The sequence below is a fragment of the Glycine soja genome, chromosome 15 (genome assembly GCF_004193775.1).
Source record: "Glycine soja cultivar W05 chromosome 15, ASM419377v2, whole genome shotgun sequence".
NCBI lineage: Eukaryota > Viridiplantae > Streptophyta > Magnoliopsida > Fabales > Fabaceae > Glycine > Glycine soja.
Genome location: NC_041016.1, coordinates 1,903,832 through 1,974,783, shown reverse-complemented (window position 1 = coordinate 1,974,783; position 70,952 = coordinate 1,903,832). Strand labels below are relative to the sequence as shown.

The following is a 70,952-nucleotide window of genomic DNA, read 5'->3' as shown; positions in this document are numbered from 1 at the left end:
AATGACTTCCACTTGAGGGGGAGGTTATCATGTGGAACAGACTCACACTTGAGGAGTAGATTTTTAGAGTACAAGTGTGAAGTGAAGTGAAAAAGTTGAACATCATATAAGTGAATAGAAGACCCTTAAACTTGAACCTTAAGGATTTGAGTTAATGTGTGATGTCAGGTTCCCTTATGTGATTGTTGATTCATTGGTGTAAATCTCTCTAGTGTTTACTCCTCTCAATTTCCCTCATTTTATTATTTATTTAACCTATATTAAATGAAGGGTAAAAGCTTGCTTCTTGATTGAGCATTAGGTGCCTCCTGTATTTGTATGTCTAAGAGCCTCAGAATATTGGTTAAAAAAATTTAAAACAATATTTATAACATAAATCATAAAAAATAATTTAAAAATCATAAATAGTATAATTTTTTTATTTCAATAAAAATATTTTTACTTTATATTTTTATCTAATATTCTTAATGCACTTATTAACATATGCAAAAATTTATGAAGTGGGTATACGAAGTTGACACCTGCCCCTGCTACCATTAGCGCTTTTCAAAGCGACAGCGATTACCATTATTCTTAGTATTTTCGTGGCACTACCATACAAGACGAGACCACATACCTCACCCCCAGTAAGTCAAATCACTCTTCCTTTTACTAATTTATTGGAATTGGAATATTAATTAAAGATGCCTCTAACCCCCCAACCTAATTCTATTGCTAGCATTGAAATTGGAATAAATATTACTAGTAAATAAATGTTTTTAATAATTTATACCTATCTTTAAGTCAGTAAAAAAATGTTTAGTCAGTCCTTTTCTGTCTATTTTTATTCCTTTTAAATCAATCTTGTTTATTTTGGGTCAACATATCAGACTCTTTCGTATACGCCAAGATCAAAGCAACCATTGTACGTTGTAATAGCACTACACAATTAAAATTATTGTTGTCTTGATCAATCATATAATTCAGTGTCGTTACAAGCCATGCAAACAAACACCGTCCCCTGAAAAAAAAAAAAGAAAAAGAAAAAGAGGCGCAAAAGAACGAAAAAGTGTAGACATTCAAGATAATCTTTCTAACTTTCAAGTATTAAATCTCTCTTTTTCATTTAATTATTTCTTATCTTGAGCAATTGACTTAAAAGCAGAATTATTAGTGATAATTAAACAATGACTCGTGGGATCAACCAACAAATATTTTACATTCCCCTACCCTAAAATAAATAAAAATTACAACCGGTGCCTGACTTTTTAACATTAACAGATTAAAATAATGCTGTGATGGAATGCAAAAGAATAAACGCAGAGACAAAGTAGTAATAGAAAAATACAAATATATCTAGCAAAAAAATAGACTAGTATGCATTCAACATGCTAACAACTGTCACCGACTGAAGCCCCGGCAGCCCTGGTTGGCATTTAGACGCATTCAGTTAAGGTAATTAATTATGAATATGGACAAATTCTCGAAAACTGTACCAAAATAAAAGAAGCTGAAAGGAAAGGCAAGAAAAAGAAAACAAACAAGCAATTAACACATTACACACCTCTGTGTTGTATGGTGTACATTATTACGTGGATCAAATGGTCCACTTCCAGATCTTGAACCGAACATCGACGTCGCACTTACCGTTGGAAGTGGACGCCGTTGCCGGTTTCTTGCCGGAGGGAAGAGTGACTCTGATTCCGTCGCAGGAGACTCTGATTCCCACTTTTGGGGTTTTCAAATTTCCCATCTTGGCCTTCACTTTGGTTTCCAAATTCACTTTGAGTGGCAACCCGTTCTTGCTCTTCATGCTGGACTTCAAACGTGAAGCTTCGTCGCTTTGGAGCGCGTGGCCGGAGCTGAGGATGGAGGCTTTGATGAGCGTGGTGTTCTTCTTCGGGTGCTGGAAGCCGGGGACGGTTCCGTCGCCGACGTCGATGTCGCCGGAGAGGATGGTGATGGAGGTGGGGTCGTAGGCGAAGAGGATCTTCTTGTTGGGGTTCGTGGCGGAGACGGTGATGTCAAAGCGGGAGTTCAGGGTGTTGGAGGAGGAGGTGAGGTTCAGGTAGGAGAGTTTCAGCGACGTGACGGTGAAGGTGGGGTGGTGCGGGCGGTAGAGGAGGTAGAACACCGTGCCGGCGACGCCGATCAGGAGGAGGAGGATCAGCACGGTGAGGATCAGCCAGAAGAAGAAGGTGCAGCAGCACCGTCGCCGGCTCCGGCGCCGGTGGTGGGGTTGAGGGCGGTAGGTGGGGCGGGTGGCGCCGTAAAGTTGAGCCTTCGTCGCCGGGAAAGATGGGTTGGCGGCGCCGCCGTTAACCACGGCGGGCTTGGCGGATGGGTACACCCTGTCTGTCATGGCTGCGTGGAGTTACTGTTTTTTGTTTAACTCACGTTGTTGTGTTGTCGGTGAAATGAAAAAAGAGTGATGTTTTGTGAAGAAGAGAATGAGGAAAAAGGACGAGAGAGAGAGAGAAGCAGGAAGTGTATGAGAGATGTGGGAAACTGTGTGTGAGAGAGAAATTAAGGGGTTATTAGGGAGGTGGTTTTGGGATAAACATGGTTTAAACAGTGATTAGAATTTGGAGAAGGTGGGGTAGGAAGAGGAAAGAAAGATGGCAACGTTCTAACCACAGCATTTAGCTGTATCCAGCTCTCTCTACATTCTACATTGGGCGCTTATAAAATGCTCCTCACGCTTAATTTCTATATTCCGTTTATCATACTTTAAGACTTTAAGGTCAACTTGTTTTTCTTCCACCTAATTACAAATTTTCGATTAGGATTTTGACAAATGAAACCAACTCCTTTCTTACGCACTGGGACTATTTCTTAAAGCCATATTAAATTACATTTACCAACTAATTTAAGACATGACGATTAAGCACGGAGTTGCTAGATAGTTTCATTAAAGAATTAATTAACATTAATATGCAAATTCATCGCTTTTTCTTTTAATTATTTGACAACGATTTAAGAACTTTAGCCTAATTTTATACCTATTGTTAGCGTTTTTTTTAAGATAAATATATCATGAAAATTGTCCTCTACTAGGGACATCAGTTGTATACTCGTATTCCTAATTAAAGGTGTGAATAATTGACTAGTGAGTACAGCTAGATGAATGAATAGTTTGCCATAATGTTTGTTTGTCAATTCAAACTCACCACAAGATATCTCTCATTTCTCATATTTTATAAACCAATAATACATAATTAATAACTTATGAAAAGAAACAACTTAAAAACTACAGAAAAGAAAGGACCAGAAGTCCAGAACTAAACATACGATGGTAATGTATCTAGAAGAGAGTGGAATGAGAAAATTATAACCATTAGTGAGATACTACTACCCCTTCTCCTACTACTACTGCATTCCAACGAAGGCCATGTTCATTATGAAGCCGCTGCCACCAGTGACTTCATTCAGTCAATTCTCTCAACTACAACACTTATCATCGTTATACAACAATGATCAGACGGCCACGATTTCCCGGATTTTCTCTTTAGGACTCTACCTGCTATGCTGCTATACTACCCAATCATTAATTAATCTGCTACTTTGTATGAATTGCAACTACAAATGCTCAATTCTTAAATCACATATTTCATTAATCATTCACACAATTAAAGTCAATAATAAGTAAGTTATAGCCAGCTGATTGCAAATTCTTAGATCACATGTTTGTGAACTATTACTTCAACTTCACCTTTTTCAATTTCACAAAACTGTTGCGCTACATCGTTTTCTTTGATGTTTTTTTCCCCCTTAATTGTGTTTTTGGTCCTTAATGAAATTTGGTTCAACACTTAATTTACCCATTGCTTTGACACCGAGCACAAGATCACTAGGACACTAATTAATTTGGTTTATGTATGAAAAATAAATTATATATAACTTAAATATGCTGGGAACTAAAAATGCATGTATTTATATTACTAGTAAATATATAATATAATGTTATAAAAAATTAATAATAACTTATATTTTTAATACTAATCATATATAATTATAAGTTAGAACGGTTGGAGTACAAGTGTGAGGTCAAGTTTTACATTAGATAAAAAAGTGACAAGGTTGAATATCATATAAGGAGAAGACCATTAAGTTAAGTCTTAAAGTGTTGGGTTAGAATATGATGTCAGTTTTCTTATGTCCACAACTACAAATTTCTTTCCGCGTTTATTCTCCTCGAATTTCCCAACAAGAACTTATAAAAATATTTTTTTTTATTTAAACATGAAATAATTAACATAGTAATGTGGCTTGTTAAAAATAAACAATAGTATGCGTTTTCGTTTTATGTTTGATATTAACCCAAACCCCAGTTCAAGTAGGCCTAACAAGCAATCAGGCTCAATGATCTGCATGAACCGTGTACTCGCAAGAAGTGCATTATCAACTTCAAAACCAAACTAAGCCTTGGTCAATTTAATAATTGTTTTCATTGCCCAGTTTTATTTTTTCTAAAACTTACAAAAAGAAAACAATATTAAACCCGGGCAACTTCACCGACACAAATGGCCATTCTCTGGGAACGTTATTTTCATTAAGGGTAGAAGGTGAACGTTAGATACTAAATCTGACAACGCATTTTAAAGCAACTACCAAATCTTCTGGGTGTTGTCAATGGTGGGGACATTTCATCCTACCAATGTTTATCTCGTCACTTCTTTCAATATTGATTAGCGTTCATAAAACAATTTTCTTACACCTATTTTCATAAAATTACGGTATTGAGAAACTAGTTATATATTACATATTTGACTATTTTGATTTTTGAATCAAAGAAATAAGATCGTTAATAGGTAATAAAGGCGTATTACCAAATTTTTAACATAACTAGTTTAACAACTCATTTATTTATTTATCTATTTTTCTTCCTTGAGGTTTTTTTTTTAAGCAGACTGAAAGATTTTAAGGAGAGCAAAATTTAAGAAATGACTATTGTTCTCTATTTGTGAGAAGCATTGTTCAAATGAAAATTGTTTCCTCTTTTGCGACCTTAAAAATCATTGATACAATATTTATCTTTTAAATACAATATTTTAAAATTAGACTAGTCATATTTATTTGTTTAATTGTGATTACTCGTGCTAAGTAAATATAATAAATCAATATAAAATTACAAAAAATCAAGTTGGGTAAATTTTTAAATTAGCATAAAATGATTATATTGCGTGTTTTACAATATACAAAATTTACAATAAATAGGTAAATGATAACAATTCACAAGCCTTGTATAATTTTTTGGTACAATCATATATGCCTTGTTGCCCTTGTATCTGATTCTTTATTTAAATAAACAAAGTTTTTGAAAAAGATTTTAAAATACAAAAATAAATATCATTTTAAATTCGTTTTTGAGTTTTGACCATTAGTTTTTATTCGATTTTGATAGGTTTTTGTCGATCTTAATTTGATCGATAAATTGGTCACTCGATTTTAACGATATTCAAATGAATCACCTAGTTAATCAAAACGGTTAGTCGAGTCTAGAGCTAACAACTGTATGCTTTTTTCTATTAGCTTTAACACTACCAAGTGAATAATCTTTTCTCCCCTTTTACATCCCAATCACCTAGTTTTTACTTCATAGGTACGGTGAATGTTTATTATATTTCCATTTTTAAATCATGTTCAAAATAGCATGTTAGCCCATGTGATGATTATGATGATAATAATATAATTCTTTCTTTGATGTTTTTTTCACTATTTGACTGCACCTAACATATATAAATAATGTATTTGGTATTTTATTTAATGAAAATTTTACCTTATATATTGGATTTCGAAAAAATAATAGATAAATTTAAATGTTTTAACTAATTGACCCAACCCATATTGTTTACCGATGTATTAATTTGAATTGAGTTTTAATTTTTTTATTGAAAAATTAATATAAATCAATCCATTCAAATATGATTAAATTATTTATATAAATCCAACTCAAAATCATATCCTAAGTGAAGTTCAAATCTAGTGATTCTTTAATCTTTTAGAGCATTCGTTATTAATATATAAAAATTTGCTCTCAAATTTTTTACTTTCCAAACCAACTCAGTAGCAGTGTACATTAAATTAAACCAAGAAGAATAAGTCGATCATGTTTTGGGTGAATCATTTTGCCTCGATAAACTATACAGAAAGTCAAATGTTATGGTATTTGATTCAATGACTCGCTTTCGTTCAACCAATGCACATGCAATTCACACGGTTAATTCAACGAGTCTCTGCCTCAATCAATGTTTGTCATTCAGTACTTTGCCACTTCCCTCTCTTTCTCTCTCTCAAAATCAAAGCACAATAACACAAGTCCAACCCCCTTACAAAGAAGTTACTACTCTCTACTTTGTTGTTCAGATTGTACTGTGGTGTTTTTTTTTTTTTGGTTTTATCTACTCTTAGTTCTCACAATGAAATTGTCATTTGGCAATCATTAATTATGAAAAGGGAGGAAGCATGTGTGTCTCCTTCCTAAACCATTCTTTTGCCGTTACCACACTCTTCATCTCCTATTAAATTTGGTTAGCATTGTCGGTCTGCTTTTATTTTAGTCTTTTTCTCATAGGAGGCTGTCCCCCACAGTGCTTCAGCATATGCTGCCTGCAGGCTGCAGCTACCTCCAAACTCACTTCAATATTACTCTCCATTTGGGTTGTCGGTGAAAGATCTTCAGAATGGAATTGCAGCTTATTTTCCTGCTAATTAAGCTACATTTTGTTATATGTATTCCCCAGCTTCATGAATATGCTGGTATGAGCTTAATTTAGACATTCTGACTTGCTTTTTACTACTTACATGTATGATCCATTTGAGTAGCCCATAAATTATTAATGAACATGAAATGTGGTTCATTATACATTTATACATTTACGGGTATTTCTTGTTTGTTTGGGTAACTGTTCCCTTGATGAAAATGAATAGATGGAAAACTAATTTCAACCTTACTGTAGACTAGAGAGTGATATAGTCACAGCTTATCTATTCTGCATATTTGGATGTTCGTTCATAGTCTCAGGCTCAGCTATTAAGGGTTTTCGTAAATTTATAAATGAGTTCTATTTTAGTTCCAAACTTTTCTGTTCAAACATGTCAAAATGGCTTACGTTTAATTTCATAATATGCTAAGTTCTCTTTTGCTCATATTCACACTCCTTGAGTGGTAAAATGTGTTTATTGTTGAAGTGAAGATCGAAGCTCTAATATTGAGACATTAGTCTGTCTGGTCTGGTATACTATAGGCCTATAGCAATGCATGTCACCAGTCAAAATTATTTGAGTGCGTTATTTGTGTTCGCTTACCATTCTAGGCACAGACAATTACAAATGATAATATGATTGTGCAATCATTAATAGAACATCATGCTCTGGATTAAAGAAGCAGCAGGTCTTTCACTTTTTTTTCTGGTCACCATGTCAATAATGTAGCATTTTTTACAATCAATACAAGTAATGAACAGGAAACTAGTTCTTTTGCTATGATTTTAGAATGAACAAGAGAAGAGAAAAAAAGCTTCAGATAAATGAATCTAAGCAGTTAGTCTCTTAGCTTTCTTAGTACCACCTGAGCAGTTTTATTTCAACTTATTTAATAGTTTGTAACTTCCTCTCTACGATGTTCAAACCCACAATTATCCAAATTAAATTTTAAATTGTGTAGCCACTTATCTGCACCATTCGAGAATCAGAAGCCCTTCAAGTATTGCATTCCCGCCATCAGAATCACTTTCTGGACTTCCTCATAGTATTGCACTTCCACCTTCCAAGGCATCTTCTAGAAATGCCGGAAGTATTGCACTTTCACCTTCCAAATCATTCCCCAAAATGAAATGGACGCACAGTTCTATGGACTCTCCAATATCACACCATAAGCATCACCATTCCAGAAGAAAGTCCAACAACCAAGTTCCTGGCCCAACCTATCCAATCCACCCTCATACTCATCAAGGTTTGATTCTCAGAAAAATAAAGTTCTTGCACAATTTCAATATTTCTTGACTTGGAACACCCCAAAATTAATTACATTTCTCTGCATACTTCTCTTGAAAATGTAGGTTCTCCAGTCTTCAAATATCAACATTCATTCTCTTCACCTATGAGCCTGCGTTTAAATGCACCCACATCAGCACCAGCACCAGCACCTGCATCATCACCAACAGTTCTATCACACCACTTGAATGGTATTAAACACTCGTTTTGGTCATTTCTTTTACTTGTGTTTCTTATATCTTGTCAACCTGATGGCTAACTAGATTTAGCACCTCATTCTTTGTGGCATGCTTTGTCCATCACCAACAGTACCCTCTCCTTCACCTAGAATTTCACCTCCAGGTTCATCATTGAAGAAGACAGAGACTCCACCACCAGCATATACTTTGGTTCTACCATCTCCACCACCTAACAAAGGTATTAGTATTACTATAGAGCCTAGGCTTTATCCCGCAACTATAAAATTTTAAAGGATTTTTATATTACGCATTTACACTGATTCCTTCTTTTCAATAATCTCCACCTAGTTATGTGATATGCGTGTATTGATCCTATTCCTGATTGACCTTTAGATTGTATATCGGTGACTTGCTCTGAGCCCTTGACATATACACCTCCTGGATCACCTTGTGGTTGTGTGTGGCCACTTCAAGTTAAACTTCGCATCAACATTGCAATATACAAGTTTTTTCCTTTGGTTTCCAAGCTTGCCAATGAAATTGCTGCTAGTGTTTTGCTGAACCATAATCAAGTACGCGTTGTGGGAGCTGATGCAACTAGCCAGCAGCTCGAGAAAACCATTGTTCTCATAAATTTGGTACCTCAAGGAGTGAAGTTTGATGACACAACTGCATTTTTAATATATAAGAAATTCTGGCAGAGAGAGGTTCTCAATGATGCTTCTGCCTTTGGTGACTATGAAGTGCTCTATGTTCATTATCCAGGTTTTACATTAACATAAGTTTCTTAAGACCATTTTGTGTGTATTAATATGAAGTCAATAAACGTGGTATATTTGGTTTCGTTTATCCTTTTGGATAACTCATGCAGGCCTTCCACCATCTCCACCTTCAAATGTTCACGGTATAGATGTTGAACCATACCCTGGTCGCAGGAACGATGGAACAATAGTGAAACCTTTAGGAGTAGATGTCTCAGGGAAGAAAAAAGAAGGGAGTGGTGGAAGAATGGTTATTATGATCGTGCTGTCATCTTTTGCTGCCTTTGTTCTATTCATTGGAGTTGCCTGGCTTTGTCTCTTGAAATGTGGTTCCTGCACTCTTGAACCTGAACAAATTCCAGATGTCAAAATTCCATTCTCTTCAAAGCGATCAGGTAACTTAAAAGTACTGATTCTGTCAAAATCTTGATGGCACTTTAGAAACAGTAATAGGGAACTTTTTGTTTTCTATAATTTCTTTAAACAATTAAGCATCATAATGATTTATTTCTTGCAATTAGAAATACTTCTATCCTTTGTTTGAAATCTTGTAATTCTAAGTGAATTGCTTACACCATAAAATGAAAGGGCTGTCATGAATGTTTCTTATGGAGTAGTATGACTAACACAAAGTGAATTATTCTTTCACCTTTTACGAAAGAAAACCGTGTGTTTGTTACTTTTAAACAGCATAACCTTATTTTTGAAAGAGACTCCCGATTAGAAGGGCTCTGCAATGTCAGTTTCAATTATAAATGTTTTTTTCAATCTAATTTATATTATTAGGCTACTGGCTAGTTGTATGTACATAGATTTTGTGTACATCTAAATCTAATGTTATGGAGTACAAGATCTAATGCTTGAAATACTTAACTGATAGTTGGTAATGCTAAGGGGTACCTTTACTTTTAATTTTAAGGGGTACCTAATTTCAAGGACAGAATCGATGTTTTACTGTAAAAGACTGCAGTTTTAAGTGTTTCAGCCTTTCAGATTACTATGCTAATTTAGTCTTTTACTTTTTGTGACTTCACTGGACATTTTGCTTGGAAAATCTACATCTTAGCTCTTTATTTGAGACTTAAGAGTCTACATCTTCAAGTAGTTGCAAGTCGAATTCACTCTAAATATAAAACTGAATATGTTCAAAGCAGGGACTGCCAGTGCAAGGGCATTGAATTATGGGAGCATGCCGGGTTCTAGATCAATGTCCTTCAATTCTGGAACAATAATATATACAGGATCAGCTAAAATATTTACTTTGAATGAAATAGAGAAAGCAACAAATAACTTCGATTCTTCAAGAATATTAGGAGAAGGTGGCTTCGGTCTTGTTTACAAAGGTGACCTAGATGACGGCAGGGATGTGGCAGTGAAGATTCTCAAAAGAGAGGACCAGCATGGAGACCGTGAATTCTTTGTAGAAGCTGAGACGCTTAGCTGCTTGCACCATAGAAATTTAGTTAAATTGATAGGTTTATGCACAGAGAAACAAACTCGCTGCTTAGTCTACGAGCTTGTCCCTAATGGCAGCGTTGAATCCCACTTACATGGTAAGCAAAGTCACTGATGATGAAAGTCATCAACACTTTTGGAAGCCAATTCATAAGAGTCTGACTTTTGAATGCTCTAACTTGCTCCTAGGTGCTGACAAGGAAACCGAGCCACTTGATTGGGATGCACGGATGAAGATTGCACTTGGTGCAGCTAGGGGATTGGCTTATCTGCATGAAGATTGTAATCCATGTGTCATACATAGGGACTTCAAATCCAGCAACATCTTGTTGGAATATGATTTTACACCCAAAGTTTCAGATTTTGGATTGGCTAGAACAACACTGAACGAGGGAAGCAACCACATCTCAACACATGTCATTGGAACATTTGGGTAACAATCCCTTCCTAGCCCTTTTATGTTGATGCTTTTATGGATCATAGACGTGATGGCCAAATGAACACGTTTACAAAGTACTCATTTCATTCCAGCTTCTTGTGTTTATCAGACTTTTATGCGGATATACATTACCATTTCTGTGCATTTCGTCTAGATGAAACTGATTTTGTGACATTGCTCTTGTTTTGCAGCTACGTAGCTCCTGAATATGCAATGACCGGCCATCTTCTTGTGAAAAGTGATGTTTACAGCTATGGAGTTGTACTCCTTGAGCTCCTAACTGGAAGAAAGCCTGTGGATTTGTCACAGCCACCAGGTCAAGAAAACCTTGTTGCTTGGGCTCGTCCACTTCTTACAAGTAAGGAGGGTTTGCAGAAGATCATAGACCCAATTATAAAACCCGTTTTTTCTGTCGATACCATGGTAAAAGTTGCAGCAATTGCATCCATGTGTGTGCAACCAGAAGTCACTCAACGTCCTTTCATGGGTGAAGTTGTTCAGGCATTGAAGCTGGTATGCAGTGAGTTTGAGGAAACAAGTTATGTAAGACTGAAAAGCTTTCGAGAAGATGATCTTGCAACCAGTGTTCCAGGTGAGAGAGTGGGAATTTCAGAGTGTAACATAACACTGCCTCAGCCTGGTTAAGAACCAAGGTAGCATTATCTTCGTAAGAGATGCTCAGTACATGGGGCAAGGAATTTGAGTTGTTCAGGTTGTTTGTGTAGAGGGAGCAGGAATTTTCAAGTAAACTATCTTTGGGTGGGGGTTAGCAAATGATGTTCATATACCTCTTTTTTATCTTCGCTCATCAAGCCTGGACATATTAGAATCATATGTCTTGGCCTCTACTTGTGTGTGAAACTTTAAGTACATAAATTGACTCATACATGAAGCCATAGACAAAACAATGAGAAATCTCAGCAAAATGAAACAAAACTAAATAATCTGTTTCTGTCCGATTCTTACTCTGTTTGTAGCTCTGCATGTCAACAACTGATTAAGGACCACACACAATGTTGGGAAGTCCCACATCATCTGTTGGACAACTTTAGATGTATATTTGATTTTAAGATAAAATATAACATGGTAAGTTTGAGCTCATCCTTGTTAATCTTCCTCAAAGAGGAGTACTAAAATTCATTCATTCTTTTTCTTAGCCAACTCAATGATCTCACTTTTACTAGCTAGCACTATATTCTATATGCTCTGAGAAAACACACCATTTCTGTCCATCCATGTAGTTCTCATAGCAAAAAACCAAATTGCCACCCATCCATATATCTGTGTTGGGAGCCGGTTATCTAAACTAGAAAGATAGCATTGTAGCACTATATGATTTTGACTCTTTGCTTTGATGAATGGTTCTTCCTCTAATCCTCTTAATATTTGGCATGTAATGAGTGGAAGACAGTATCAAATCAACCAAATTCTGAAGGACTTCTACATAAATTAATAGTACTGAACTGCATATGTTTTTATACAATCTCTCAGTGGTCACATTTCATTAATATTAAAACTGGTAAATAAATTTCAATATTATTGTCAACAAAGGTGTAGCTGGACACACAAACAGCAAGAGTAAGTTAACAAAAAGAAAACGAGCTACATTCACGCTCAAACTCGGCATGAGCATCAACAGGTTCAGGCTTCCACTGTAGCGGCTGAAAATGTCATCCTATAGAAGCATAGAGGATTCTATTACACATTTACACTGATTCTGATAGAGAGCAAAAATTACAACTACAGTAAATAACCTAAAAAACACCATCAGAAGCTATGAAGAAGAACAAAAGGCTCCTAGAGATATTCCATTTTTCATTGATTCCCTATCTTCATGATATTAACAGTGTGGGAGCCTTGCCTGAGTTTACATTTCTGACCAAAGCCCGTTGATAGCTATAAGAATCTAATAGAAAAGCTAAGTTGAGGGAGATAAATCTGATATCCTTTTATTTCCTTTTTCCCCTTTTTATAACCATTTCTTTACAAGATATTTGTGCTAAATTGTTATAACAGAATTTCGAATTTGTAAACTAATCGGGTAGTAACTAAAACGTGGGGAATTGCTTTTGGCGCTCAGGTGAAGATATTCTAGAAGCTTGTCTTCAGGCTAGTGGTATCCATGGTCTTCATATGAAGTCTGTAAGGTACTTGGGCCTATGTGTGTTGCGTTTAGGCCTATGGCTGCTTCTGCTATTGGTAACTATGAATTCCTCTTGGTTGCTCTGTGTGTTGTTTGGGACTGCATCTTCTATGTGTTCTGTTGTCTGGATATTGCTATCATCACCCACCCCTTCAAATGGAACCTCGTCCTCGAGGTTGAAAGTCTGCTGTACATCGGACCAAAGCTCCCATGAAGCATCCTCGGGAGGGAGACCAGTCCATTGGACCAATACCTTGCGGACCGCAGGGGTAACTGTGGTGTCCCATTGCCAATCCAGGAAGGCCAAGGGGGTCACGAGTGGATGGTGGTCCACGGCGAACGGTGGTAAGGCAGCGGAAGTGACGGGAAGAGGACCCTGATGGCGTTTCAGAAGGGAAATGTGAAATACGGGGTGAATGCGGGATGAGGAGGGAAGCTGGAGGCGATAGGCCACGGCGCCAATGCGTCCAGTTATCTGATAAGGACCGTAGTAACGCTTGGAGAGTTTGGAGTAAGTAGGAGCCAGGGACTTCTGTCGGTAGGGACGAAGTCGGACATAAGCCCAATCGCCGACGGAGAACTGAAGATCGCGGCGGTGTTTATTCACGGAGGCTGTCATTAACTCCTGAGCTTTATGGAGACGCCGGACCAGGGTTCGGTGGATTTCAGTGCGGTCGGTGAGCATGGAATCAACTGCATCAATGGAAGAAGTACCACGAATATAGTCTAAGAGGGAGGGCGGAGGTTTGCCGTAAGTAACTTCAAAGGGGGTAAGACCTGTACTAGAGTGTACGGTGGTATTGTATGACCACTCCGCAAGGGACAAATAGCGTGACCACTGGTGAGGTCGGTGATGGACGAAAGAGCGAAGATACTGCTCCAAAACACGGTTGACCACCTCAGTCTGACCGTCGGACTGAGGATGGTATGCCGTACTCATCTGCAACTCAGTGCCACTAAGCCGGAAGAGTTCGCGCCAGAAATTGCTAAGAAACAGGGCATCCCTGTCGGAAATCAAACTCCGGGGAAATCCATGGTGCTTACAAACCATGTCGACGAAGAGGGAAGCAACTTTATGGGCCGTGTGGTGTGTGGGCAAGGAACCGAAGTGAGCACCCTTCGAATAGCGGTCCACTACGACCAATATAGCGGTGTAGCCCTGTGACGGAGGGAGCCCGGTGATAAAGTCGATCGATAAGTCTTCCCAGATTGCAGACGGAATTGGTATTGGTTGGAGCAGCCCCGGTGGCTTTTGAGGGTCATACTTGGTTTGTTGACACGTAGCACATTGATTCACAAAGCTGCGGACGTCAGTACGAATATTGGGCCAATCAAAACTTTGACGGAGACGTTGGAGGGTTTTGGTCGCGCCGGTGTGTCCTCCGATGGGGGTAGAGTGAAATTCCTCCAATAGCACCGAAGTGAAGGGGTTAGGAAAAGGGAGCCAAATATGGTGGTTGCGGATAAGGAGATCACGGTGGACCGTTAGGCTGGGATGAGTGTCAGGAGAGGTTTGGACCTGTTGGACCAAGTCGCAGTATCGAGGGTCCTTCATGAGCGTATCCCGGAGTTTGTCCAGGAAAGCAAAATGTGGAACTGAGAAAGAGAAGCATTGGCCCTGAGGAACACGAGATAGAGCGTCGGCCACGATATTCGATTTTCCGGGCTTGTACTTGATATCGTAATCGTACCCCAAGAGTTTCACAAGGTACGTTTGTTGCTCCGGGGTCTGAATGACCTGCGACATAAGGTCTTTAAGGCTTTTATGGTCCGTCAGAATGGTGAAGGTAGACCCTAATAAGTAATGACGCCATTTTCGGACGGCGGCCGTGATAGCGTGAAGTTCCCAGACGTACGCTGAGGCACGTTGCATACGAGGACATAGCACCTTACTGTAGTACGCAATGGGGTGGTCCTGTTGAAGAAGAACGACACCGATAGCGACAACGGAAGCATCGGTTTCCAGAGTAAAAGGTAGGGAAAAATCCGGGGTAGCTAGTACCGGAGCCTGAGTCATCATGGTCTTCAGGGTGTCAAAAGCCGTTGTGGCTGTCGGAGACCAAACAAATTGATCCTTCCGTAGAAGGGAGGTCAACGGAGCTGCGACGGTGGCGTATCCTTGGATAAACTTGCGGTAAAAGCCGGTGAGGCCAAGAAATCCACGGAGGGCAGTGGTGGTGGTGGGACGCGGCCAGTCGAGCATAGCTTGCACCTTATCGGGATCAGGTGCGATCCCTTGTGCGGAAATGACGTGTCCCAAGTAATTGAGCTGAGGCTGAGCAAAGATGCATTTAGAAGCCTTGAGGAAGAACTGTTTGGCGAGTAAGGTGGAGAGCACCGTGTCCAAGTGGGAGACATGGGTGGTCACGTCAGGACTGTAAACCAAAATGTCGTCGAAGAAGACGGCGACGAACTTCCGCAGAAAGGGCCGGAGGGCGTCGTGCATGGCCGCCTGAAAGGTGGACGGTGCATTACACAGGCCGAAAGGCATTACGCAGAATTCGTAATGGCCTTGGTGTGTACGAAAGGCCGTTTTGGGGATATCAGAAACCGCCATACGTATCTGGTGAAAACCCTGTCGCAAATCAAGTTTCGAAAAACACGAAGCCTTGCCCACATCATCCAGCAATTCGTCGATGGTGGGCATGGGAAAACGGTCTTTGATAGTAATGGAGTTCAAAGCTCGATAGTCTACACAACAGCGCCACGAACCATCCTTTTTTTTTACTAAGAGGATTGGGGAAGAAAACGGGCTATGGCTGGGTTGGATTAGTCCAGAAGCAAGCATGGAGGATATCTGGGTTTCGATTTCGGTTTTCTGGAAGTGGGGATAACGATAGGGGCGGACATTAACGGGGGTAGTGTTTGGGAGTAGGTGTATGTGGTGTTGGATATTGCGGGCCGGTGGTAATTGTGTGGGTTCGGTGAAGATGGAGGTATACCGTTCAAGGATGATGGCGACGGAAGACGGTGGTGAAGGAGATGGCTGAGTGGAAAGATTGGGTTGGGCCGGGATAGGTGTTATGTGGAATAAGGCGGATATGCTGTGAGTTTGGGCAAAGCGCTTGAGTTGATGGGCCGTTGCTGAGGTTAATGTGGGGGGTGCATCAGTAGATAATGTAATGGGCTGGCCCAAGTAGGGAAAAGTCATAGTCAACGCAGAATAGTCCGTGGTAATGGGCCCAAGAAGCTTTAACCACTGCACCCCTAAAACGATATCGGCGCCGCAGAGAGGGAGGTGGAAGAGATCAAGGGTAAACTCGTGGCCCTGCAGGGAGAGAGAAACCCGGGGTGAGACCGTATCATAGTCCAATGTATTGCCGTTACCGACCATTACGCGTAACGGGGCGGACGGGGTAGCAGGGAGGGCCAGGAAGCGCGCGATTCGAGACTGAATGAAGTTATGGGAACTTCCACCGTCTATGAGCACGACCAATTGGTGATGGCCAATCGTTCCCAGGAGGCGAAAGGTCTGGGGAGCCGAAGTGCCTTCCATAGCGTGAAGACTAATCTGAGACATAAGAGAAGGGTCGGGGTTGGGATCGGGGGAAATGTCGGGCGGATCGATATCTTCCTCGGCAATGAGAAGGTGTAAGCGAGACCGGCAGCGATGACCATGTGACCATTTGTCGTCACAATGGTAGCAAAGGCCTTGGTCCCGGCGAATGGCTAATTCTTCTGCGGAGAGGCGTTTGACAGGGATACGGGAAGAAGGCAGGGGGTTAGGGTTAGGGGATTTGGGGAAAATTGTAGGAGGTGGTTTGGGGAAAATCGTGGTAGGTGGTGATGTTGAGGGAGGGTGGGGTGTGGGTGGTAAGGGAGGGCGGGACGCACGGCGTCGGTCTAGCATCTTATCTTCCTGTAGACGGGCTAACTCGATAGCCTGTGGGAGGGAGATGGGGCGCAGGGACTGGACCTCACGGCGGAGTTCCGGTATCAAGCCGGACACGAAGCAACTGAGAAGTGACAAAGGGGCAATGCCATACGTGCGGTTGGCGAGGCGTTCGAACGCCGTCAGGTACTCAGTAACAGAGCCCGTTTGGTGGAGCTTAAACAGGTTGCCCTGGGGGTCGTCGTAGAAAGACGGGGCGAACCGCGACTCCAGAGCCTGGAGCATTGCAGGCCACGATGGAAAATAGCCGTTGCGGTGCATCCACTGATACCACGAAAGGGCGGGGCCATCCATGTAGAAGGAGGCGATCGTGAGTCTCTCGGGTTCCGGTATCCCCTGGTAATCGAAGAACTGGGATATCTTGAATATCCAACCGAGGGGGTCGTGGCCATCAAAGCGCGGAACGTCAAGTTTCAGATGATGGTGGTGCGAGACCGGGGAAGGAGGAGGCTGGGTGGCCAAGATGGGGGAGGAATGGGGAACCGCGACAGCGGCTAGGCGGTCGAATAAGGATTCAATTTGTGATGTGAGGGAAGCGTGGATGGTGTCAATTTTACTGTTAAGGGAGTGGTGGCTCTGGGAGAGAGAGGCCTGGCCTTCGGTGAGGGAGACCTGACTCTGTGAAAGACGTTGGACGGCGTCATCCAGTTTATCGAGGGTGACTTGACGGGTATGGTGCTCCGGCATGGGGAAAGGCAGGTCGGACCAGTTGATAGCTATAAGAATCTAATAGAAAAGCTAAGTTGAGGGAGATAAATCTGATATCCTTTTATTTCCTTTTTCCCCTTTTTATAACCATTTCTTTACAAGATATTTGTGCTAAATTGTTATAACAGAATTTCGAATTTGTAAACTAATCGGGTAGTAACTAAAACGTGGGGAATTGCTTTTGGCGCTCAGGTGAAGATATTCTAGAAGCTTGTCTTCAGGCTAGTGGTATCCATGGTCTTCATATGAAGTCTGTAAGGTACTTGGGCCTATGTGTGTTGCGTTTAGGCCTATGGCTGCTTCTGCTATTGGTAACTATGAATTCCTCTTGGTTGCTCTGTGTGTTGTTTGGGACTGCATCTTCTATGTGTTCTGTTGTCTGGATATTGCTATCACCCACATCGACTGGTATTGTAATAGCAAGTGAACTGGTTATACAATAAAAGGAAAGGGCTGTTAGCTCATTACTTACGGAGCCGTGTGATGAACACAGAGCGAACTATTCTTTCACCTTTTACTAAAGAATACCGTGTGTTCCGGCATACGCCTATTTTTGGAAGAGCCCTTGATTATTGGAGGGCTCTGCAATATTAGTACTTAGTATTGAATTGGATGTACTTAGATGTAATACCTTCCTTGTAGCTAAGAGTGCAATGAGGCAAGTCAAGCTACGAGTGTAAATGTCCTTTTTTTGTTTTATGCCCTTTATTAGACCAAGGTGTCGTGGACTTCTCAATTCAACTTCACAACACTGGGTAAATAACCATTCCCATTATTTTCTTTTTTGAATGGTCAAAATTCACATTGGGCAAGATTTAACTAACTTTGGTTTTCTTTGTTAATGGCAGACATCCAATCCCATAATGCCCGAGTATTCAATAATCCAATTCTTCTAGATCCAAAGCTGACCGTTTGGAGTCAAAGACCTGATAATGGTTATCCAAGTACGATGCTAATGTCATGTCCAAGTGATGAGGAACAATAATGTTATTGCCTGCACACACAATATTGGTGGCAATACATTTGCTTCAGAGACACATGCGGAATGTGCGGGTTGCATCACAAATATTTTGGTGACATTACATGACTAACAAGCTTTGATTTTGGAAGACATGGCAAACATACACCAGCTATCATGTGAAATGGATAATCCAAATTTTAATATCCTTACATTATCACCGGTTTCAGTTTAAGCTATTGGAGCACTATTATTGATGTAGACTAAGTTGATAGTTTCTGTTAGTTTAATTAGGATCTTAATTTTGTTAGTATCTTTTATTTGATATCACTTAATTATTAAAAAAATATTAATATTTTTTTAAAAAAAATCTTTAACTGAAGACATTTTGTTAGCAGTTTCTTAACTAAAAATGTAATATACAATTTTTTTGGTAGAGTTATTGTTAGGTGTTAAAAAAAAGTTAGTAATGCAAACTGAAATGGTTGAGATGGCAAATCTTAATCTTTCTATATGTTTCATATAGTTTTCCTCACAGATCTTATTGATCAAATGGAAATAGTTCCCATTTTTCTCACAACTTATTTTTTTAAAAAAAATGTTTTATATAAAGAGAAGGAGATTAGAGAATGACCACTGTCAAGAAGTGTGACAAGACGTAAGGCTCAAGCTGATAGTTTCATTCAATTTAACGTGCTCCGATAAAAAAATACCTTAATTCACCACACAAAAAAAAAATCGAAAATACATTAAGGATAGAACAAACTTGTTTGTTCAGTAAAACCACTTTTATATGACTAGTTACACCTCTTCAATTTCAACTTCAGAAGTCAGAACTATACTATTATTTTTATGTGGGGAAAATATAGAGTGAGAAAGTCATTTTATATTGGTCATACAAATTATACATTGATAATAAAGAGTTACTGTGTGTTTGGATAAAATATTTAAAAAGGATAATGTAATTCTTTTACGACATTTCAATTGATACTCAGGAAAATGCTTTGTTTAGATATTTACTTTTAGAATTTCATAAATTCTCCATGGTTCTTTGTTAAAATGAGGTATTTACAATTCCATTAAAATAGGTGGGATTTTAAATTTCCATTACACACCACGCACTCCTTTCCTCTCGATTTCGTAGCTTATTGACGACAGAAGATTACTCTACGAGATTGATTTTCAATGACCTCCTGCAACCGGAAACTCATCGGAGAACCGGGATGAGGGCACAAGTTGAAAACTCAACGCTTGAGCATCCTTCGCTATGGGACTCTGACGGACATGGGAAGCATTGATTGCTGCCAGCAGGTATGCTTCACGGATGTACAAGTTCTGACATCCTCACCACCACCGTCGACAAGAATCCCTCAACGTGGTGGTGTCATGCCTCCTTGCTGTCAAAGCTATCAGGGTTGCAAAGCTTCAAACATGACTAATGCTTGGTCTTCGGTCCATCAATGAGAATAATGCACTAGTTAGAATCTTGGACCGTCATGGTTGAAGAAGTTTCTCAGGTAGAAGGATATAGTGAAGACGAATCAATTTTGAGTTTTGAAAGGATGACAAGTAGATATCAATCAAATGATCCAAATAAAATCAATAACCCAAATAGATTATTTTGCAATTGAATGAAATTTGATCTCCTTCATTTAAATTACTTTGTATTTTAAATTCTCTAATATTTTAAAACTCTATGCAAACTTTGTTAAAGTTACATGATTGGTTAAAAAGACACATGACTTGTGTATTCTAATTGTGAGTATTTTTTTTATCAGATTTATTGATTAATATTTTTTTTTCTTATTCTTGTATGATAAAGGATACATTTCTGTAAAAAAAAATTATATATATATATATAAAGGATACATCATAGTGTGAAAAGTTATAAATTAACTATACAAATTAAATGTAAATCAAATTTAGTTTTTTCGACTCACTCTTGGATCTTGCACAATGTGCTTCATATGCAATGGAATAGCTGCCGGCTGACAAGCAAATATGCACAACAGAAACAAATCAACAATTTAGATTGTCAAAGCAGATTATTCAGTATTTCCTCGGTGAGGCTTTGGATAATACAAGCAAACATAGGGTACTAATCTCTTTAATCTTTTACACCTGTTCCACAAAGCAGTTCAAAAATATTTAAACCGTGCGTGGCATGGTCCACAAAAACATGCCTAAGAGGAGGTTTGGAAATAGTTTTCAACCGGCAATAGACGCGCCTCAGTTAGAACCTCACTAGCTGCCTCAATGTTTCTTTATGTTATAACTTTTAATCTGAGTTTTTGACTTCAAGAATTTTTTTTTCACAGATCTATCATGCTTTTAAGTTTTCTAGCATGAGAGTTGGATTTTAGGAAAAAAAAATTCAAGAACTATTCTTTTTTTTAAAAGAAAAAAAATATGTTTTTAGTATCTCTTTCCCTAACTAATTCATAAAAAATATTTAAATGAGATTCATTATGAAATCCAACAAAATGTTTCAAGAACTCAAATAGAAATCTATCATTAGAGTAAAAAAAGTAAAATAAATTACTTTCTATGTGGCATCACCCAAAAAAATGATTTAAGAACCTAAAATTCTACAACAAAAAGTGACAATGTCTGTGTACTTAGCTTCTGACCGTTTCACACACATAATCAGCCTGTACATGATGACATATACTTTTTTTTTCAGAACTTCAAATCTTGGATTAAGAGAGAAGCCGAAAAAGATGAAAAAGTTTAAGTATATATAATTCTTGATGACCTAGTCACTAAGGATGAAGAGGAGACCTGCTAAAGAACCGGATATGGTGGAAATACTCAAGTTTTCAATGGCCTCTCCCCTTTCTCTCACACTAAAAAACTTCTTAAAACCTTTTTTCCACCCCCACCCACTTGAGGAATGCGAGCCCCTGATCTCAACTTTCTCTTAACAGTTTTAAATTTAAATTTAAAATGTTTTTTTCAATTTAATTATAACTGTTTTTGCTGATAATTCGATTTTTGATTATTTATGCTGTATTATTTGAATTTGTATATAGGCTACATATTAGTGATGTGGCGAGTAGTATATACATTTATAAAAAAGATAACTATCTATTAGCTCAACCTAATAATTTTGCTTACGTAGAAAGCTAATTTTCATGTATTTCAGGAATATATATTGATGAAAAGGGAAGGACCAAATTAACTTAGAAACTCACCGCTTCTTCTTCCCCCCATATTCTTCAAGAATGGCCTGAACGAGTTGAGAAAGGCAAAGCAATGATATCAAGAACGGCCATTAGGCTTCACCTTCACGTGGTATTCTATTCTTTCATTGATCTTTTCTTTTGTTAATTGCCTTCTTTAAAATCTTTGATATATGCATTGCTCTATTATTATGTGTGAAGCTAGTTTTCGATTCTTTCCTTCTCGTTGATCTAAGCTACATTTTCTTGGTTGCGATATACGTGAAATTGTTTAATTTATTTTCATGATGCATCGTCACATCGATCACAAATTAATTTATAAAATTCATTATTATCATTACTGTAACTAGTACTGTAGTTAGGATTGTTTCAATTAGGGTAAATTAATTTGTTGTAATTGATTTTATTATATTGTTATTATTATCGTTTGTTTTGGTTTTTCATCATGTGCTTCTAATTAACATTTTAATTCAAGAATCTTAATTAAAGATAAACGTTATATATTTTAGTAATAAGCAATTAATATCTTGGTTAGGATTATTAAATTGAGAATCTGAAATAGAGTTAAAAATAGAAAAGACTTATGAATACTTTATACTGATGTAACTTTAGATATATAATTTTGTTTCCAATAAATTCAAAATGTTTTCTTAGCTCAACTTAACCTGTTTATTTTATTTTATCTTTTATTTTGCTCTAGTTGGTATAAAAAATAGTTTTTAGTTGTTGTTGCATGTTGAAATTCTCACAATCATGGTTGGAAAACTAGTTTTCATGGAGAGACATTGAGGTTGATAAAATACTAATGATAATTAAATTTAAATATGCACACTTGCAGGGATCATGCAACATCTCAATGGGTTTATGAAAAATGTCAACAAGAATAAATTTGACGAACTCTTTCCCTTTCAATTTCTTGTTTTTTTCCCAGCACAAACTTGTGTTTTAAAAAACAAAATATTGAATGGGAATGAGTTCGTCGATTTTCTTCATGTTAAGATTCATCATCAGCTATCATACCGATTTATGTTTTACACCATGGTAAGCAAATGTATTAAAGCATTACTTTTAGATAGTATTTTGTTCGAGTGAAATGTATTGACTTTATTAGAATCCTCAATAAAATGAGTAAGATATGTTGTATTGGGCTCACAAATATGCGTTATCCTAAGTGATACTTTAAGACACGTCTATCCTCTTCCACGTCAGTTGGAGCGCGGATAAAAGTGTTTAGCACTCGAGCTCTCTACCTGATAGGTTATTTTTAACATATTAATATTCGAATATCTTATTGAATGTAACTAATTATCTATAAAGTCACACATTATCTACAAGGTACATTTATTTACTAGCTTTCATTTCTAAACTATAGTTTATTTCTAACATTATCTATAAGCCAAAAATTATTTACAAAGACTATAATAACCCCTACAACACAAGGACCCGCAATTATACTCCACTCTTGTAAATATCAGGTTTCATCGAATCCTCAACACATTTACATTCGCTCACACATCGAGTTTATGTATACTTGCTCTCATATGCATATTTGTTTATTTTTCCTTACTCATATTCTTACTCTTACTTGAGTCTTAGAAGTCATTTGTTTTTACAAGTTTCTCTTTTTGTTCTTTCAACAAAGCTCATCCTCAAAACTGACGTGTGTGAAGTCCTGAAGTTTACTTTGGTCACATCTATGTCCTAGCTTCTAATTTTGGTAAGAACATATTTGCATGCAAAAGTTATTGTGGTATCTAAATATTGATAAAGAAATAATTTATAATTAAATATAAGTTAGCGGAGTCAGTATTCTAATAGGGATAAAGTTACGTGCGTTATTCGTAAGTTAAAGGTGTCATATTTTGCATTTGATTGAAATATGTGTGAAACTATTTTTTTTTTTTCCTCTCTTTCTTGCTACATAGTATATCATCACCACGTCATTGATCCTTACAATTTCCCGTTTTATTTTTAAGGCGAACAACAAGTAATATATTATTTTTAACACCTAACTGTGGCACGCTAAAACTCGTCTTTACAGAAATGGGTTTAAGTTTAAACCCGGCCTTGAGGAGATGCAACAACTTTTCCGTTTAGAAAAACCAAAACTTACTTGATAATTGAACAATCACTCTTCACTGACAATTAACAAATAAAATACATCAATTTCCAGTCCCACGGGCTATAACTAATATAGTTCTTCATGTCTTCGAATTACACCTTTTTTTTTCATTTTTGTTGAGATAACTTTCATATTACACACATCCTTAAATACCAGCCAATTTTCCCAACCTGTCCCTTAAAATCTTCAGTCCCATGTACCTGTGAAAAACATGAATATATTGTTAGCTTATACAAGGTGAAGATTATTATTTGATTTAATTACAAATTTGATCTTTATATTTGTTTTTCAAATTTTGTCTTTATACTTGCACCTTTTTTTACGTTTTGGTTACTATATCTAGAAACTAGACGTTTTAATATTTACATATGCAGTTTTAATTCTGCTTTAATCCTTACTGTTAAGTGTGTCTCAACTTTGTTAGATAAAATCACCACAAAAAGAAATTGGTAAAGTAAAACTGTCACAAATTTGTTGTTAAAAGTATATTTTTTGGAGGGTTTAAACTGCCAAAAAATTCGCGGCAGTTTTATCTGATGGAACTAAGACACATTTAACAGCTAAACCAAATTTAAAATGTATATCTAAGTGAACTAAAATGTCTAATTTCTATGTACAAGACCGAAATATAAAAATGTTGCAACTATAAAGAACCTTAAACCTTATTATTTGGTATTTGGCACCCTAACTTCTATAGTAGGTTGGTAACAAAGTTAATCGAAACATGTTTACTCAGTGTTTTATGTTCTATGCACAAACCTGCCCATCATCATCACACTTAACAGCTAAACCAAATTAAAAATGCATATCTAAGAACTAAAACGTCTAATTTCAATGTACAAGACCGAAATATAAAAATGTTGCAACTATAAAGAACCTTAAACTTTACTTATTTATTAGTAATTTGGCGCCCTAACTTCTATATATAGTAAGTTGGTAACAAAGTTAATCCAAAGATGTTTACTCAGTGTTATGTTCTATATATGTACATACCTGCCCATCATCATCACAGTAGCTTGAGGGTTGGTTCCTGGTGACTCAGAAAATGTTGAGCCATCAACCACACGGAGTCTATCAACACCAAGAACCTTATGCTCAGAGTTAACCACCTTCCCCACATGGCACCCACCATGGTAGTGCCAAATAGTGATCACGGAGTCTCTACAAAACTGTTCTACTGACTTTGTGTCATTGGGGCGCTTGGGAATGAGGTTGATATTGGCCTTCACACTGAGGTTAAGCATTTTCTCTGCAGTTTCTCTCTCACACAAAGTGTAGTTTGTGACGTGTTCTGACTGGACAACCTTTATCGCCAAGCGAATACCCTCCACACAGCGCCTAAGATCATAAGGGTGGCTGAAGTAGTTGAAGGTAACAGCAGGGTTGTCCTCCACGTTGGTGTTTTTCAACTTGAGCTCACCTGTTGACCAAGGGTTCGCAACTTTTGACAATATGAACCCTCCCCTGAATGCTTCAACTGGTATGTCTCTCTTGCTCTTCACATAAGCTTTAACAGCTTCTTGTGATCTTTGCTTTGGTGGAATTGTGGACAACTGTCCAATCTGGTTTATCGTGTTAAAAAGAAAAATTGAATTCTGATAGATATTGCTTATTGGCTGCTAATTTACTATGCATGTTTCTGGATTATGTTTAATGCTCAGTATTGCTCTAGGGACCTTGTTATGATATATGCAATTTCATAATTCAGATCAATTTCTAGTTAGTTTTGCTTAGTGTTTTTTGGTTATGATTAATTTAAATGGAATTTAGATACTAAGAGCATCTTTAGGAGGAGTTACCTAAAATTAAGCTACTACTACATAGTAAATTATAAGGAAGAGAACTAGAAAAGATTGCATTAAAAAGAGAAAGTTACTTGTATAAGCAATTGTTGTCTGTCAAGAGACATGCTACACACATAAATTTTGAGAGAAAACTATGCAAGTCTTTTTTAATTGCATGGATAAACATGTTCTAATAGGAAATAATAACTTGCAATAACACCCAATTGTTAAGCATTCCAATGTGCTTTAAGTCTCTAACAGTATTTGTAATTTTGTACCCACAAATACAATAAGTAAATTTAGTGAATAAATAGCATACCTCAGCTGACAAGATACCATGGTGGCAGTGAATGCTGTCTTTGGACTGGCCAAACCCACTGCTGGTCTCAATGTAGACACCCAAATTGGTAATACCAACAGTTTCTATGAGTGACTGCTGAACTGATCTTTTGGAAGGAACAAAAATTGTGTTCATGGGGTTATCAGCCATGCCTTTCCCAACAAATTGGTTGTCAAGCACCACAGGGATGTTCAATTTCTGAAGCTCTGCTTTTGGGCCAATTCCACTCAGCAATAGCAATTGAGGAGTCCCAAGTGCCCCACTAGACACAATCACCTCACTCTGCCTGTCATTTCCTAGATACGCCTCATGCTGCTTCCCATTTTCATCCTTGAAAATAACCCCGGTAGCTTTTGGTCTTTTTCCTGCAACAATAGCATCACCATTTTCACTCATGTATGTGATTGTAACCCACTTATAAGGGCCTAAAGTGTTAAACTTTCATTTAGGGAACTTTTTGTTTTTTCATTTATGTTCAACAATTGATTATTTTAAATATAAAATATAAAATTAGCTAATTTCATAATTTTTTGTAATTTTTTTTATAAAAACGGTTCTTTTAAATAATTTAAACGGCATAAATTGTCTTAAAATCATTTTTATGTAATATATTTAAATATAAAATTTATTTTATACATTGATTATAATGATAATCAATAATATCCATAATCAAATACTGAAATAATCACAAAAAATAATTCAATTCATCCATACAAAAAAAAAAAAAACCTAATTCAATTCAAACTCACACTAATTCTCCAATATGAAAATTCACAGAAAAGGATATACTCCCATGACCATGAATTTGATTATAAAAATGTTAGTTATATATACATACCTGTTGTATCAAAAACAATGTTTTGGACAGTGGCATGGATCAAAACAGTAAGTTTGTGAGGGTTGGCAGAAGCAAGCAATTCAGCAGCTGTGTGGCGACGGCCAAATCTGTCAAAAATGGTTCCACCAACTTTGGTTCCGTACTTGTGATCATAGGTGAAGCCATTGAAAGGAGACACACCAGCTGCTAGAAGCCCGTCCCTAACTGCTCTCTGCCAATCTGAAAACTTTGGCCGGTGAACAATCTGCTTCTCAACCCAAGGATATGACTCATTCACTAGCTTTGTATCCCACCCCACCTTCCTTATAAATCTGCATTTTATTATACAAAATGTTAATGTTTTACTTATTTGTCTTGCTTACAAAGTTTGGTAGTAGTTTAAAATGTTTATTATCTTTTTTACAATTATCCTGCTCGCTCTAAATTAGTGTTTACTAACTATTCTATTTTTTTTAAGAAACAAAGCATTGACATAATTTAAATCTATGGTATATATTTTTTAGAATTTAAGATACTCTTAATCTTTGAAAACAATACTTACATTAAAGACATGAGGAAAATTATTTAATATATTTTTTAAATATTTTAAATTATTTGAAAAATAATGAATAAATATTTTATGTTTTTATATAAAGTATATATATATATATATATATATATATATATATATATGTGTGTGTGTGTGTGTGTGTGTGTTTTAATAAAAGAATCACTTTTATTTTTTTAATTAGTCTCTTGGTCACTAACGGTTGTTTGCAACATATATAAGTGAAATAAGGAGAAAAAAAACATAAAAGTGAAAAATAACAAGAAAAAAATAGAATAGAAAAAATGTGTTATTTAGATGGGTAGAAATAAGATGGAAAAAGTGGGGAAAAAATTCTTCCTACCTATTTAAAAAAGTGAAAGATATCATAACAATAAATAAATTATATAAAAAAACAATTGTATTTAATTTTATAGTTTTTTACTCAATTCTTTCTACAAAATACACATTGAAAAATATGTCAACCTTCCATATCAGTAAAATCACACATTATTTGTTAGACACAACTATCCTCTAACTTTTATTCATAAAATATAGTTTATCTTTAACATTATTTACAAGTTATAGGCTATGATGTATAAGTCAAGAATTACTTGCAAGAATAATCATAAATGATGTGTTTTAGTTTCGAATTTTGGTAAAAAAAAAAAATTAAATATTTATAATTTTTTTTATGTTATGAGAAAAAAAATTAACTTTTAAAAGTCTATGACCAAAAAATAAAGGAGTCAAGGAGTAACAAAGCACCCACACTATATTTCCAATTGATGACCAACAGTAATGATACATTAACACTTCTATATTATAAACACTATTAACATTTATTATTTTTACTTCTTTTGTATTAATATATTAATTAATATATATCACTTATATTTCTCTCTTTTTCTCCCTAAATATTAAATAGCATTGACTGGTCCATGTAACATCAAACAGCAACACTCATAATTTGACTGCATCCGTTGCTAAATCAGTGGAAACAGTTTAATTGTCGTTTGCAATTTGTGAATTCATCTACCTATTACAAGGGTTAGAATAGGAGTATAGGACCACCACAGGGCAAAGGACCAGGGATCCAACGAGCACCTTAATGATTTTACCGAAAAATAAAACCACCTAAACACAAATTGAATGACATTGTGTGTGTGGTCGCTTTTTCCACCCTTCCTTTTCCTAAGATCTGACATTCTTACCTAACCACTTCCATGGCATAAAATAGGGTTATGAATGAACGCACAAGGAGCATTTAATTGATGAAATATCCTTCACTATAAAATAAAAAAAAAAGATGTAGTCTTATCATGAATATAAATGGACAGGATTCAGCTTAGAGCATATTTTCGGATTTGCTGAGGGAGCCTCAAACTCCCATTTAAGAAATTACAACGTAATTTTCTATAAAAAAAAATGTTAACAAAGCACAGCTTTATTTTTACAAATAGGTTGAACTAGAAGTAATAAAAATATACTAATTGTTATGTTAGGTTAAGAATTTTATATTAAATTTAAAACTTGCTCTTAAGATAAAAGTTTTCAAACTTCACTATTTGTTCAAAATGGTTTCCAATTGAGCCTGCTTTGGGGAAGTAGTGTCGTCAATGCCATCTGATCTTCTGCCTTCACTTTGGTCCACTATTTAATAATTATAGGTATTAGGTAACTTGAAAGGGCTACATAGCTATGTGCCCTTTGTTTTCTGTTAGGTAGCATACAAAATGTTAACCCCACTACACAATTTCTTTTGGAAACAATAATCAGCAACAAAACCTAATAATAATGATAATGAAAGAGAAAGGGAAAATGGAGGAAAAAGCATCCATTATTTAAGTTGAGTAAAATGATGTTTGCACGTAAACATAAATGGATTCAAGATGTTTGTACTTGATGGTTGAAAGCAGACGATTGGACAAGTGTAAAATTGAGCCTTCTATGCACGCGAGTAATACTAAAAAAATTTCCCATATAGATAGAAAATAATGATTGTTAATCAATTAAATCTCGCCATCGATTTTATTTAATGCGTCAACTATATATGCATTGCACTTAAAACAAAAATGAGGAAAAAAAATATCCAACGTACATAAGCTTGCAATATAATGATAAAGAAAAAAAATGTAATTTCATATTTAAATTTGGCACAATGAAGTTAAGTACAAGTTTTATAGAAATTGTTTTTTTTTTATAAAAAAACATACAATATTGCATTCATCTTTCATAATTCAAAATAATAAAGACTAATAAAACTAATTAAAAGAAAATTTAATACCTATATCCTAACGGTATAAAACAATTTTATAATATCATTCAACGATTATTTTTCTCATTAAAAAAAGTCAATTTTTCTCAAAGTTCGTTTGCTTTTATTTTTTATTTCAAAAAATACGTAATTTCATATTCAAATGTGGCACAATAAAGTTAAGTACAAGTTTTATAGAAATTATTTTTTAAAAAAAAAGAAACATACAATATTGCATTCAACCTTCATAATTCAAAATAAAGACTAAAAAAACTAATTAAAAGATAATTTAATACTTATACATTAATAGTATTAAATATTTTTACAGTATCATTAAATAATTATTTTTTTCATTAAAAGAAGTCAATTTTTCTCAAAGCTCATTTACCTTTAATTTTTCATAGCAACCTATATTTAAAAAAAAAAACTATTTATTATACTCTTTTTTATAAAAAAAAATAAACTTATTAATTTTTAAGAGGTTTTTAATATATATTTGACTCGTTTTCTTCTTTTAAAAAATGGGGAATAAAATTGGAAGGCAAGAGATTGTTGTTAGTTGTTACCTTGGGTCTGCTCTAGTGTAGAAGCCAGCGTTAATGGAACTGCCACCACCCAAAACCCTTCCCCTTGCATTGAGGACTCCATCTGTTGAAATGAAGTACTGAGAAGCCGAAGTTGGTGAAGTGTCTGCCAATGTAATGTGAAAGTTGTGCAGAAATGACACATTAGGGTTGTTGAAAGGGACTCCTCCTCTTTCAAGCAGCAGAACTTTGAACTTCTGAGACAGGGTTGCAGCCAATGGACACCCTGCTGTTCCACCCCCCACTATTATATAATCATACCCTCCACTTTTCCCATTATAACCCAATGAACTTGCTCTTCTTATAAATGGGTACCCTTCATTCCAGTTCTGCTTACCTGCAGTGCAGCAACTATATTTATTAATTTTCATGTTCAAGATTATCCCTTATCCCTAGCTAGATAATAATAATAATAATGTAACATTTGTTGATCATCATAACAAAAAGGAGTAAATAAAACACAAGTAAATTAACATTTGTTGACTGTGATCTATTCTATTCTTATTATGTAAATAAAACACAAATCATTAACTATTTAATACATAAAATTGTTTTGAGATGGATTTGTGTCATTGTTACGATATATACTATATATACTATGAAGCAGAACTTGGAAATTAGTGTGAAGGTTGTACACAAGATGGAAATGAATAGTAGTAATAAGAAGGCGTTGAGTTGAGGGTATATATATATATATATATATGATGACCTTGAGAAAGAGGTAGATAGTTGAGGAGGCATAATAGAACTAAGTACTGCAGCAAGAATTTGACTGCACCAATGAACGCCATTGAATCTCAGAAAAGCACTCACTAAGAAGCCGCTGCTTCAACCTCTAAATGGCTGCCTCTGGTTGGCCTTCTTTTCTCTGTGCGTGTGCACCATATAAATATTCTCGAAATACATCCTATCTCTACAATAAATGTGTAGCTAGGAAATACACTTATATTTTTTCTAATACATAACTAGTATTTTATTGATTAAAATGTATTTAAAAAATTATATCAGAAATAAAAACATATTAAACAATATTAATTTTTATGTGCATAACAATTTTACAATGTCACTCAATCTTATATTATATATTATTAGTATAGTTTTTAAGATAAATTTAATAAAAATTATCAAACTTATATATATATATATATATATATGATTATTAGTGTATAAATTTTTTTTCTTCTTAATAATATATTAGCTTCACACTTTTTTTTTATTTTTTAAATAAGGTTTAAATATATTTTTGGTTCTTTTATTTTTAAAAATATATAATTTTAATCTTTATTTTAAAATAAAAATATTTAATTCTTTTTTTAAATCCTACAAAGTTTCATTATTTTAAAATAGATATATTTAATCTTTTAGTTTTATAAAATATATAATTTTTATTATTTCATCAAATTAAAAAAATAATAAAAAATTAACTTGATGTGACTCAAATTAAATAATGTGACACAAAATAATTCATTAATCTATGTCATAGTTAATTTCTTAATAATTAACATTTTTAATTTAAAGGAAAATCAAAATTACATATTTTATAAAAATAAAAATCTAAATATCTCTATTTTAAAATAAAATAAAATTGTAGATTTAATAAAATTCTGAAAACAATAAAGGTCTAGGACTTAAGGAAAGGCGCCATTAGACATTAAAGTTCTACTTAAACGGTTCGATTGCTATTCAATGTCAAGCTGTTTCTTTGAGGACTCGTTGTTCCTCAAGTTAAGATTCTTGATTTTCTTTACAATTTATGCTAACTAAATAAAATAAAAATAATGCAAATTTACAATTAAATGGAAGATGGAAATTAAAAATACTAATAAGTATAATTTATACTGCATTAATATTATTAAATAGAGATGAAATATGAAAAGTCAAAATTATAAGAAAATGTCAGTTTAAATTATAGAAGTTTATTTTGTTGGTAATAAAAAATACAAGCATTTAAAGTTTTAAATTTTTTAAAAATAATTTAGTTTAATTGATAGAAATTAGTTTATTTATAATTTATAAAACTTATATTATGTAAATAAGATTATTAAAATCACTTAGACCATCTAGTTCAATCAATAAACCAACTAGCTAGGTAACCATGCAGTCTTAGTTAATAGAGATGAAAACATGTGAGGTTGTTCAATTCATTGAGAGCCTATAATTTAGTCTATATCAGACATTATGCCAACTCAGGTTAGGCCTATTGGCTAAATAAGTGAGATTAAAACTTTATTTAAAATCTATTTAATTAATTAAAAAGACAGTATTCTAAGTTATATAAAACTTTTTTATACTTAATAAACTAACATGTTTAAATGAATATAAATAATATAATAATAACAAAATCTTGATGTAAGTTTATATTATTATTGTTATTATTATTATTATTAATATTTTAATGTAAAATTTTGAGGTTATATAATTATTATTTTATTTAAATGCTTAAGTCAATTTTCTTACGTTAACTAACTTATTCAGACATTTTTTTTTTGCTTATTTAAAAGACTTTATTGCAAAATAAGTTTTTTCAAGCTAAATCATAATTTTGAAAAGGCCAAACAAAACGTTAAAAAATATATTAAATAAGCATGCATGCATGTCATATATACCTAGATTTTAAATTTAAACTCAGTCAAGATGAAGTCTTGTAGACTTGTACCACCTAGTCCCAGCGCAACCTAACTTATTTCTAACGTATGTGAGACTAGAAATTGAATTTGTGTGAATAGATATAAACTAGTTTTATTATATATTAATCGCAACTGCTAAACCAGAAGTCCAGAACTAATTATCAATCGCAATACTTTTGTTATTATATTTATTGCGTATTTAAATATATAATATAACTCAATTAATTCTATCAATAATACAGTAATTTAATAATTCGAGCGTAGGGATAATTATAGTTGTCATTAGTAAATTTGTTAACTTTTATTATAATTATTTATTTTGTAAAAAAAACTCAACAAAACTCTAATAATTTTTTAGTACTAATATTTTATTTAAATGAATTTACTATTTCAGTTTTATTCTTTTTATGAAAGTATTTTTATAAAAAATCATTTAATCATAATATTTATGTAGTTAATACTTTTGTTAAAAAAAGGTATATATTATACAAATAACATGAAATATAAGAAATACTTAATATGCTTAACTATATATATATATATATATATATATATATATATATTTGGTCCTTATATATAGTATTGTTATTATATCGTGAATTTGGTTCTTTCATTAATTTTTTTTACAATTTTGATCTTTATTATTTTAATTGTACAATTTTGTTTCATTCGTTAAATTTAGAGTTTTGCTAACTGGGTCATTTTACTTCTTTAATCAATACTTTATGACACTTGTTAGTATTTCTGATAATTTTATATTCACTATTTAATGGATGCAAGAGTACAGTAGAGTATTGTGTCGGTATACTGTCACATTAGTATTGATGGTAAATACTGTACGTGCATATTACATACAAAACTAAAGTTAAAGCAAATGAATCAAAATTTTACAATTAACATAATAAAGTGATTAAATTTTAAAAAAAATAAACGAACTAAATGCTCAAAAAGCAATAATATGAGCAGCAAAGATGCAACTTAATACTAGCAATGAATTTAAATCTCCCGTGCTTGTTAAGAAAGGCTGAAACAACATCGATCTGAAGAAGGCATTTAATGAGGAAATGAACTTCAAAAAAGTTTGTGAAGAAACTGACCGTTGGATTTGCTTGATCACATCTTCTGCAGACTGATCCACCACTTTTACACCAAGACAGCTCACTCACTGGCAAGAGCAATAAAGCTCTATATTTAATATTCTACCAAATATATGTAACCTCTCTCTCTATTCACTCACTGTATTTTGGTTGGCTGTTTATTTTTATTTGATTAATAATTATAAAATACTTACTACTTTTCTCTTCTTACTTTTATGGTTTATGGAAGAAAAATATTAAAATCTTTTATTTTGATCTCTTTAAATTTTAATTTAATTATATTTAGACTTTTTTTTATTGAAAATTATACTTATACTTGGTCTTCTCTTTGTTATAAGGCATAGTTAAGAGAAAATTGATGGTCCTTTTTGTAATATATTTTAAAATTCTTATAAAATATTTAATTTTTTCCCATTATTTGTTTTTATTAAATATTTTAAGTATGAGTGTTTTTTTATTGATGATAATAGCAGTGCATAATATTTTTGGACTTTAATATTCTTACATCATGCATAACAAGTTAATGTGATTATTAATAAGGACATAATTGATACATTAGTAATCTTTTTTAAAAAAATCAATAAATCAACCCAACTAATTAGTTTTATTAATTTGTATTGCCATTGATGTTCAAAGTAGCTTATAATAAGTACCAGGTAGAGTATAGTTTATTTTATATATTAATCTTTTAGATTAAAATTTAGGATAAAATACAACTTCAGTCTTTCTATTTTATGTATTCTACTATTTTTATCCTCCATAAAATTTAATGTAAACTCCATATTCTATTTTTTCTAATTTTTATATAATTTTGTAATTTAAAAATAAAAAATTGTAATACGCTTTGTTTTGTTTCATATTATTACCTCTTTGTAGTATATTAGAAATGTCAATAGGAGGAATTTGAATTTGTGATATTTTCTTCTTTTTTATATCCTTAAGTCTCATTTTCAATCAGCTGGTCAAATTTATATCTCCAATTAAGTATTCGTTTAAATATTAGTGTTCAAAAGTTAAAACAGTAATCTTTTCTCTTCTTATTAATTTTATATTTTGAAATTTAGGAATGTGCATTGAATTTTTATAAATAAATATAAAGATATGTTTTCAATTTTTATTCAGACATAGTCTATAAAAGTCACAGTTTTATAATGCTGAGGTGTCTCAACTCCGACGTAGAAAATTTTGTTGTTCTGATCATTGCCGGTATTGTTTGGTGATTCTGTTTATCAGGTTGACTGGTAATATTAATATTGCCAGACAAATTGGACAATGAATGACCCATTATATTAGTTGATCTACTTGGAGCGTTTGAAATAATTAAGCCCTTCGATTAGGAGATTAATTTGGTATTTTGGATCAGCGAATTAAACAAGTACACTTCACTGTGCAAATTGCAATCTTCATATATACTAGTACGTACGTTTGCATCTAATTAATTATGGGTTGCGTAGAAGCATTTAAACAGAAATTAAAAAGATCAATCTCAATCCAGAAGCATAGTAGTACAAACTACAATTGCTAGCTAGATGCAATAAGCTTAAGACAAATATTTATTATGCCACCTCCTCCCCTAACAATTACGCACAAATTAATGTAGAGGAAAGTATATATACAACCATACGTACAAATATTTTCCAGAAGATGTGCAACTCGTGTATTATTAATAAATGCAAGGATATATATTACTAATTATTGCCTTGTGTTATTGTTTTCATTAATTGCTTCTTCAGGACTTACAGTGCCTTGTGTCTACTATAAGTTGAAAGCTAGCCGAAATAGTCAAGGCTTCTGATTTATGTAGACTATGTAGCAGTATGATTTATCTAAATATATCCGAAGTGAGGAAGACAATATATACTAATTCATCTGAAAACATGGGTATGGAGAGATCTGTTTGTTTGCACCTACATCAAATCCACAACACATGTCCTATCTCCACGCACAACTGCACAAGGTTGGAAGAAAATAATGAGTAATCCCTCTATCCTAAAATAGTATTCATCCTAATTATTCTAAACAGATCAATCAAAAAAATAATAATAATCAACAGATAAAATAGAATAATAATTTTATAAAATTAATTTTATATGTAATAATTAATTCATTTTTAAATTTTGAAGTTAATCGTAAGAGATATAAATAAAAAAAGTAATTAGTGTTATATTAAATAATTAATTAACAATTATATTGGAATAATTTTTTATACCAGTTATAATAAGAACGGAGGGAATAATATATATATAGTAAAAACTGATCAATGAGAAAGTGATCATTTTCAAAAAAAAAAAAATCTTATACTGCAAGGAAATTAAAGTTAGTAATTCAAGAGGAAGAAGGGGTTGATGATTCGTGGTGCATTAATTTCATTTATTTCAACACTAGCCAAAGGCAAACGATATGAATATATTGGTTGCATATACACTGACACACCAAATTGACCCTAAGAATTATTAATTTGAACATGCATGCTAGCTACATGCAAGGTGTGACATAAAAATTATGGTGATTAAGGTGATGTTTGATTTGAGTGTTTATTTTTTGTTTTTATTTTTTTTACAAATAATTTTATTTTAAAATTTTAAGATTTAGAAAATATGTTTATTTTAATTTTAAAAAAATATTTATTATGTTGTCATCACATTTTCACTTTTTCACACAAGACTAAAGACATTGATTTATTATTTTCAGTTTTTAGCTTTTTTTGAAAATATTTTTGTTTTCTAAATTTTGATCAAACTTATTCTCTATTTTTTTAAAAAAAAATGAAAAACAAAAAACACTTTAACCAAACACAAATTGCCATGAGAAAATGGGGGCGTGGTAGAGTTATTACTAGCATAGTAGTTGGATCGATTCTTCTTCCCGGCCGAAAATATAGAATTTTGCAAACTCTAATAATATGTCTATGTCACACTTCTAATGTACTAGAACGTATTTAACCTCTGCTTCAGAGATGAAAAATCAATGGAGTTAAGCTTTAGATTTTACTTCATTAAGATTACGATGTACGCTTCATCTAATAATTTGCTAAAAAATATTGAATTTTATAAATAATCACGAAATAGAACAAAACAAAAGACGAATAATAAAAGTTTTAATATTTTCTTATGGGATACATCGTAAGACTATTAAGAGTATAAAAAAAAATTTTTTTTTTTAGTGACTATCTTTTAGGATCCCTAAAAGAAATCTTCCTTTCTCTAACAGTTATCTATGTAACTGCTAAGAAAGACTTCTGTCTCTAATTTATTAACAGCTTTACAGTACTAAGAAACCTCATTTTTATAATTATTTATTGCCTATTTGAGCTTATTTTATGAAATAAATATTTGGGTAAGTATTAGAGAGATGTTATGAAGATATATAATTTATAATCTAAGTTTTTTTAGTTCATTTCAAAGTTTTCATGATAACTAATAAGCAACTTAAAATTTATAAGAAAAATGTTCAATCATATTTCCTCTTCAACTATGAAAACAATTTATCGTGAGTGCTTATATGATTAACTTTTGAAACAAGAATTTAATTAAATTATTTGCTCATACACGCTTTGTGTTTTAGTATATTATTACTCAATAAATTGGATGATAACAAACACACACACACAAAAAAACTATTAATTTGACTAAACTCCACGAATGCCGAATTCCCAATAAAAAACAACCAACAATTCTTTTTGTCTGATTAGACTCATACCCAATATAATTTCCTAGTCTACTTTCAAACTATTTATGGTGTGCATCCACCACCATAAAATAAGTAACATAAAAAATAAAAAATTATATGCGATTTGGTTGCTTATTCTACATTAGTATACTTGTGTTGTCCCCATCAATATTTGTCAATCACATTTTAAAAGGGTCTTCTTACAAAAGTTGGCGTTGAGCCGAAAAAAAAAAAAAGTGTTCGCTTATCCTCTTGGCGTTAGGTTGGCAATTAAGTGTATGGATCACAAATTTATCAAATTTTCAGAATTCATTATTTCCCATTACTTTTTCTCTTTTTGGGTGACAGTCATTAATTTGATTTGAGAGCTAATAAAGTATATACAAATCTCTTCATATCCTTGCCCTTTTTTGTGTGAATTAAAATTTATAACGACCAAGCTTCACTGAAATCTTTTTATAACTGACAGAATTTAAAGGTCTTTGCCAAAATTTGTGAATGTACTAGTATCATTTTTCTTTATTTCCGGCTATATATATATATTGATAATTTTCCCGAGGCTCATCATAGAAGACTTGATGTTTTGAAAGTTATTATGCAGCACGGCATTCAAGCTAGGGACCAAACCGATCATTGGCACCATGACCGAGCACTATCGACATGTCATCCATTTGCATGTATATATGCATACTTGTTAACCAGACACTCATTTTTGTTGCCACAAAATATCATCCTAAAATTCTAAACAATACAAAACATTGTTTAGTGTCCAAAGTCAAACAAGCTAATTGAAGCAAGCAGTCTATCTTTACTTTCAACCTTGTTAGCATTACAAGTAGCAAACATGATCTTACACGCAGTTGCATCAGTCAAAATCTTAAGAATCTAATATAAACACACGACTCCAACATTTAAACTTTCAGAACACATTCAACTCTTACACACAAAATCATGTAGAATAACCTAAGTTCTCCAATTAACTAAAGAACCCAACTCGAACCGAGATATCTCTAAACAAAACGCAGCCCTCGTGTGCAGCACTCGCATAAAAATTAATACCTTTGAATGTCTTAAAAAATGATCACGAGTAAAAAACTTCGTGGATTAGCAAAAACCCTGCAGAAACCACCATCTTCTAACAGAATAGTTTGCTTTTAAGTAAGATATATATGACTACCTTTACCTACTCATGTTTTGATGAACTCGTATACTCGGCTCCATTGCCCGGTGAAGTTACACTAGATGAAGCACTAGATGAGGTAACTCTACCAGCAGGAATAGCACTTTGATTGTTTTTTGATGGACTTCTCCTAGGATCGTTATTTGCATGGCCCTGTCCCTCCTCTGCTAGTTTTCTGATAAGGTTCATGATAGTTGGAACAAACTTGCTAGACAAGGAGATGATTCCTGGAAGCTGAAAGAAAAAGAAAACATTAGGATACTAAACATATCTGGGAAATAAATCATATGGAAAACCATGTGTTACTTATACATAATTTTGATTAGTGCAAGTAAACTGTAGTTGGGAAATAGTTTCAAGAAATCCTTATAGGAGTATGTAAACCTTAGTTGGGGGTCTGTTTTTTACAAGGCATTTGGTTCCCAAGTTTCAGTTTGTTTTAATTCTAAATTTAAATGATAAAATGTAAGTAATCAAGCACCTAAGTGCGGGCCTATTGGTTGATTAACCTCTCTTTTCAAAAACTAATATTAGGGGAAGTTCAGAAAAGTTACATTTCTTATAAAAAAAATCAAGTCAACGTTTTAAGGAGTGAACAACAAATCATAAAAGCTACTCACAGCTCCATTGCGAAATTCACCCGTAATGTCAAGCTGCGCCCATAGGGCTTTAATGAGAAGATAGCCAACGAAGATGACACCTAAATACAAGGGATTTCTGCCATAAAGAAAAACAAATTTAGGTGAGACCAGTTAAGTTAGACGGTTGGACAAAAGTTAAGAAATTTCTTTAGGCTTGAAAAGGCCCATTCAATAGTTGATTGCAATTCAAACACAAATTACAGAGAAGATATATGGAGAGTTAAGAGCGAATATAAATAGAGCCTTGTTTCTTTCAAAGGAAAAGGTTAGAAAGATATCAAATGGGTAAAGTTGGCTTCCACCTTAAAAGTGTCATAAATTCATTAAATCCAAGAATAATCAAAGCCACAATCGCCCATGGAGGAGGTAACCAGTTGCTGCTACGATTGTTGGCTTCCTGAAATTAAAAATAAACTACATCATCAATAAGTAAAAGTTAGTAAAATGTTTGATCAGTGACAGAAATCAAATGCCTACATAATATGCATCCATGATGTTTTATCATACTAATTATGTCCACTTCTCAACAAATCATCGTGTAATCCTTACACACGAACCTAATCAAGACCGCAAAAGAAATTCATAGGTTTCACATTTCTTATAATTTTTCAATAATAGATTTTCCTATAAATAGAGGAACCTTGAAAATTATAAAAACAATGTATAGAACATCATGCCTGTGCAGAAATGGCCTGAGAGACACAATATTCTGTCTCCATCTTGAATTGCCTCCACAAGGATTTACACTGGACGGGTGTGATCAATGTTTTAGAGGGCGGTACCTACAGAGAAAATTAATTAGAACAAATGATCAGTGACAAGAATATAAAATATACTCAAATTATAAGAACATGCAGGAGATCAAAACACAACATTCTTTAGCCTAAAATATCTATTAATCATTCTTTTCCTTAATAAAATCTCTATCATTCTTCTATTTTCTTGCTCACTTCTTCTGATACAATTGTACCAAACTCGTAAAGAGTTATGTCTAGGAGCCACGGGTACCCAATCACATGGGATAAAAAGGTTTCAATGGTATCTACAAGAATGGAGGTAAGATTAGACTTAATGAAACATATTTGGAAATGTTTTGGAAACCAAAATAATGAAAATTAATTTTATGTAAGTTTATGTATTTTTAATCCTTATGTTTTTTCTTCCATGTCATTATCTTTGATTATGTAATAAGTCAAAATTTGAATTAATTAATTTATTTCAACTATAGTTAAGTGAAAGTAAAAAAAAAATATAAGTTTCTTAAAATTTTTTAGTTTATTATCATTGAAACAAAATTGTGTATGAATTTATTAAGAATGACATAATAGTATGGGGACTACAAAAAATAACTTAAGAAATCCATTTATGGAACATCCATTAGAGGTGCTCTTAGACTCAAGAAATTGGAAGAAGTAATTAAGTTCATGTGCATGATGTGTGATAGATTGTTAGAGTGAAGATCGCCGGAATTCCTCAATTAATTATCGAGGAGCAAAGTTCAATAATTTGGTACAAACTTTTGATTAGGGCTCAAGTTTGTACCAGCATGCGTTCATTTTTGTTTCACTTAGTGTAATTTCCATACGCTCACACCCCATTAGTTCCTATCTCACTTTGGTATCAGATAGAGGGAAGAGATATACTAGTTAATTATCTTCATAGATTGCATTTCTGATCTATCATTTATCAAATATAATATAGCAATAATAAAATTGCACCTGATCCCAAGTGCTTGAAGCTAGTGGCTTAACTGCCGTCATGCTCTTATCTTTAGCAGAACTGCTTGATGAATCTGCTAATGCAACTATTAATGTTTTCTCAATATCATAAATGTCATCACCATCTTCCAAGCGAATTACAGCCATTACAGACAGCAACTTTAAGCACTGTAAATTATTAAATTTGGTTAAAAAGGTATCTCTAATCTCAAATGTAATACAAACTCAGGTAACAATATGTGAATCTTAATTATATGTCATACCGAAGAGCGGGCAGACTTGGTGATTGCTCGAACATCTTCTTTTCCCGTCCAAATACGAGGCATTGAATCAGAATCATGACTAAACAATGTCAAAAACCTGCTTTGAAATTTAAGATAAGTGCCTCTAAAGCAAAACTCAACAAGTCTAACAAGTCAACTTAAATGTTGCATAAGTTTCATACCTGTCCTTCATACGGATTAGAACTCTGCCAGCTTCTTCCCTAGCCTTGGCTTCTATCACACCCTTTGCATAATCATCTAAACTCACAATCATGCTCTTTTTTGTTTGTTCATCCACATCAAATCTGATAAGTTCAACACAGAACCCAGAAACAGCTGATTGAGTCTCATGATTAAGAAGTTTCCTTATTGATGGCCAAGTATCACTATTAGCTGCATCCAATAGAGTTTCAACAGGTGCAGACAAGGCCTCTTTCAGTTTTTCCTGCAAGAGTACTATAATCAACAAACTTCCCACGAAGTTAGCCAGTCATCTATAGAAACACAGCAAACTTCCACCAAGTGTCACAAAGCAGACAAACTCCATATAAATTTTGACTTGCTATAATTAATAGGCACAATATTGACATTAGTACATTGTATCAAACTATCAACCAACACATTTTCTCCCCGGTAACTATGGTGGAAACTTTTCTAGTTCTGATTTCATATAACCATCTAAAAGATTTCAAATATTGTTCATTTGGTCTATTTGGCACAAACATATATCATCTGCAATATTACAAGTGCTATTGAGCTCAAATACACTCAAGAATTTGTGAAGCATGAATCTCAAACATGTACCTCATATGATGAAACAAGTTCTGACATCTTAGAAGCTCGTACAGATGCAACATGTGCATCAATATCACGCTGTAGCTTCTCCCTTACTTTAGATGTATCCCAGTTTGCTATTTCAATAACAACATCTGCAAGGATAATATATCAGTGCCAAATTGTAATTCACTAAAGTGAGTTAGATGCATACTTGCAACAAATAAGTTTAAATCTCTCAGTAGATTATTGGAATGAACAAAAAAGTTAGCAATTATGCTCTCAGCACCAATTTAATAATGATACACAATCAACTTCATGTATATCCATCTCTTTGGGTCACTCTTTTCCTTTCCAAGATATTGGGCATTCAACTTTAATCTGTTGATGTCTAATAAAAAAGGATAGACAGATTTCTCAATACCTGCACATCCTTCGTCAAACTGAGCCATATAAATCTCTATGCACTTATTGGCAGCAGAAGAAAACCCTTCCCCTCCATTCAATGCCTTGTCAAATGCTTCCTTAAACTTATCCAAAATTCCGGACCTCATATGTCCCAGCACAATTTGGAATGTTGGTTGGACAAGCTACCAATTGAAAAGGCATTAAGGAAAATATAACAACATTATAAATCTAAGAATTATCACAAATCTCCAAAAGCATTTAAGAAAAATAAACATGACAATTCAATATCTCAACTAGTCATTATTATTTCAACATCATCAATTTTTGTTTCTCTTTCGATAATCACTGGCTAATTCATTTATGTTAACATAAAAGAAAAGGTCAAACAATCATGATTGCACAAAAATGAAGTTCAGAATAATTACTTGAAACAGTTTTTCTTGAAGTTGCTTTTGTTTTGCAGATCTCACACCTTCGTCAAAATAGTTGGCTTCAGCATCATACCTAGAGTAAAAGAAAATATCTCAATATACCTTCAGTTCACATCAAGTAATTTTCATATATAATGTTTCAACAACATGCATGACAGGTCCCTGGAAGTTAAAGAAATAGTTACAAAGTAGTTATAGAATTAGTATGGTGCTGTTAGTAATAAGGCTCACCTTTAATAGTAGAACGAGATTCATATTGAATTGCTAGCTTTGGGGAAATTAAGCAGTAGCTCAGTTGTAGAAAGGGAAAGCCCTTTTTTGAAGGAAAGGCCATTATAAGTAACTCTCTCCTTTTAATATGTTTAAATAAAGATTTCCTGCCCTCCTAATTCTTTGTAATCATCTTTTCTTTGCCTTAATTTCTTCTTTTGTATAATAATAATAATGGTCTTTAATTAAAAAAAAAAGTGACAATCTAATCAACAAAGCAAAGACCAAGTATTTCCAAACAAAAATAATGTAAAGCTACCAAAGTTAGCAGGGTTATAATATAGCATCAGCATGGTATTCAATAAATGAGCCATAAAAGAAATATCATAAAATTAGCTATACTCACTCAGAAAGACAAGCAATAAGGAGTGAATTGAGCTTTTTCCCAAATTCAGAAATAGGGCCAGATTGCACAGCCTCTTCCAACTCACACCAATCCTGAGTTATAATCACAATGTAATTTCCATGGCTTTAGTACTTAAGATTGTCAAGCGTTGGACAACTATACAAAATAGAAATGTAAATACCTTATTTGTAGCAAAAAGGTCATATTTCTCGTTAGCAATTTCTTCACATCGTACAGTAGCTACCATTACCTACAGGTGGGTGGATCATAATAATTAATAAAATCAAGATACATGTAAAACAAAAGCAGTAGAACTCTAGATATTTACCTTGTGTGCAGGAAGGTCGAGATCCTTGTTCTCTTTAATGATTTTCCAGATTTCTTGAGCACTAAAAGAAAAGCCTGAAGCAGGAACTACTCCACGCCGATCCCCTGCAAGCCCACCTGGAGCAATAGAATGATAGAATCGTTGCCTCAAGTTGGCAACCTACATTTAAGATTAATCAGAATCAACAATATATGCAAATTAGAGTACTTAAATGGCTAACTTTTTTTTACACTATGAAAGCTAAACTAATACACACACTAAGCGACATTAGCCACCCATGCTGATAATTGATCATTCAATACGAACAACATGCAAACCAAAAGGAAGCTAGTACTAATTCATACCTGCTCCTTAAATTGTTCTTCCTTTTCTTCGAAACTAGAAAGAGCAACAACTTCAACCTGGTCATTTGTAGCCAAGTGCAAAGAATTAGTACTATAAAAGTCCAATACAACTCTATTATGTGTAAGTGAACATTAATAAGTTAAGTGATTACAATGAAAAATTCACTTAATGGGGTTTCTTTGTGAGCATCTGGTTTAGGAACAGAATCCCATATCTGCCAAGTAAAAAGTAGAGAAATAAAGGTTAACAAAAAAATTGGATACCTATTTGATAACATCATATAAAAGTGAGATCACTGCATTACCTTCTGAATATCTTCTCTCAAAACAGGTTCTAAATTTTCAAGTGGTGTCTACGAAAGGAAAAGGTTAACCACATAGTAAATAAAGATATATAAACAATAAAAAATGAAATACAGGAAAATATTTAGAATTATCAAAACAAGCAGCAACATTTTGCTGTCACACCTTTGTCTTATCACGTATGACAAACAACATTGTTGTTTTGCGTGGACTAAACAATCTCATCATGACCTGAAAGCAAATACAAGCATGCAATTAGATAAATAACAACTTTTTAGATTGGAAACTGTTGCTTGTAGTCAATAGGTTATTGAATGATACCTGAAACACAGTTTTTAAAAGCGGCTTATTTGCAGCTTGTTCGCGACCAATGTCATGACACCACCTTTACAAATAATAAAGGGGAGGAAAGATCAATTGCGCGAAGAAAGAAGATTTGACTTTAAAAAAAACATTAAAACAAAGAAGTACAACAGTTACATACTTACTCGAACTTTAAATTTTTTAGCATAAGTCTATATTAAAAATAATTAAAAGGAAGGAAGCGTAAAAGAACTCACATGTTTATTAGCACTATATCAGAAATAGCCAAAGCAAATAAAGCACTCTGCTTTTCAAATGTAGTATCATCCTGGGGGGAAAACGATTTCAGTATAATGGAGAAACAACCAAAGGCAGAAGTATCATTTCTCATTTCTCTTTGTTCTAATATTTCCTAATGGAAGATTAATTACATGTTTGAATAGCCAAAAGTTCTGTATCATTGACTATTATTAATCCACTATAGTGCAAATGCAAAACCAGAAAGATTGCAGAGTTATGTATTCTTGTCAACTTACTAAAATACATAAATGTAATGAAACTAAGAGATAGTTGAATCCTCTCATTTAGCATTGCTAACAAAAATTTAAAGTATTATTTCACAAGGAAAAAATAAATAATTAAACATTACCCGCAAAAATCATGAGCAAATAAGAATATTGCAAATTATCATAAAAAAGGTATTATGTACTGTGTTCCACTGGGGCTACAAACACATTAACATATATGCATTGCCAAGATATGATATAAATAAAAATGCAAAAGGCAACAGACTCTAGATCATGACCGGAATGGTCAAGGAAAGTTAAGGTGAGAAAAAACCACCTCTCCACGTTCTCTTCCATCAGTACCCTCCAAATCCATCACAAGTGTACAAGGCTCTATCCCAACACATCTAGCCATCCAAATTCCTCTGGTTGTTTGAGACCTGAAAACAAACACGTCCTATCAGGTTCACCTTGTTAATTGTGATAGCCAGATTGGACTGTTGAAGTGAATGAATGGGGGTTGTAGAAACATGCCTTCCCTTAAATGCATCCATCTCTGTGAAGTTAGTACAAAACAAACTATTTAAGAGCGTGCTCTTGCCTGTCCAAACCAAAGAAAAAGGTCAACAATTTAAGCATCCCTTCATAGAATAAAATCAATAAGATAAAATTCTCAAAGGGGGGGATTAAGAAAAGGATCAAAGTGGTTGAACTTAATCATTAGAAATCACTAGTATATGTATAGGTAATTTAGTCATAAACCTATACCAAAGATCAACTTTAAGTTATTGCTCACTTGTCAGCTGTAACACACAAGGCACAAACACGAAACATCAATTTTATATTCCCAATTCCCATCAATCTTAATATACAATCACCTCTAGCATTCAGTATGAAGTAAAAATATATATATTAATAAGATACACATCCTCAAGTGCAAATTGACTGGTAACAAATCAGCTTATGAAAATAATAAGAAACGAAATTGAGATCACGAAGCATACCACTACTTTGTGGACCCATAATAGAAACCACGGCATAGGAAAGCCCACACTCACTTAATTTAACCTCTTTCATGAAGTTTTCAATCCCGGCAACATTGAAGGCACCATCTCCATCAATAAGTTGAGTGGAACAACATTTCTCATTGTTCGCTGTATAAGCACATACTCAATCTTAGTTGAGACAAAAATTAGAAGCACAAAACTTGTACAATTTTCAAGCACACATTAAATTAGGTGTCACCTCAACATTTTACTTTCACGTATAAACAATAAAGATGTATAATTTTGCCATGTTACGGATCAAATGGCCAAGATTAATCAAATCAAACCAACATCAATTAATAACAAACTAATCTTAACTTGAAAACTGGAAAAATATTTATAAATAAATAACTGAAAATATCGTTATCCGTTATAGCTAGCCACTAACACCATTAATATTTGATGGCAATTGTAATAAACGGAAATTACAAAAAAAAAAAAAAAAGGAGTTACTATAGAAGGCTTTGATGAGTATATTTACGTAGAAAATGCATGCATGAATGAGGGAAATGAAAGAGACGTACCCATTTGAATGTATCGCGATTTGGATTTGAAGCACGAAAAAAGGTTAAGAGAAGGTGCGATCTCTCATCTTACAGGGATCATTGCCATTTCGTTTTCGTGATAAACTATCCTTCAAACTGTCTCTGCCTAATGAAATACATTTGCCTCCCCTTGTTTCTGCCATACAACACAACACTTTTTTTTTTGGTGTTAAACACTTTTACTTTTCTTTGTTTTTCTGGAAAATAATTCTTGTGTGGTAACAAAAATATCACTTACATTTTGACTAATTTATGCATCTTTAAATTTGGAAACAACATTTTGATTGAATAACTCTTTTTTTTCCCTTCTGATTCTCAACGTCAGATTGAAGTTTATACCATGTAATTCTTTTTAAAAGAAAAAAATAACTATTATTCTATTAAATAATAATTTTATTGTTGTTTAAAATTTTCAATTTTAATACTTATTATGTAGATATGCATTAAAAGCAGTATCGTGCTGTTGGTCTAACTCCAATTCAAAACTTACAGACGAAAAACAAAATATAGCTAGAAGAGAAAATTCATTAAAAGTAGTTCTGGACGTATATTAATCTTTCATAAAATCAATGAATACTTTATATTAATATATGATAAAAGGAATACTAAAACAATTTTATCCTCCCCTTCTCTAAGGATAGGTTTTTCATAGGATTCGAAACAGAAACCTTCAAACAGATGATTATCTTTAACATATTCTTATGAAATTGATGAAAATGTATATAATAATGCATGGTATGGTCTCATTTTTATGCTTGGGAGTGCCTCCTGAAACCCAATTTAAAAGCATTAGGACATGTTTTTATGGACCCAGCCGTCCGCAATTAAAATCTTAGTGAAGTCAAAGGGTGAAGACTATTGCATTACGTCATTCTCGTACTAATAATAATGAGAATAATAATAATAATAATATACAACAATAACTAATATACAATATAAAAATCAACCCGACCAAAATTGTTAACAAGATTTTGGTAATGTCTAGTAGTATTAGGGATTGAACCCGAGAGCTTAGGGATATGGATTTTTTTATTTTTATTTTTTACAAATTTTGATAGTGTTTCCTACTTCCTAGTGTGAATTGAACAATGACAAAAATTAATAATTTAATCATACATTAAATAATAAAAAAAGTTATTCTATATACTCAATTATTCACCTCCAACGTTATATATGATAAGTTTTATAATTTTTAAAATAATTATTTTAAAGTAGTTTAAATGATAATTTTTTATTGAATAATAATATAAGATTATTTTACACTAACAGTGTATAAATATTAAACTTTAAATAATAATATTTTTATATTATTAGTACATTTAATTAATTTTTATATTTATTTATATGTTTTTTTCTCACACCATTTATGTCAAATTTCTATTTTAGCAACATTATTTTGTAAATTTTAAGTAAATACTATCATAATATATATTAAAGAAATTAGATAAAGTATTTTTTTTATTTTAATAGTACTACTTCTTTGTCATTTTTACAAATATTACTGTTCTATATTAAAAATTGAAATAAAATAGATTTGCTTAATAGTTGGAGTACGAAAACTTTGGAGAATGTGAGGCGAGTGGAAGTGGAAGTACAAATGAAATGAATGGGCAGAAGACAGAGAGAGTGGAAGTGTCTGGTTCTTGCAGGTTCTCTCCTTGGCTTCTTAGGGCAGATGGGGTCCTCTGCTAGAGCAAGCCACTTTCAGGAACCGTCACCGTCTCTATCTTTCCGAACAGGTCGCTCTTTAACTACTTTTCCTTTCCTTTCATTTCAAATTTTACTTACTCTCTTCTTATCTTCTCAGACTGATGGCAGTGTTCCCAATACTCTTGTTAAACCCAGGGTTGCTGCAGAGGTTACCACCTCTCTTACTGTTATTATGTTTCTAATTTATTTATTAATAATTAATACTTACCCCCTTAATTTACCTTTCTTTCTGTCTTAATCTTCCAGTTTAATGAAGAAGCTCGCTCTCCCTTTTTCAAGAAGTACAAAACTGTATTACATCCTGGCGAGGTATGTTTCTGGCTTAGTTATGGTGGGAACCACACTTTTCACCTTTATCACAGCCATTTATAATCAGTATTTTTAAATCTCAAATAGCTGCCCGTAGTGGCCAGCCCCAAAGTTAACTGGAGTTTACAACAACTCACACACATTATTCAACCAAGTGAGGTCTGAGGTAGACTATACCGTTCTGCTACAACAGTCCCTGTAGTGGGCAGGGGCTGCTCCACCACTGTAGTGCGCTATTTTAAATTTTATTTACTGTCTGCAAAGTTTGTTTATAATTTACTTGAGCATTGGGTTTAGTTACTTATTTTTTTTTCAGGTGAATAGAATCAGGGAGTTTCAGCAAAACAGTAAGATAGTAGCTACTCACACGGATTGTCCTGAGGTGAAGCAATGCCTTTTATGTTTCCTTTTCACTGTCAAATTAGAATATCGTTATGTCTAGTATTTGAATTTTTATCCTCAATTTTTCTGTCAATGAACTAGTCAAAGTTTGATAACTGAATTATAATTTTCTTTTTTGTAAAACAGGTACTTATATGGGATGTTGAAACTCAACCTAATCGTCATGCTGTTCTGGGGGCTACCACTTCTCGTCCAGACTTGGTATGTTTTCATACATTCTTTTTCTTACAAAATTTGGTTCTTCCACACCTTTATTCATAAGTCAGGCTCCTGAAATATTAAGCCATACCTTTTTGTAGGTATTAACTGGTCATAAGGATAATGCTGAATTTGCTCTGGCTATGTGCCCAACTGAACCCTTTATTCTTTCTGGAGGTTGGAGTCTTTTTATTGCCTTCTCATCACAAAAGATGTCAAGTTTATTTTCCATTAGTTTAAATTTCTTACAATGTTTTTAAATAATTGTTATTGTGCTGCCATAACACTCTAACATGGCGTTTGCTGATCAAAAAAAAAAACTCTAACATGGCGTTTTTCGATCCCCTCTGCCATGGGCAATTTGTGAAGGGAGGCCTGCTATGGTTGCACCTTAGGCCAGAATAGTGTGCTTATATGGGTGAATTCTGGCCTTCCGCCATTGATAATGGATTGAACTGTCAAATTTCAATTTCAAACTATGTTTTGGATATCTGTCAAATATTAATGGATTGACTTGCTTATTTCCATATTGTTTTTCTCCTTTTCTATTTTGTTGTTTTCTGATGTACTTCCTTCACTTTTTTGTCGCTGAATTGTAGTGCACAGGAGTTCTGTAGTGTAGGTGATGATTCTCACCTTATACTCTGGGATGCACGACTTGGATCTGCTCCAGTTGTTAAGGTTTAAATTCTTCAGTTCATCTACATTATTGTTGATTTCTTCATGTTTCAAAACACCCAATGGTAATAGCTAAAATTAGTCAAGAGATAAGAAAAATATTCTAAGTTTGGCACCATCACAAACATCCCATCACTTGTGGAATTTGAATTGCATAAAGAGTTTGGTGGCTTGTGAATAATGAACCTAACCCTTGGCAGTACAAATGCTCATAAATTTTGTTACTATTACTAATATTTATTCTAAGAGGAAAATGACTTGAGTACAACTTATGTTTTTAATTGAGGTTTTGTTACATTTGAATATTTGGCATATTTGAAAATATGGTTTTTCATAAATCCCATCTGTTTTTTTTTTTGTGCATATATATATTGTCATTTGGGTTTGATACTTTTTTTTTCTTTCAATTACTATTATGCAACATTAGTAATTTAGATTTGAATATTCTTACATTTCCCTTCTTTTTTTTTTTTGCCCCATGTTTATCTTTTAAGCAGGTTGACAAGGCGCATAATGGAGATCTTCATTGTGTTGATTGGAGTCCTCATGATATAAATTTTATCCTGACTGGGTATCCCCTGCCCCTGACTATTTGAATGAACATGAAATAAGCTCTGATTTTTCTTTATTTGAAGCTATCTTTTTTAGTTCTTAATGCTTTTAATGGGTTTGACTTAGAATAGAAATTAGTTGCTTTTATTTAGCTACTGAAACAGTTTATTTGCCTTTTGAATCCTCATATTTTTTGTTGCTTTGGATTCAGTTCTGCTGATAATACAATTAACATGTTCGATCGTTGAAATCTTACAAGTGGTGGAGTTGGATCACCTATCTATAAATTTGAAGGTCATGATGCAGCAGTCCTCTGTACAGGTGGCTGGAGGATCCCACCTTGTTTCTTTTAATTGCAGTTTTAATGTGCACTTCAGTTTTGGGCATTGTAATTGAGTGCTTGTTAACCTACAATTTTGATCTGTTTCAGTGGAGTCCTGACAAGTCATCTGTATTTGGAAGTACTGCTGAAGATGGTATTTTAAACATCTGGGACCATGACAAGGTTTGAACTCTAAAATTTTTTCAAGTCATAGACCTTTTTGTCCCATGCCACCTCTCTTTTTATGAAATGTGAATTTGTATATTATACTAATACTAATCAAATGTAGATCTTATGGACTTAAAAATTTTATTTGAGTGCTAGAGCTACTGAAAAACCTGAATTCACAGGCCTTTTTGTTATTGTTGTTTAAGCCCTTCCAGGAAAAATAAGAGATCTAAATGCCGCACATCAGAAATATTTGGAAGAATCTTTTTGCTTATCTGTTTTTATTTCCAACTGGGCTAGTCCTATCATGATAATTTAGTTTTCTGAATTATCACTGCTTGCTAAAGTCATGCATAGAATCCTGTTGGCAGGAAAAAAATGGACCTTTTTGTAAAAATCAAGATGAGGTTTGATGGGCTATAGCTATTCTATCACTCTTGCTTATTGTATTTTTAATTTTTTATGATTGATGGTGATGCCAGAATTTTGTTTTTCCTATATTGCATGTTTGTTTTTGTTATCTAAAATTTTTGGTGTCAAGCTAAAAAACTACTATTAGGTTGGTAAAACAACAGACTCTGCTAGTTCAAAAGCATCAAATACTCCCCCTGGTTTATTCTTTCGACATGCTGGGCATAGGTATGATATCAAATGGTTGTGTGCTTTCATTTCTTTATTCAGTTCATTGGAATTCAACATTATGTTTAAGCTGTTTGAGTTTTTATTGCAACTGGAACTGTTCAATTGCACAATATTGTAATTTGCTGTGATGTAATATTTGACTGTTGACAAAGTAAATACTCTGTGCCAACCATGCAACACTGATGGATCTTATTAATAATAATGTTTCAATACGATGTGTACTTGTGCATTCAGGGACAAGGTTGTTGACTTCCACTGGAATGCATCTGATCCATGGACAATTGTTAGTGTTTCTGATGATTGTGAAAGTAGTGGTGGAGGGGGCACCCTACAGGTAACAGAAATTTATGGCATCTTTTGGATTTCTCGTCCATAACAGATTGTGGCACAAGTGGGGTTGAATTTTGCCAAACCTAGTTATACTCCCTTGTTTGACTTATTGTATAAAGTAGTGGGTTTCTGATTGTTCCCATGAATTTCTTGATTTTATTATTATGTGAAAAGGAAATTGTAAAATGCCGGAGATATGAAAATATTCTGATATGTATCATAGGTTTTGGTCATTATTGTGCATGTAATATAACTAAAGCTTTTTTCTTTTTCCCAATTCTTTATGATGCAGATATGGCGGATGATAGAGATATAATATATCGACCAGAGGAAGAGGTGCTCACTGAGCTGGATAAATTCAGATCACATATTTTTGGATGCAACTCATGACATCTTGTAGAAACTATAACTTTCAACTCATGCCAGGATTGAGTAGAATGTTACTCGATCTAGGTTACAAGAAAATATTAGAATGTAAAAAACGACATGATACATCCTTCATCTGAGGGAAACTCTTTAAACATTTCGATGTTCTATTCTTGTTTTAACGTCAGCTCTCACCCAAGCAAAATAGGAAACACGTTTTGCATCTTTTGTTTGGAATAGAAGGTATATGATTTTAAGGGGAAAAAAATAGTTACAACAATTTTTTTATTGAGCGTGGGTTTTTGCCAGTAAAAAAACGTACTTGTGTGCGGCAGTTCCTGCTTTACATGTTCTTAATCAAATGTTGGTATTTTAGTTCAGTACTTAATTGGGGTGTCTTTCAAGTTCTCTTCATTTGCACTTATTATTATGATTTTTTTACCACTTCAGATTATTTTTTTTGGTTATACTGCATCGTATGAGCTTGTTCGCTTCAGTTTGACACGACATCCATGTCCATTGCAGAAGCTATTGTTTGTAACTTTGTATGATCACTTGTTACACCCAAATCACGTCAGTTTTTTGTTTTTTCAATAGCAGTGACAAGATTCTTCTTGAACTTCGTGTATACTCAATAGTCAAGGGTTGCATCCAACACATGTAGCTATTAACTTCTAAAAATCATGTCGAATACGCGTTTTATGAAAAAAAAAATGCAAAATCAAATGTGCACTAAATCATTTACAAACGACGAAACTTTCATCAGCCTACTACTTGAAAATATTTCATTTATGTTCATGGCACACCGATCAGTTCAAATTTAAAATGCACGAAAGGAAACAAGAAATGCACGAATTGGGAATGTGAACCGATAACTTTTAAAATAAGATTTGACACGAAAGGTTCATGCACACTACACGAAAAATGTTTTGTACTGATTAGTATTAGCTTTTTGGAATGACACTTCAAACATGATATTTGCCTGGGGTTATGATTCTAATCGAGGTCTCAATTCCTGACATGGTTGTGTTTGCTGGCTATTTAGCATCTACGTAAAGAGTATTTTTTTTTTTTTTTTTGCTGAATGCTTTGATTTGAGGAGACAATCCTTTCGGAACAATGTTAGGTACTAGTATAGAATATCAGCACCATTAGTCTTTGTGGTTACTTAATGACTTGGGTTTAAAAAACAAACAAGCGATTGAAGACCGAAAATATTCTGAGCAGGCATGGCATTGCAATTGGCATCGATAATCCAAATACATCGTTGTTTTAACTGTTGGTTATCTAAACATAATTGGTGACAATGATAGTCTCAGCCATCCTCTTTTTCTTGTTTCTTATCCCTTGGCCCTAAAAGGGTAACAATGCTATATCATATGTCGCATTAATTTCAATTTAACTGGCTTCCATTCATAAATTTCTAAAATAAACTCAAAGTTGTATCATCTATATTCCATTAACAACCAAAATTGGCACAGGCAAAGAACCAAAAAGAACATTCCTGTGACAACACACTACTACAGGTATTGGATGTACATACTAAACTAACTCAGGAGGTTACAGTTAACCAAGCTAGTAGTGTTATTAGCTTGAGCTTAGTCTTGATTTCCCATTTTTTTGCCTGTACAAACACAAAAAAAGTGGTTATTGGAGAATTGAATCCAACCCTTCCCCTCCAAGATGGGGAGAAGAGGCTCCCAAAACAAACTAAAGAAAAAATTGAACGGAAAAAAGAGAAAAATGAAACTAACCAAAATGAATCTTTCTTCTCCTGTGCTAACAATTCCTCAAAAGAAATTTCAGCAAAATCATCATCTCTGTTCTCTCCCAGTTCACTTGATTTTTCCTTCTCCATGCAAGCTCCAAGTTCAAGCATCTTTGTAGAGAGGTTTAAATAATTAGCATATCATAGAAAATGTAAGTCAATACAAGGAAAATTTCCTGAACAGATGAAAAGCAAGTTACAAGAAATCCAAGAACCGTATGAACAAGTAGTGTTTACATTGTAATTTAAATAACATCAACATATTTTTGCAATAAAATTAAAGGGAAGATGCTTATTAATCCTCCTATAAAGGCTTCAAATTAAGTGTATACCTTCTGGTAGGCTGGTGACAGTTTAAGCTGTTGTTGAAGCGAGTTATAAACAAAAACATCCTCTTCTAAACGTTTTTGCTCTAATTCTAGCTTGTATATCTAAAAATTAAAAAATTAGATCGTCAAATGTGTCTGCAAGCTTAGCTTGATGACATAAAGGTTCCCTTGTCACAACACATTATCTAACCAACCTGTTGATGAAGGCGGTCAAAAGAAGATCTATCTGCCTTACATAGTAAAGCCTTCGTTATTACAAACTTACGTTGAATCACATCAGCTCTGTTACAATAAGAGGATGTAAAAAAATCAGAATAACAGAGCATAGAAATCTTGGTGTTAGGAACCCAGAATAGAAAATAGTAAAAAGAAAATAAAAGTTACATTTCTAGATTGAAAATGAGCAAAACATGGTAAAAAAATCTCTCCGCCAAGGGTTTTCCCCTTTCACAGCTGAGCATTTGCTCAATTCCCTAATGCTAACAAATCAGAATGATCCCTCTTCCCTTATTTAACTAATCCGTTTCAACTAATTGTTCCTAACTAATCCTTTCCAAGTTCCAAGCAATCCTGATATCTCCAACATGAACAAATGGATCACAACTATCATGCTAGCATAGTTGTAAAAGGTAGACAGAAATGTCTAATGCCAAATAAGTTTGTACATACTTGTGTTGTAGCTCATTTCTAGCATCAACCAAACTATTAGCAAACTGCACAACCTGCATTATACATGATAAGAGAATTAAATTTTTAAAGGGTTCACATTAAAATAAATTTGACACTGATACCTCATTTTGAATAATAATAATAGGTTGAAACTTGCAAGTACCATTAAAAAAAAAGACCATTCATGATCCTTAAAGCAAAAACAACCTCTGAAAGTGAAATATAAAATGAATACTACCAAAGAAAGAGCACTTTGCTGTCAACATAGGAGTTAAGGGTACCCTTGGCGCATCCACAAAATCATATGGCAAGTCATGTTGTAGAGATAGACAATATTACCAATCATATACACTGAATTTATGTTATCTGCTCAATTGCACTACGTTTATAGTATGCTTGCTTCCTAAAAAAATTCTGTATATTCCCCCAAACTGCTCATCCAAAACAACCCAAATACATTCAAAAGGTTTACAGGTTTGTACTTCCACAGCTTGTGCCGCATATCTTCTTGAATTACACGTACTTATTTCAGAATTATTAAGGGTGTGTTTGGATAAGAGTTGAAACTAAGTTGAACGGAGAAATTGCATGTTTCAATGCAAAATTTAAAAACCAACTATATTGTAGCTTTCATCTGAAAGTTCGTTGGCATTGAATTCAACTGCCTCCCAAACACACACTAACATATTAATTGCATTATTTCATCAATCTATAGAACATACCCCGCTCACTGACACAAATACCACACACCCTTGTGTCAAATGCAACACTCCATATCCCTTTTTATTCACTACAAGACATTATGCAGTTCAGAGGAAGAACTAAACAAAGTTTTACTTTTCACTAACTCCAACGTGACTCTGCATCATTAAGAACAAAAAAAATCTGCTTCATTATCAGCTAGTGGCTAATGCTATCCTTTCAGCAACTGTTCTACCCTTTATTTAAAACAGATTTCTATAAATAAATAAAAAATTAAAAGGGGGTAATAAAATAGTGAAAAACAAAGACGTATATGACACAGGAAGCAAAGAAAGCATTGAAATGCGACTAAGAAAAACCTGGGGCAGCGTGAGTTTCTTCAAGTGGTTGCATCTGACGAGCTCATCATACTGCTGTTTGATCTTTCTCTGCATAACGCTACTGGAAGACGTAAACGGATACTGGCACGTGGATTCAAGTCGGAGCCCCGAGTCGGAACCCGAACCCGAATTGGCGGCGTCGTCACCTTGGGTTCTCTTCTTCTTGGGCTTCTTTCTCTTCTTCTTGGGTCTCTGTTCCTCTCCCAACAAGCTGGGAACTTTTTGAGTATGGTGGTGGTGTTCCTTTTTTGTCGAGAAGCGTTTGAAGAGAGAGAAAGAGAGGAAGAGAAGGGAGGAGAGGGACGCGAAGAAGAGGAAGAAGAGAATGGGATCGTGCATTTGTATCTGTGTGTGGCGCTCAAGTGAGAATGGGAATGGGGAATAGGAATAGGAAGGTGGAGGCTCCATGGAAGTGTAGAGAGAGAAGCAAAGTGAAAAAGTGATAAATATTCTATTCTCTGTTGTTAGCCTCTGCTTCTGCCTATTCTCATTTTCATTTCAAGTTTCTCTCTATCTTCGGAAATTGGAACTGTTCACTTCTCTTCTACATGATCATCATCTTATTAGAGAGAATTTTGTTCTGACCTAACCCCCCCAAAAAAGAGATGATTTTGTTTTGGATATTCTCTGACATTCAATGTAGCACAAGTAATTTTAACTTTAATAATTAGTAGTTTCAATATTGGATCGTCATAAGAAGGGAATTTACGTCGTTGAGACATTTAATTGAGTCTTCCATTCATATTAGCTGTAGTTTAAGTTTGATTTTTTTTTTTTAATTTTACAGATAAATAATATGTAAATTATAGCCAGTCAGAAAAATACGTAAACTATAGTATTTCTTAGCCTTATAAGAGAATGTGTCACCCTCTAATCTAATTTTCTTACTGCCAAAAAAAAAAAAAGAGGATTAGTCCTTTCTATTAGATGCAGTACATGTTGGTGTGATGATGAAATGATGTTCCAACTAGGAAATAAAATTGAAAGAAACAGTGTTTTGTGTAGAAAATAGGAAAAATCAATTTAAAAGCTATTTATTGAATAGAAATACATCTTTTTTATGTTTGTAAAGAAATAAAATCACCTTTGAATCTTCATACTACTTTTCTTTTGGTTGGATTCTTTTTAAACTAAATCTCCTTTACAATATGATTTCTCTTATTTATATTTTCCCGGATAATAGTTATTTGGGGGTGCATAACTGCATATAGATATCGTAATAAAATACTTTCTTTAAGTAGAAAAGTACATCAGAAAACGATATTATTAAGCACTTTTTAAAAGAAAATGATTGAAAAATCAAAGATAGAAACTTCTTATTAAAAATATGGCAGTCTATATTTCTATAAATCATCAATATCACTATAAAAGGAATAATTAGCAAATATGTATTACCATAAATAAAATTGTTTTGAAGTTAGGCATTGGATTCTTTGTTTCCAGATTTTCTTTGTGGAGCAGGTGACAACTTAAGATTGGAACCAAGCCACGACATCTTGACTAGTAAATATTTAAGAAAACACGAGGTTGAATATTATTACTAAATTCTTATTTAATGAGAGAGTTCGGCATACTTATTTAGCTATGATGCATATGTAATCCGTTATCATGATTATTTTCCTCTCCTATAAGGTATGAATCGTTTCATTCAGGAGTGAGTATACGTGTGCCTGTGTGTTTGCGACAGAGAAAACAGAATCACCCAATAGAAAGCAACAATATTCTAAACTTCTCCTTTGACCATAAGTAGCTCTTTAAACACATTATCTCATCTTCCATTCAATAAATTAAAGATAAGCATACGTTTTGACATTTAAGAATAAGTAAAGTAAAGTAATACTAGTATGAAACAAGAAGAAATAAAATTTGACATAAAATTAATTCAAAACTTGATAATAAAATGTTTATTTACTATCAGTGAAGTAAACAAAATGACAATTCCACACTTTCAAATTGGATGGGGGGGGGGGGGGGGGAGGGGGGGGGAGATTTAAATATTAATTGTATTTTTTGGTAAGAAAAGAGAACGAGAATAATTAATTTATATGAAGAATTACTTCACGAAGGAAAATAGAATTGAAAAAAAAATGCTGTACATCAACAACTGTTAAAGAATAAAATGGACAAAGACGTATACACTAAAAATTAGTATCGCCTTTATATATTCGTTGCAATTAATGTTTTGTCAAATTTCCTCATCCGATCACATTTTAAACAATTCAAACAATAATAAGTTAATAGTATTATCTAACCTTTAATTCCACTTCATTTCAATATTTTTCATCAATCCAAAAATATGGTAGCATTATCTGCATTGGTAGAATCAATATGATCTAATGAAACCCGAAAGAACTCTAAAACAAGAACATCTAGAAACCAAAAGCCACAATGCATGAAATAACGAAACCAAAATGACTGAATCTGATCTTTATCATCTTGAGAAGTTTCTTACAGGAAGAAAGAAACTAAATCACTATGAATGCAGCTTACAAGGGAAAACTAATATTACAGGAAGCAAGAGGCTTCCACACCTAAGTCTAAAACACTAGCACATGGACTCAATTCAGTATCGTCTCATAGTGCACCAAGCAAATCTTCACCTTTCACCTCTGTATAACATGCAGAACACAAGTATATACACATATCCACAATCATCTCAGCAATCTTTACAGGCTTTCAACCATATGGTGTGTTGTGTTTTCTGCAACTTCACCTTGGTAAAGCCAAAATAATAATGCTTGTGTTGATCAGATTCAGAAGTGTAGACTTTGGTTGACCCAAAAGAACTGTATTGAAATGAATAGTGGTGGGAAAAATCAATCTGGAGAGTTTAATCTATTTATTTTCTGAGGTTAAAATGATCAGGAACAAATAGCTTCCACTGAGAGTTTCTTCAAGACATTTGGACATGGATCTCCTCCAAAATTTTCAGGTGACACTGTTACTGTGCACCAGTTCTGTCCAACACAATTCTGCAATAACAAAGTTATCATTGATTAATGAACCAAGTAATAAGATAAGACCATAATAATAAATGAGTAATTTGATAGCAAAAAAGAAAGCATTCCAAAAGAACAAAAGACAATACCCTTTCAAAGGCATCATAAGACTTGTGAGCATGACAGCTTCCTTCATGGAAGTTTCCACAAGAACCTGCTGGAGTACCAAAGCTAGCAAATTTGATTGATGAGATTTTCTGTCCCGGGCTACATGATAAATGAACTTTTGGTCTAACAGGTGCTTTGCCAGAAGTTTGCATCTGATAGCTTATAAGATTTGGCTGCCACTCATAAATATCAGCACATACACTATCTATATCCCTTCTAACCAAAAAGATTCCATTGGGGTCTCCACCTAGCTCTTCAAACACAACCAATAAATTTCCTGTTGGCTTTAGCCATGATTGAGGAACATGATACCTGAAATTACCAGCCAGTAATTAGTTTCTCAGCAGCATTACACATAACTTGAGGGCAAGCTATATATTTCGCACTCACCATCTTTGGGAAGCCTCGCCACAGTTACTTCTGCATTTATTCTCGTTATAAGTTCCAGCATAGTCACAGTAATCACAGGTACCGGATGCTTTATAAGCAGGCCAGTAGCGGCCAAGATTCTGTCCATTTAACCACACTTGACCTTTGCCCATGCTGTCCATGTCTAAAGCCAATGGTGCAGTCCCAGCTGGCGCGTCAAATGTTGTCTGTAATGATATTAAAAAGGATGTTGCTTAAAGACCATCCTCTCAACAAGTGTGTTGAAATTTTGGGGTTTAGATGGTAAATTTAAAAGAGAAAATAGATTAAAACCGATTGACTAGATGTGATGTGTTGCAAAAGACAAAGCACTAATAGTAGGGAGAGTAGTATCCTTAGTAAAAGATCATCTAAGATGCTCTAAAATATTCTTATAGATAACAGTGTTATGAAATATTTTCAAGATACTCTAACAAAGTGCAACCCAAAAGGGTCTATCTTGTTTGAACCATCAAGTTTTATATATTTTTTTAAAATGTTTTTGGTACTTATCTGGTATGTACACACAAGTACCCAACACATACCAGATATTGGTATATACCCAGTAAGAGCATGACATGACTTTAGGAGTACCCATGCTAAAAACAAAGGATAGTGTGGGGTTGAGGAATTAAAAGAAAGTGAAATGTGTCCTTTTTCCATAAGGAACATTCTTTGCTTCCTCTATGATTATAATATTATTTATAACAATAATAATGAAAGAGTACTATCATTAGAACAGGTAAATACAAATAAAATTAAGCAAAGCCTACTCACTTTGTACCAAGTCAATGGCTGCCTTTGAGAAACTAAAGATCCCTGAATCCACTCCACTGAGGAACTTCCACTAAGAGAGTGAAGACTCAAGATTTCACCTTTAAGACCAACCTACACAAAACACACAATCAGATTAATTTCAAGCAACTGAAAGAGAGGGCACGGTGAATGTTTGAGGAAAAACCTTATAAGACCATTTCTGCCAAGACAAGTCCCTTCTCCCTTCGTTGAGACCACTTAATGAAATTGGACCAAGAACACCAGCATTCCATGTTTCAAAATGAGGACCAACATTCTGCATGTTAAATATAGTCATGATTCATGATCATAATCCGCAGTTGATACTGAAAAATCAGCTTAGTGTGACATGCAGGGGTGCATCTGAAATATCTATTTGGTGTGTATGTGTATGTGAGAGAGAGAGAGAGCAAACCGGGAGTCCAACTGCAACACTCAGTAGAGAGATCTTGTTAACACCGGCTCTAAGCTTCACTCCCTCGTTAAATGTCAGTTTAGGGAATTCTAAGCTTCCATATGCAGTTCCTGATCAAAAGAAGAATAATAGGCTCAATAACAAAGCTACTGGAAAATTATTAGCTTCCAAAATCTAAACTAAAATAGTATATTACACTGTTCTAAAAAAGAAAGGTCAAACAAGCATGACAACTAGATCCATGATGTTTCGGTCCAAGTATTGGGTAAATTCCCCAATGAAACCTAGATTCTAGTATTTTTTTTTTTTTTAAGAACCTAGATTCTAGTATTGTTTCCATGCAGTGTTCTAATTTATTGAACCCTCGAAAGAATAAAATAAATAAATTTAAAGAGTCGCCACTTCTTCCTCTTGGATCATACTGAGAAAAAGTACAGCAGATAACTGAAACTATTCTTATTAGTTAAGTGATACTGAAATTTTTAAGCCAGCACATTATGCTCCTCACCTGATAGCTGACCATTTATAAAAACATGCAAAGCATGCCCAGCAGAAAACACAGTAAGAACAGGATCCTTTCCGTTTCTCAGAAATCCTTCATTGGGATCAAGCACAACACTAGCAAAAGGAGCAAGACAAGTATAATATGTGGAAAAACCAGATTAGATAATAAGATTCATCAATTGTTCTAACAAAGAATTGTAAGAGGAAAAAAAGGAAGCAGAGTGCAGAGTTGTATGTCACTCACTCTGTGGAGTACCACAAGTAGTCAGATAAATCTCTTGTAGTATTTAACTGCTCCAACAGGCCAGTCATGGTGAAGGAACTATCATCAGTAGTGGTCGTTTCTTCATTGAATGATAGCCAAGAGAATCCGCCATGAATAGGAACACGAGTCATCTTCATCTGGGCACTCTGAGAACCAACCTGTACAAAGATTTTGGAATTTTTATTTTGGCTGAAATCTGCTGCCACTCGAAAAATTTTGAAAAATATCACTTTTTTTTTCTCCATTCACATATGGTTGCTTTCATGAAATAAAAAAGTAAAACAATAACCGGAGTATATAAAAGAATATATCCAGTCAATCACATGTGGTTGGCCAAGCCCTTCCGTACTCAAATCTTCATTATGAACAGTTAGTTGCTGAAATAAAAATATTTAATTTTCCTCACCCTTGCAGTGTTATAAACAGTGTTCTTGCAGTCAGGAAGAATGCTTATAGACCAAGGAGGCAAGTTGTAATGCATGTTTCCAAATGCCACTGTTGCATAAGATTTGGGGTTGTAGTTTGCAAGGAATGCAGCACAGGCTCCCGACTTTGATTTAAAGACATGAGCCTGGACATTAATGATGAAAATAGAAATTTAGTCTGGTTATGAAGCATTTTATTTAGATAGGATTGATAATTCTCACATCACTTAATCAAGTTATACCTCTTGATAGTTTCCAATCTTTGTTACAGTAGGATCTCCAGATACTAAAGCTGGTTCACAGAGTTTTATTGCTCTGTGTAAATCCTTCAGATGACCCCACTTTGGTTGCCTGAGCAATCCTGCACAGAGGAATAAACAAAAATAAGAATAAATGTATATCAAATATGTGAAGCTCTTCACGTATAGTACAAAGTAATAGAGCATCTCTAAGGCAAGGACACACCAATAGATGTGGGACAAGCACAAGTACCAATACATGTATCAGATTTTTATTGCCACACATCAACAAGAAGCAATACATAGAAAATTGATTTGGATTTTTGGTTAACATATAGGAACAACAGCAATGTTCTAATTTGCTATGCCTCACAATATTAAGGAACAAAGGAGATTTATAGATTATATTTTGAGATTTATTTCTTGTAGGTCCTACATAAAAAGAAGAAAAAATATATCATAATATCAGTACTATTGGTCATATCAGGCATTTATAATCATTTGTGCTTACCATATTCATCAAGTGGTGCATCATAATCATAGCTTGTAGCAATAAAGGGACCACCAGCAGTTCGACCGAAATTTGTTCCTCCATGATACTGAAATGAACAAAATAAAGGGATTGAGTTGAATATTTAAAAAGGGTGAATATACACATCAAAATCAATAAATAATGAAGTTACCATGTAATAATTTATAAATGATCCCCCTTTCTGTATAAACCTTGCAACTGAAAATGCCAAGTCTTCAGCCGGTCGATGAGGAACAGGACCTCCAAACTCAGTAAACCTGCAAGCATAAAAGAGGAATAGAGGCAGTGAATAAATATGTGACATCTCTAGCTTGAATGGTTCTTATTCTTATGGAAACCTACAAAATAAGAAACAAGGCATCAATACCAGCCAGTCCAAGCTTCTGTCCACATCTTTGGCTTGTAAGCCTTATTTGGAGAGAAATAATCACAATAGAAGCCATTGCAAGTGTTAATCTGCGAAACATTTTACATTTGAAGTTAGAAGTTGAATACTTGGGAGTCATAAAAGACTACATCAAGAACAGAAAAAATAGACAGTATTCCCACCCAGGAAAAAGAGCTATGGACAATAGAGAAACAAGTCTATACATTATACCAGATAAAAAAATGTTTTCTCAAAAAGATGAACTTCATCTGAACTTACAAGAGGATCAGGAGTGTCATCTTGCTTGCACATGACCCATGGAACCCCAGTACCAAGTCCCATAGCCATTTCTGCTGCCCACTTAGTGTAAGCTTTACCAGCAGCACCAATTTCATACTCCATAGGTCCATATTCATTTTCAATCTGAACAAAAACACCAGTAGTAAAGATAACAGTCTTAGTACTCATCCCCACTCTAGTCAACTAACAAAATACACAAGATAATATAAAGCAAGTGATTGAATTAAGTAGATGGTTGACAGCATATTTTTTCCTACCTGGGACATAATTATTGGACCACCCTGAGATTCATATAACCTCTCCGCTTTCATCAAATCAACAATCTTCGTGGTAAATTTTTGCATTTGATGCTTCATTATAGCAATGTAAAAATAAAAAATAAAAAAAAAGTAATTAGAAGGTACTCACAATGAAAAAGGAAAAGATTGAGAATATTTACCAATTCTTAAGGTACAAGGAAGATTGGAATCTAACCTTAAATGGTTCATTGTCTGTTCTGAAACTGATTCCTGGAATGTACTTTAGCCAAACAGGGAAACCACTGAAAACCAATCAAAGAAAATCTGTTAAGATATTTCTATTTTGAGATGCACCAAATTTTTTGCAATGAACACGTTCATTACCCAAAGTTCCACTCAGCACAGACATAAGGGCCAATCCTGAGATGAACATAAAGGCCTGCTTGCTGCACCAGCTTTATGAACTTCACCAGATCATAGTTCCCCTCAAAATAATACTACAGCAATCAACAAAACAACAACATTGATCATTACGAATGAGTAGCGAGGAATATTGAATAACCAATGTGAATGCAAGAAAGAAAAACTAGAAGCCATTATTTTTCTATTTTGAGCTACCTTGCCAGGTGAAGGTTCGTGTCCATTCCAGAAAACATAAGTCTGAATCACATCCAAACCTCCATCCTTGGCCTTTTGAATAAGATCTGGCCACATCTGAGAAACAAAGAAACCCCACAAGTTAGGAATGCAAAAAGGAAAAAACTTTAAAGCACCCATTTGACAAAAAGAAGAAAACATGAGGACCCTGAAGCACATTTGAGAGTAATAACAATAATATTAAAATTAATACCTCAGGGGTGCTCCTTGGGTAATGAATGGATCCAGAAATGAGGATCCTTCTCTGGCCATTAATGGTGATAGCCTTTGAGTCATAGGACACTGAGGCCTTAGCAGAACCAATTAGAGAAAAAACCAGAAGCAGTGCCACATTCCACATTATTATGAGCTTCAAGCAAATAACCATGATTCACCTTTGGTGGTGCTGGTTATTCTATTATGGCTGCAGAGGGAAGTAACTAGGAAGTGTCTTTGGTTTTCCCTTCTTCCTCTCACTCTCTCTCCCTTATTATTCTTCCTTGCTTTTTCTCTATGCAAAATGATGATCGGAATAAAAATAATAAAAATAACCGGGGCTGCAACTTTGCAATGTTTTTATATATATATTGTAAGTGACTTTAATTTGAAGATGTTTTAGTACGAAATGGAGGTGTTGCTTTTAAAGGCTGAGGTTAGGACTTAGGAGTGAACTGGTTTGGCTTAGAAAGACAGTGGGACCCAATTTTGAGTGAACTTTGGGACCCACGCACTTGTCCTTACGCATACCTGACGCGGACCTAGGCTCGAACCAATCCAATTATTTTCAGTTTTTGCTTTTTTTTTACTTATTGCCCTTTCCATCTTTTAATAATTTATAATTTGTTCGAGGTTAATAGAAAATTAGAAAGTTTAACGAAGAAATGGGAATTGAAGTTAAAGGCGTGTTTGGGAGAAGCAAGTTGCCCGAAAACGAGATTTTAGTTACCATTTTTATGCGACAGAGAGAAAGATTCTCCGGCCAATCCTAGTGTGGTCGGTTCCTATGGGGCTGTTGTATGTTTTGATTGTTTTCTGTTTTATTTGCATATACCTTCATTTCCACGCGCCTCAAACCCTCGTCACTTGCATTGCATTTACTTATGGTAATTAGGAGTGTAAATAAACCAAGTTTGACTTGTAAAAAAAAATAAGCCGAACAAATGGTTTATTTTAAAAACTTGAGTTTCACTTGTTTAAAAAACTAAAATTTCAGCTTAACTTATTTAACTCTTTTAAAATTTAATTATTTTTTAATTTACAAAAAAATCTTAAATTATTTTTTTAACTATCAATTTAGTAGTTAATAAAATACTTTATACTATATAATAACCTACAAATAAAAATATGTGTTAAACATATGATATGATAGTGTAGAATTTATATAATTTTAATTTTTTATATTTTATTTATAAACGACTTATTAATGTTAAGTTTATAAAGCTTAGATTTGATTTATTTAAATAATCAAGTTTAATTTTAAATTTAAATTTATTTATTTAATTAATCAAACAAATTTGATTAAATTAAATTTACTTGTTTACACCCATAATAGTAATAGTTAATTAGTTATGCAGGCACCTTCTTATATTTGAATTTGAGTGTAACTTGCGGTAATAGTTAGGGTCTTACGTTTTATGTGAAAGATTATATACAAATTTATGAAAACTTCCCATTAATTGATGTTCATTGTCATTAAAAACTTTAATGTTAAAAATATAATACATTAATTACAATAATAAATATTTTTCAATGACTCCTTAAATAATAAAACGTAGATTAAAAAAATCCCTGTTTGAAAAATATACTAAATAATTGTTGAAAATAAAATATATCAATTACAATAATAAAAACTTTTCAATAACCTGTTAAAAAACATAATTTAGATTAAGAAAAAGTCTTCAAACAATATTTTATTTTAAATAATAAAAATATTCTTTTTATTTTACTTTTCCATATGATATTATTAGTTAAAAAATTTAAAGCCATGATTATAATAAATGAATGCACATATTGAAAATTTTCTTTACTTTATTATATAAAAGATTTGCTAGGAGTAAAATACATGATAACAAAATAATTTTTTACTCAAAAAAAATACTCGGACAGTGTGTAATTAATTTAGTTGTTTATATTTCTTTAAAATATTTTATAAACAAATACATCACAGATGTAGGATTTTTTTAAAGACAAAAAGAATTATACACAATTAAAATATTTTATTAACTTTTAAATTGTTTTACATTTTCATCGGTATATATATAAGTATTAAATTTTAAAAAAATATTAAAAAACGGAGTAAAAAAAAAAACAATGGTTAATTGCTTTGAGGACTTGCCAACAACGTTAACAGGTTACTTTATGTACTATAGGCACAATCTAATAGCATTTCCGTTACAACTTAACTTCCAAATGTAGAAGCAAAACAAAAAAGAAAAATAGATAGAGCGAGTATGCATGCACTTCTCTCCCATTCACCCACCTCTCTTTCTTCATTTCAATGCTTGCCAACAACACTGATCCACATATTAAAGACTTAGACATCAAGGATTTTCTTTTATCTGTTGCTTGCATTGCATATTCCTTTTTATTTTTTATTTTTCAAAGACGCATAAAATAAGTCATAGTTCTTATCATTGCTTTCTATGAACCGCCTCTAACATAAAAGACTGATGTCGGTTTAGTTTGTTGATAAACTAAATTGATGCAACCTAAAATAAATATTTAATTCATATAACAATTATGTTGACAAAAAAATGCTAAGAATGTTTGTCGTTAAAGAACCACAAGATTTAAAAAATGGTGCACTAGGAGTTTGGATAAGTTTTGCTTCATTTGGAAGGTATTGGAGATTATATCCGAAATTCTATATTCATAAAAAAAATCCTAAATTCTATTTTGCAATTAGCAAAATTCATCAATTTGTGTCAGAGAATTTCCCAGCAGATTAATTTGTGTCGGAAATTTCCCGATTCCAAATCTAGATTTGTGGAGCTATGTGATCAATCAATCACCTTCATAAGTGAATATTATATAATTCAGATTGCGGAAATTGGTTATAAAGATATGGCGAGATTAAAGAGAATATAGGAGCTATTAGTCAAAAACATTTTTAAGGACACTGATTATAAAAAACACATTACAAAAAGCATTTTAAATATCTGTTCTAGAGCAGGACACTGCCTTTGTCATGAAGGCAATTAGATGTGAAAGTGAAACATAAAAAACTTGAACTTGAAGCATTAAACTTTTTTTTTCTGTAATGAAAGTTTGAAAACGTTGAAGAATTGTATCCTAATATTTTATGAAAACATGTTCTGTCTACAAATAAACCTGTTCTATTTTACCTAAGCACATGAAATCAAATTAGTTTCAAATTTTAAGTATATATTTAAAATTTATTTTACCGACACATTTTTTTACACTTATAACTGTTGGGGTAGATTGGACACTGAACCCTGTTAATTTAAAAAAAAAAAAAACACCATTGTTTTTTACATATTGATTTATGTATCTTTATTATGACAAACTTAATTAAAACGAGTTGAACTAAAATACTGACAATTAATAGATGAGGGTTTCCTTTTCAAGCTTCGGATCAAAATACAACCTGTCATTTTATCTCAATATAATTGAAAACAAAACAAGTATTGGGTTAACATGCCATGTTTGATTAGAAGCTACCGTTCATGGCAGTGAAGGCTTAAGAGGAAATTAAGACACCCTAAATCTACATAGTTGGTGATAGCTGTGATCTAGTTAGCTTCTAAAGGAAAGATGGACCCAATATTGACTATAATACAAAACCAGCTCCTACTTTTTATTATCAACAATACCATTTTGTTGGCTATAATACAAAGCCAGCTCATGTCTTCTATTTCAACCAATAACAGTAAATGTAATTGCCTGAACCTACATAATACATCACATTTAGAAGCTCCATAGTATATGCTTAATTAAATAAGCATCTCTGTACCATATCTACTTGCCGGTGCCCTAATTATTAGACAGCACGTGATGTGCACATGATCCACTCTAATTGATGACAAAACAATTATTTTGTGCAACAATTATATACTACCAAGGAGGAATTGGGTAGATGCACAACCGCGTGTAACCAATAAACATATTAATTGGGCATAGAGAAAGCACAAGACAAGAATATAACAATAACTGTAACAATGATTGAGTAGAAGGGAATGGAATTTGCCGTGTTCATAAATCTGAAAAGTTGCAGAAACTCGTGATTCTGCGATGAAAGAGTTCACATTTGTAAGAATTTTAAGGCATTTTAGTTTGTAATGCAGATAAAAAAATTGCCGTATATTTTTTACATTATCAATGTATTTAAATTAGATCTTAAAAATTAACCATTATCAGTTATATATATAACAATCAATACTTAGATGAAAGTATATATTTAATTTATACTATCGACATATTCCAAATAAATACTATTTTTTATGTTATGGCAATATAATGATAGACTAATAATATGAAGAGATCGAGGCCTGAAACTACTTGAGAAAAGGGGAGCGGGAAGACTATGTATCTTCTTTTCCATGCTCTAAACAATTAGAAGTAATAGGAGTTTAATTAATATATCTGCAGACAAGCTTTTATTGGTCATTAACACATCATTTTTTTCTCCTCTATTTTCTTCATTTTCCCTAAACCTTAAATCCCTAATGGGAATTCCCCTATGCCCCATCTAATAGTAGAGTCTTTCCTGTACCCCAATATAAGATTTGATGATAAAAAGGATAACGAGAGAATAAAAGATGAGAAAAGTACAAAACCAAAAGAAGAAGAAAAAAATGACATGAAAATGGCATTGTAATCTATTTCCGGACCCTATATCATGTCCTTTCACAAAACAAGAATATATCTTGGTTTTTATATTCTATTATTTTTCACCTTGTAAGGCCTTTGCCATGTGGTGCTAGTTTACTCTTTTTATTGTCTAATTACCAAGATTTTTGTGCATTATACAAATATTTATTGATTAAGAAAAATATAAAATAGAAATTAAAAATATTTAAAATTAAAAACAAGATACATATAATTAATTTAAGTAAAATCTAAATATAAATTTTTAAAAAATATATAATTAATTAAAACGTTTAAATTAATTTTTTAAAAAATCAAGCTATTACAAGAACATATTAAAATATAAATTTACTTTAAAAAATAGATTATAATTTAATATATATATATATATATAAAGATGAAATTAACCTATAATTTATAATACTCAATCGCTAATAAACCCCATGCATTTAGAATAACTAGTAAGTTATTCTGCACATTTCATAGATATTTATAAATACATGTTATATGTTAATTTTTTTGTTGTTTATTGTTAATATGCATTTGATTTCAGTTTTTTAAACTAACTATTTTTTTTATATATAAAACAAGCTAAAATTTGTTTCATTAAAAAAATATTTCTTTAACGATTATTTGTAATTCTCATTATCCATAAAACTAATTGAAATTTTTAAATATTTATTAAAAATAAATAATTAATTAGAGAAAATATTTATTTAATATAGAAACTCATAAAATGCGTATCATTACTTAAAATTAAAACATATTAAAATTATTTCAGTTTCAAAAATGAAAATTTAAATTTATAATATAGAAATGAATAACAATTTCAGAAGAAATCATTAAAGTTATATATAGTTGAACGAGTTGGTTCGTCAAAAATCGACTAAAAAATATTTAAATAGAATTATTATTTTTTAAATATCTCCCAAATAACTTTAAATTTTTTATAACCATCTGCATGTATAATATTAAATTTGCAAGGTTAACATCATTTTTTTTAAAATAAAAAAGACTGCTTTGCTTTTAATACTTCTTTTTTCCTGGACTTCGCATTTATATACTGCTTTTTGGTTGCGTTTACGAACTGAACAACAAATATTACAGTTGCGGCATATGGTCCCCCGATGGGCCCTTAACTCATGGCCCATTCATTGTTTATTTTTGTTGGACTTAATGAAATTTCAAGTTACTTAACTCTGTTCGATACTCTATGGCCTTTCAATAAAAGTTGGATCTAAAGTATTCATTTCGTCTTGTTTGAAAATTCGAAATATGATCAACAATAAGAAATTCTAATTTTAAAGTACCAAAACATTAAACAATTGCCAGTGCACTACGCTGACCCTTCAACCTTTCATTTGTTTCCCGAATTTTTCATTGTATTTCAGAATGGCAGGAAGTGGTCATCATTTTTGCTTTCCTTT

The 70,952-nt window shown here is 33.4% G+C and overlaps 6 protein-coding genes, 2 non-coding genes and 2 pseudogenes across 9 annotated transcripts; 4 read left to right on the top strand and 6 right to left on the bottom strand.

Annotated features, from left to right (window-relative positions):
- Window positions 1–1,176: 1,176 nt before the first annotated feature.
- On the bottom strand, window positions 1,177–2,685 carry LOC114388404 (NDR1/HIN1-like protein 13). The gene is made up of 2 exons (XM_028348881.1): window positions 1,544–2,685; window positions 1,177–1,404 (listed from the first exon to the last, which is right to left on the bottom strand). Exon 1 carries the CDS (start codon window positions 2,339–2,341, stop codon window positions 1,577–1,579), a length of 765 nt encoding a protein of 254 aa, XP_028204682.1. The 5' UTR covers window positions 2,342–2,685; the 3' UTR covers window positions 1,177–1,404; window positions 1,544–1,576.
- Window positions 2,686–6,257: 3,572 nt separating this feature from the next.
- Window positions 6,258–12,022, top strand: LOC114387308 (receptor-like serine/threonine-protein kinase ALE2). 2 transcript variants are annotated; one of them, XR_003661290.1, is made up of 10 exons: window positions 6,258–6,738; window positions 7,646–7,933; window positions 8,040–8,165; window positions 8,284–8,391; window positions 8,547–8,918; window positions 9,025–9,309; window positions 10,066–10,467; window positions 10,559–10,802; window positions 11,000–11,561; window positions 11,670–12,021. XR_003661290.1 is itself a non-coding variant. In XM_028347462.1 (9 exons), exons 1-9 carry the CDS (start codon window positions 6,663–6,665, stop codon window positions 11,451–11,453), a joined length of 2,355 nt encoding a protein of 784 aa, XP_028203263.1. In that variant the 5' UTR covers window positions 6,258–6,662; the 3' UTR covers window positions 11,454–12,022. The 2 variants fall into 2 exon arrangements, 1 of the variants encoding a protein (XP_028203263.1); XM_028347462.1 differs by having other exon boundaries at window positions 11,000–12,022.
- Window positions 9,527–9,645, top strand: LOC114388784. The gene has a single exon (XR_003661579.1). It is a non-coding gene; the product is annotated as a U5 spliceosomal RNA (small nuclear RNA).
- Window positions 12,023–18,024: 6,002 nt separating the features above from the next.
- On the top strand, window positions 18,025–18,133 carry LOC114388773 (annotated as a pseudogene).
- Window positions 18,134–20,632: 2,499 nt separating this feature from the next.
- LOC114388851 lies at window positions 20,633–20,780 on the bottom strand. Its single transcript, XR_003661641.1, has one exon. It is a non-coding gene; the product is annotated as a U4 spliceosomal RNA (small nuclear RNA).
- Window positions 20,781–23,783: 3,003 nt separating this feature from the next.
- Window positions 23,784–31,022, bottom strand: LOC114387258 (protein HOTHEAD-like). The gene is made up of 6 exons (XM_028347411.1): window positions 30,852–31,022; window positions 30,125–30,479; window positions 26,776–27,086; window positions 25,917–26,302; window positions 24,807–25,375; window positions 23,784–24,013 (listed from the first exon to the last, which is right to left on the bottom strand). The coding sequence occupies exons 1-6, from the start codon at window positions 30,931–30,933 to the stop codon at window positions 23,959–23,961; spliced, it is 1,758 nt and encodes a 585-aa protein (XP_028203212.1). The 5' UTR covers window positions 30,934–31,022; the 3' UTR covers window positions 23,784–23,958.
- A 7,301-nt stretch (window positions 31,023–38,323) lies between these two features.
- On the bottom strand, window positions 38,324–46,924 carry LOC114388040 (protein ROOT HAIR DEFECTIVE 3 homolog 1-like). The gene is made up of 23 exons (XM_028348376.1): window positions 46,921–46,924; window positions 46,355–46,504; window positions 45,885–45,951; window positions 45,688–45,790; window positions 45,102–45,172; window positions 44,863–44,926; window positions 44,707–44,772; window positions 44,544–44,591; window positions 44,391–44,453; window positions 44,239–44,295; window positions 43,895–44,053; window positions 43,748–43,816; window positions 43,567–43,658; window positions 42,945–43,023; window positions 42,536–42,701; window positions 42,142–42,266; window positions 41,520–41,782; window positions 41,338–41,434; window positions 41,075–41,242; window positions 40,034–40,138; window positions 39,659–39,753; window positions 39,336–39,432; window positions 38,324–38,949 (listed from the first exon to the last, which is right to left on the bottom strand). Exons 1-23 carry the CDS (start codon window positions 46,922–46,924, stop codon window positions 38,719–38,721), a joined length of 2,439 nt encoding a protein of 812 aa, XP_028204177.1. The 3' UTR covers window positions 38,324–38,718.
- A 4-nt stretch (window positions 46,925–46,928) lies between these two features.
- On the top strand, window positions 46,929–52,998 carry LOC114388039 (annotated as a pseudogene).
- Window positions 52,999–54,005: 1,007 nt separating this feature from the next.
- LOC114387729 lies at window positions 54,006–57,095 on the bottom strand. Its single transcript, XM_028347933.1, has 6 exons — window positions 56,446–57,095; window positions 55,385–55,437; window positions 54,910–54,997; window positions 54,719–54,817; window positions 54,373–54,497; window positions 54,006–54,242 (listed from the first exon to the last, which is right to left on the bottom strand). The coding sequence occupies exons 1-6, from the start codon at window positions 56,872–56,874 to the stop codon at window positions 54,206–54,208; spliced, it is 831 nt and encodes a 276-aa protein (XP_028203734.1). The 5' UTR covers window positions 56,875–57,095; the 3' UTR covers window positions 54,006–54,205.
- A 1,741-nt stretch (window positions 57,096–58,836) lies between these two features.
- On the bottom strand, window positions 58,837–65,305 carry LOC114387728 (beta-galactosidase 1-like). The gene is made up of 19 exons (XM_028347932.1): window positions 64,913–65,305; window positions 64,681–64,776; window positions 64,447–64,559; window positions 64,298–64,364; window positions 64,081–64,173; window positions 63,803–63,946; window positions 63,524–63,612; window positions 63,308–63,413; window positions 63,136–63,223; window positions 62,628–62,746; window positions 62,367–62,531; window positions 61,940–62,118; window positions 61,700–61,809; window positions 61,192–61,301; window positions 60,943–61,053; window positions 60,759–60,869; window positions 59,964–60,169; window positions 59,555–59,885; window positions 58,837–59,438 (listed from the first exon to the last, which is right to left on the bottom strand). The coding sequence occupies exons 1-19, from the start codon at window positions 65,084–65,086 to the stop codon at window positions 59,328–59,330; spliced, it is 2,523 nt and encodes an 840-aa protein (XP_028203733.1). The 5' UTR covers window positions 65,087–65,305; the 3' UTR covers window positions 58,837–59,327.
- Between the last annotated feature and the right edge of the window lie 5,647 nt (window positions 65,306–70,952).

Excerpts from the sequence above, each read along its gene's own strand:
- LOC114388040 (XM_028348376.1), bottom strand. Across the intron at positions 44,454-44,543 it reads TGAGAGAAGATATTCAGAAG|ATATGGGATTCTGTTCCTAA; the intron begins GTAATGCAGTGA and ends TTTACTTGGCAG. Across the intron at positions 39,433-39,658 it reads GAATTTATGACACTTTTAAG|AAATCCCTTGTATTTAGGTG; the intron begins GTGGAAGCCAAC and ends TCTTTATGGCAG.
- LOC114387729 (XM_028347933.1), bottom strand. The coding sequence starts at position 56,874 with ATGGAGCCTCCACCTTCCTATTCCTATTCCCCATTCCCATTCTCACTT. Across the intron at positions 55,438-56,445 it reads AGAAACTCACGCTGCCCCAG|GTTGTGCAGTTTGCTAATAG; the intron begins GTTTTTCTTAGT and ends TGTATAATGCAG. Across the intron at positions 54,818-54,909 it reads TTGACCGCCTTCATCAACAG|ATATACAAGCTAGAATTAGA; the intron begins GTTGGTTAGATA and ends TTTAATTTTTAG.
- LOC114387308 (XM_028347462.1), top strand. The coding sequence starts at position 6,663 with ATGGAATTGCAGCTTATTTTCCTGCTAATTAAGCTACATTTTGTTATA. Across the intron at positions 8,392-8,546 it reads ATCTCCACCACCTAACAAAG|ATTGTATATCGGTGACTTGC; the intron begins GTATTAGTATTA and ends ATTGACCTTTAG. Across the intron at positions 9,310-10,065 it reads ATTCTCTTCAAAGCGATCAG|CAGGGACTGCCAGTGCAAGG; the intron begins GTAACTTAAAAG and ends ATATGTTCAAAG.
- LOC114387728 (XM_028347932.1), bottom strand. The coding sequence starts at position 65,086 with ATGGTTATTTGCTTGAAGCTCATAATAATGTGGAATGTGGCACTGCTT. Across the intron at positions 59,886-59,963 it reads GGCGAGGCTTCCCAAAGATG|GTATCATGTTCCTCAATCAT; the intron begins GTGAGTGCGAAA and ends TGGTAATTTCAG. Across the intron at positions 59,439-59,554 it reads CTTATGATGCCTTTGAAAGG|AATTGTGTTGGACAGAACTG; the intron begins GTATTGTCTTTT and ends TTGTTATTGCAG.
- LOC114388404 (XM_028348881.1), bottom strand. The coding sequence starts at position 2,341 with ATGACAGACAGGGTGTACCCATCCGCCAAGCCCGCCGTGGTTAACGGC.
- LOC114387258 (XM_028347411.1), bottom strand. The coding sequence starts at position 30,933 with ATGGCGTTCATTGGTGCAGTCAAATTCTTGCTGCAGTACTTAGTTCTA. Across the intron at positions 26,303-26,775 it reads CATTGTTTTTGATACAACAG|GAAAAAGACCAAAAGCTACC; the intron begins GTATGTATATAT and ends CTATTGTTGCAG. Across the intron at positions 24,014-24,806 it reads ACTGTGATGATGATGGGCAG|GTACATGGGACTGAAGATTT; the intron begins GTATGTACATAT and ends TGTTTTTCACAG.